Source organism: Balaenoptera borealis, assembly GCF_965194805.1.
Source record: "Balaenoptera borealis genome assembly, chromosome: 15".
NCBI lineage: Eukaryota > Metazoa > Chordata > Mammalia > Artiodactyla > Balaenopteridae > Balaenoptera > Balaenoptera borealis.
This window is the reverse complement of record NC_138871.1, coordinates 76,018,370-76,079,317: the sequence shown is the minus strand read 5'-3', so window position 1 is coordinate 76,079,317 and position 60,948 is coordinate 76,018,370. Positions and strand designations below refer to the sequence as shown.

Here is a 60,948-nt window from a genome sequence, read left to right as displayed (position 1 = left end):
TTATGGGAGTTCCCTTGTATGTTATTTGTTGTTTTTCCCTTGCTGCTTTCAATAATTTTTCTTTGTCTTTAATTTTTGCCACTTTGATTACTATGTGTCTCGGCGTGTTTCTCCTTGGGTTTATCCTGTATGGGACTCTCTGCGCTTCCTGGACTTGGGTGGCTATTTCCTTTCCCACGTTAGGGAAGTTTTTGACTATAATCTCTTCAAATATTTTCTCTGGCCCTTTCTCTCTCTCTTCTCCTTCTGGGACCCCTATAATGCGAACGTTGTTGCGTTTAATGTTGTCCCAGAGGTCTCTTAGGCTGTCTTCATTTCTTTTCATTCTTTTTTCTTTAGTCTGTTCCGCAGCAGTGAATTCCACCATTCTGTCTTCCAGGTCACTTATCCGTTCTTCTGCCTCAGTTATTCTGCTATTGATTCCTTCTAGTGTAGTTTTCATTTCAGTTATTGTATTGGTCATCTCTGTTTGTTTGTTCTTTAGTTCTTCTAGGTCTTTGTTAATCATTTCTTGCATCTTCTCAATCTTTGCCTCCATTCTTATTCCGAGGTCCTGGATCATCTTCACTATCATTATTCTGAATTCTTTTTCTGGAAGGTTGCCTATCTCCACTTCATTTAGTTGTTTTTCTGGGGTTTTTTCTTGTTCCTTCATCTGATATATAGCCCTCTGCCTTTTCATCTTGTCTATCTTTCTGTAACTGTGGGTTTTGGTCCACAGGCTGCAGGATTGTAGTTTTTCTTGATTCTGCTGTCTGTCCTCTGGTGGTTGAGGCTATCTAAGAGGCTTGATGAGAGGCTCTCCCTTTTCTACTTTTTTTTTCTATGAATTTGAATTTTTTTAAAGATTCCACTTGTGATACCATGCAGTATTTGTCTTTCTCTAACTTATTTCACTTAGTATTATGCCCTCAAGTTCCATTCATGTTGCTACAAAAGGCAGGATTTCCCTTTTTCATGGCGGGATAATATTTCAGTTCATTTATATATATGTATATATCTCACACCTTCTTTATTCATTCATCTGCTGATGAACACTTAGGCTGTTTCCATATATTTGCTATTGTGAATAATGCTGCAAAGAACATGGGGGTGCAGATATCTCTTTGATATCCTATTTTCATTTTCTTTGGATATATACCCAGAAGTAGGATTGCTGGATCACATGGTAGTTCTATTTTTAATTTTTGAAGAACCCCCATACTGTTTTCCATAGTGGCTGCACAATTTACATTCCCATCAAGAGTGCACAAGGATTCCCATTTCTACACATCCTTACCAAACTTAACTCTTGTCTTTATGAGGATAGCCATTCTAACAATTGTGAGATGATTTATTGTGGTTTTGATTTGCATTTCACTGTTGATTACAGATGTTGAGAACCTTTTCATGTATCTGTTGACCATTTGTATAACTTCTTTGGAGAAACGTCTATTCAGTTCCTCTGCCCATTTTAAAGTCAGATCATTTGTTTTTGCTTTTGAGTTGTATGAGTTATTTACATATTTTGGATATTAACCCTTTATGGGACATATGATTTGAAAATATTTTCTCCCATTTCAGAGGTTGCCTTTTCATTTTGTTGACTGTTTCCTTTGCTGTGAAGAAGCTTTTTAGTTTGATGCAGTCCCACTTTTTAATTTTTGCTTTTGTTGCCTTTTCTTGTTGCCTGACATTTTCACTATTCTGGATAAATGTGCTTTGCTGACAAGTGAGTCAAAAGTTTGGTAACCTAATTATAGACTTTCTGGTGTGTGTGTGTGTGTGTGTGTGTGTGTGTGAGAGAGAGAGAGAGAGAGAGAGAGATGCACAGTGGGCAACATTTCTCTGATGGAACATGCTCATCAAGGACGGTCAGAAAATTTCTACTGTCTAGTCTATCAAGTAATGTTTAGTTAAAATCTTCTGTTTGAAAGCATAAGCAATCAAGTTAGGCTAGTTTAAGTTACAAAGGAGAACTTTCTGGAAGAATACAGAGCAAACTTAAATAATTAGTCCTTAGGAATTTTGGGATCTCAATGGCAAGAATGTATAGACTTTTTGTTTAACATTCTACCACTAATACAACTCAACTACAAATTCCCAATCTCTGTGATTCTTAAGAGAGAGAATTAGATTACATAGCTGGATCAGGCATATGATCTGCACTGTATCTCTAGCCTTCACCTTCTACTTCCAGGTGTTCTTTTCAGTCACAGACGTCAGAGTGATTAGTGATCATCTAATTCAACTCCATTTTTCAGATGATGAAACATGAGGGAAGTAAAGCCACAGTCAGTAGCAGAGGCAAGGATACCGCAGTATAAATCAAGAGACTCCAAGCCATATTTCCACTTCTGTCCCTTTTCACCCCCATTTCCTTAGACATCACTTTTGTCTTGACTTTTATTACCTCAGATCCAACACATCACAAGAGACTTCTAAGGATCTCTTAAGACTGTCCTTAAGGGTGTCCTCAGCCTAACTGATACTGAATCACTATAAGAGATCTCACCAAAACAATTATGATTGTGCTATTCTTTTGATTCAACTCAAAATCTCCAATGGTTACCCACTGTCCATCAGCCAAATCCCTCATTATGAATGCTAGTTTGTGTGCCTGGGAAAAGTTCATAGGAAACGAGTGAGTTAACACCTATCCTTCTCAAACTACTCCAAAAATGCAGGGGAAGGCACACTTCTGAACTCAATGAGGTCACCATCATCCTGATACCAAAACCAGACAAAAATACCACACAAAAAAGAAAATTACAGGCCAATATCACAATATCAATGAACATAGATGCAAAAATCCTCAACAAAATACTAGTAAGCCAGCTTCAACAATACATTAAAAGGATCATACACCATGACCTAGTGAGATTTGTCCTAGGGATAATTTTCAATATCCACAAATCAATCAATGTGATAGACCATGTTAACAAACTGAAGAATAAAAACCATATGATCATCTCAATAGATGCAGAAAAAGCTTCTGATAAAATTCAACATCCATTTATGATAAAAAATCTCCAGAAAGTGGGCATAGAGGGAACATACCTCAATATAAGGAAGGCCATAAATGACAAACCCACAGCTAACATCATACTCAATAGTGAAAAGCTGAAAGCATTCCCTCTAAGATCAGGAACAAGACAAGGATGCCCACTCTCACCACTTTTATTCAGCATAGTTTTGGAAGTACTAGCCACAGCAATCAGAGAATAAAAAAAATAAAAGGAATCCAAATTGGAAAGGAAGAAGTACAACTGTTACTATTTGCTGATGACATAACATTACACATAGAAAATCCTAAAGATGCCATCAGAAAACTACTAGAGCTCATCAGTGAATTTGGTAAAGTAGCAGGATACATAATTAATATAAAGAAATCTGTTGCAGTTTTATACACTAACAATGAAGTATCAGAAAGAGAAATTAAGGAAACAATCCCATTTACCATCACATAAAAAAGAATAAGATACCTAGGAATAAACCTACCTAAGTAGGCAAAAGACCTGTACTCTGAAGACTATAAGATGCTGATGAAAGAAATGGAAGTTGACACAAACAGATGGAAAGATATATTGTGTTCTTGGATTGGAACAATCAATGCTGTTAAAATGACCATACTGCCCAAGGCAATCTACAGATTCAGTGCAATCCCTATCAATTTACCAATGGCATTTCTCACAGAACTAGAAAAAAAAATTCTAAAATTTGTATGGAAACACAAAAGACCTCAAATACCCAAAACAATCTTGAGAAAGAAGAATGGAGCTGGAGGAATCATGCCCTCTGGCTTCAGACTATACTATAAAGCTACTGTAATCAAACCAGTATGGTACTGGCACAAAACCAGTTCACACAGATCCATGAACAGGATAGAAAGCCCAGAAATAAACCCACACACTTATGGTCAATTAATTTATGACAAAGGAGGCTAGAATATACAATGGAGAAAAGACAGTCTGTCCAATAAGTGATGCTGGGAAAACTGGACAGTTACCTGTAAAAGAAAGAAATTAGAAAATTTTCTAATACCACATACAAAAATAAACTCAAAATGGATTAAAGACCTAAATGTAAGACCGAATACTATAAAACTCCTAGAGGAAAATGTAGGCAGAACACTCTTTGACATAAATCACAGCAATATTTTCTTGTATCTGCCTCTTAGAGTAATGGAAACAAAAGCAAAAATAAACAAATAGGACCTATTTAAACTTTAAAGCTTCTGCACAGCAAAGGAAACCATTAACAAAATGAAAAGACAACCTATGGAATGGTAGAAAATATTTGAAAATGATGCCACCAACAAGGACTTAATTTCCAAAATACACAAACAGCTTATACAGCTCATTATCAAAAAAAAGCAAACAACCCAATCAAAAAATGGGCAGAAGCCCTAAATAGACATGTCTCCAAAGAAGACATACAGATGGTGAACAGGCACATGAAAAGATGCTCAACACCACTAATTATTAGAGAAATGCAAATCAAAACTACAATGAGGTAGCACCTCACATCGGTCATAATGGCCATCATCATAGCAGCACTATTTACAATAGCCAAGACATGGAAACAACCTAAATGTCCGCCGACAGACGCATGGATAAAGATGTGCTATATATATATATATATATACAATGGAATATTACTCAGCCATAAAAAAGAATGAAATAATGCCATCTGCAACAACATGGATGGACCTAGAGATTATCATACCAAGTGAAATAAGACAGACAGAGAAAGATAAACATCATATGATATCACTTTTATATGGTATCTAAAAATTATACAAATGAACTTATTTATAAAACAGAAATAGACTCACAGACATAGAAAACAAACTTCTGGTTACCAAAGGGGAAAGGGGGAGGAGGAATAAATTAGGAGTTTGGGATTAACAGATACACACTACTGTATACAAAATAGATAAACAACAAGGACCTACTGCATAGCACAGGGAACTATATTCAGTATCATGTATCAATAGTAACCTATAATGGAAAAGAACCTGAAAAAGAATACACACACACACGCACACACACACAACTGAATCACTTTGCTATATACCTGAGTCTAACAAAACATTGAAGATCAATTACTTTAATTATAAAAAGAAATTTGAGGGCTTCCCTGGTGGCACAGTGGTTAAGAATCTGCCTGCCAATGCAGGGGACACGGGTTCGAGCCCTGGTCCAGGAAGATCCCACATGCCACGGAGCAACTGAGCCTGTGCGCCACAACTACAGAGCCTGCGCTCTAGAGCCCATGAGCCACAACCACTGAGCCCGCATGCCACAACTACTGAAGCCCGCGTACTACAACTACTGAAGTCCGTGAGCCTGGAGCCCGTGCTCTGCAACAAGAGAAGCCACTGCAGTGAGAAGCCCGCGCACTGCAATGAAGAGTAGCCCCCGCTCTCCACAACTAGAGAAAAGCCCACGCACAGCAATGAAGACCCAACGCAGCCAAAAATAAAATAAATAAGAAAAAAAAAAAGAAATTGGAGGGATTCTTGGGACCTAATTTCTCTGAAAATAAGATTAACAGGTTAATTAAACACCAGATGATCTCTGAGGTCCCACCCAAGCCAAACTTTTCAAGACCGTATACCATATGGCTTCAAATTACCTTCCAAGCCTCATCTTCTCTAACTCAATATAAACCAGTCTTTATTCTTTCATATGTTCATATATTTTCACTGTTAGAAATACATGTTTATACCACCTCAGAAAAAATAAAATTCAACACTTAGGAGCTCAAGAGCAATGAAATGTTTTTCTTCTCTTCAAATGAATTTACTAATTCAGCTCTTCATGTTCCAGAAATTGTCACTGATTTGGTAATTTGTTGAAAACATTTATATACAAATATTCCACTAAAACATAACATCTACACACATCAAGAAGTTTATTCAGCCAAATATGTAATCTTAGAATAAAATACTCTGAATCACACAAATGAGTAAGACATAAGAATATAATAAAATAGCATTTATGCTGGAGGGGTTTGATGATATATGCCCCTAGAGATAAAATTTCATTAGAATTACCTTCTCTCCACCTTCTTTTATTTCAAAGACTTTTTGTACAGCACATTGCTTTTATGTTGGGAGTTTACCACTAAATTTAACTTTTTTACAATCTTAATTACTTTATTATTTCTTTTTCCAAAACCATTTGAAATACTGGAATAAAATCAGTCATTGCCAAGTTTTATGAAAATATATATCAAATTCTAAACTCTCCTACTCTTCTCAATGGTGTTACCCTACAGAGCTGCTTTCTCTATAGTCATTCTTTTCAACACCAACATTTTTATTCACTTTATCGTTTTAAAGAAAATCTTTCTATAGTGAGGACATCCTCCTCAGAGAATAATGAACAGAGCTCAGTATTTTCTTTATGATTAAAGGTTATCCTTAACCTTTTCCTTTTATTTCAGAATAATTTATTGAGCATACACTGAACAAATTGCTGGAGATGCTACTACACTCACTCTGTGTAGGACCTAAGTACAAGAAGACATGCTCAGGGCATATTTAGGATGGCGGGACACAAGTGGGTTGCTGGCCTGGAGATGGAAAAGTGTTGTAAATGCATCATAGCTGGAGTGTCTTCATGTTTTTTCATTTTTGTTCCACACATACCCTTCAAACTAATGCTAAATCTCCCACTTATGTCCCTCTTTATCCATTACCAGATGTTCATTCTCTTTTCACCCTCAAAAACAAATCTACAAGATAAACGGGCTAATGGTATCCTTCTCATATGGTGGGCAAAAAAAAATCTAGGCCATAAGGCTACGTGTTTGCCTGGACCCTGTAATATGTAGCTAGCTGAAGGGAGGATATATTTTCTTCTAACTTGTAGCTTAACTCCTTGGTTTCTTTCATAATTTTGTCCAATCTTCCCACAAAGTAGGAGAGGACTCAGTAGTTCTGAGTAGGAATGGAACTATGGTGAAAAGTAATGCATCTACAATGAAATCTATCAGTTTCTTTCAAAAAATAAGTTTGCAAATCTCCACACAGATGGGGTAGCTGGAGCACAGAACTCTGACTTTCAGCCCTGAAATCCACTTTCCCCTAAGTGGTTTCTTCCTGCCCTGTTATACTAGCCCAAGCAGGTATCCAGACCACTTTCTTATTTCTCCACAGCACAGCTGATAAATGCTTTTTCCAATTTTTTTTTTTTGGCTGCGTTGGGTCTTCGTTGCTGCGTGCGGGCTTTCTCTAGTTGCGGCAAGCAGGGGCTACTCTTCGTTGCGGTGCGCAGGCTTCTCATTGCGGTGGTTTCTCTTGTTGTGGAGCACAGGTTCTAGGCGCGCAGGCTTCAGTAGTTGTGGCACGTGGGCTCAGTAGTTGTGGCTCACGGGCTCTAGAGTGCAGGCTCAGTAGTTGTGGCGCATGGGCTTAGTTGCTCTGCGGCATGTGGGATCTTCCCGGACCAGGGCTCGAACCGGTGTTCCCAGCATTGGCAGGCAGATGCTTAACCACTGCGCCACCAGGGAAGCCCCAATTTTTTTTTTTAACACTGACTCATTTATTCAGATTTTCTACTCCATCTTAGGTCAACTTTAATCATTTGTATTGTAGGAAATGTATCCATTTCATCTATGTTTTCAGGTGGATTAGTACAAAGTTGTTATAGTATTCTCATAATTTTCTTTTATCTTTCACATATTTGTGTCTATGACCTTTCACTCATTCCTCATGTTTTTTTGTGATCTCTTTTTGTTCCTTGGTCAATCTTGCCAAAGGTTTTATTTTATCCAGTTAACAACAAAAATAAAAAATGGGGAAATTCTGTGGGGCTGATAAACTCCATCCATTCAATATATATGTATTATGCACTCTATGCCAGGCACTGATCTATGGCTAAATGTTGCTGATTGGTGGGGTGACCACATGACCCAATTTATGCCTATTTTCAGCTGTAATAATTAACAGTGCTCTCTTACTCTCTTTTACTAAGTGTCCAAGATTGTAAAATAAGTTACATGATCAACCCACTGATGGTTCAAATAAAATTAAAGTTGAAATATACACATGGTGGTCTTTACAAGATATGTTTTGGTGAAGTGCTGAAGACAGAAGCCTGATTAGATTTTTTTTTTTCTTCTTCTTTTTTTAAATGGAGAACAACTGGAGACAGTGAGAATAAGCAATTATTTTGAAGAATTTTGCTACAGGAGACAGGAGAAATGAGGTAGGAGGAAGAGGAAATGGACTTATCTATTTGCTATTTCATCCATTTCTGCTTTAATTATTTTTATTTCTTCTTTCTATGGGCTTGTTTGGGTTATTTATTTCCTAGCTTCTTAGGTTAGTGTGTAATGCTTTTGAAGCCATGAAAAAACATATAAGTTCTGATATGGAGTGCTTTCATTTTCATGAATTTATAAATAATTTTAAACTACAATTTTCACATTCTCTTTAACCAATAAATTATTTAGAAGTGACTTAAAATATCTAGATGCCTGGATTAACTTTTTAAAAAATTTAAAAAAACTTTAATATACTGGGGTTGGTTAAGTGGTCTATATATCTCTATATTTCATTTTTTTCCCTAACTGTAATTTCTTTGTGACATTCTATATGACCAATTTTTGTAAATGTTGACTGAGTAAATGAACAAGTTGCATATTCTCTATTGGATGTGAATTCTATTCATATATATTAGCATGAACTTATTAATTACATTATTTAAATATTCTATATTTTTATTCATAGTCCATCATAGTGGGAGACTTTAACATACCTCTATGATGTGGATTTTCTAATTTCCATCTGTGATTTTATCAATTTTCCTTGTATTTCCAAATGATGTTAGGGGCATTTAAGTTTATGATTATTATTGCTTCTTGGTGAATTATTTAACCATGCGAAATGTCCTTTATTAAACTTTTAATGTTTTTGACTTTCAATTCTACCTTGTCTGGTATTGATGGTGCTATTGCCACCTTTCTGTTAGTACTTGCTAGGGATATGTTTTCAAACTTTGAGTTATCACAGTTTTGGCTTTCTCTAGTAACCTGCACATAGCTGGATTCTTAAAAGTCCAAACTATTTTCCCTTTAATGAAACAAACATAGGCAATTCATATTTACTGTTACATTTGATACACTTAGACCTATTCCTGCCGCCTTATTTTGTGTTTTCAATTTACCATCCTTTTTCTCATGCTTGCATTTCTTCTTCCCAGCCTTTTCATGGATTAGTGGAATTTTCTTTGTTCCTCTTTTCATTTACTGGTTTGAAAATCATACGTATTCTATTTTTATTTTTCTAGTAGTTACACTTAAGCTTTTATCATAAGTGGTTAGATTTATATTTTTCTAATAGTGTCTGAAGTTAATCGCTACCCATTGATTCCTTTTGATGAATCTTAGAATGCTTTTATTTTCCTAAATTCTTCATCAGCACCCTTGCCCCCATCTTCCCACATCCCATGTTGACATAATCTGAAATCTTGGCACAGTATTGTTTTTTAAAAGTAATTTTATAATCATATCTATAGAACGGCTTTATTACTTTTTTTGCTAACTATTGCAGTTCATTGTTAAGTTCCGGATTGACTTTTTTGGGGGGTATATTCTCTAGTAGTTCTTTCAGCTTTCAGGGAGAATCTGCTGGGTTGTTAAAATTTGAATTCTTGGATATTTGAAAGAATCTTATTTCATTCTCACATTTCAATGATATCATGGCTGAACACAGAAATTTAGATTTGAACTTCTTTTCCTTTACCAAACTAAAAATATAGTCCAATGTCTTTTTTCATCCAATATTGTTGATGACACATCTAATGCCAAATCTGATTAGAATTACTTTGAACAGTCTTTTTCTCACCCTCTCTGGAGGCTGCAGCAGTTTGTCTTTATCCTTACAGCTTTTAGCATATTGACTATATTGACCAATGAAAGTTCTGAACTTGCATTACTTTTGTACATTGCCTTTTATTTTTGTTGTGTGTTTATCCTATTCTGTAGTTGGTGGACCATTTGAATCCTCAGATTTATATATTTCTTCAACTATAAGAAATTCCATCCTATTATTTCTTCAGATTTTACCTCTCTTCTATTCTCATTATTCTCTATTGGGTAGATCCTACGACTTGCAGAACTTTCTTCCATGTCTTAAGTTTTTATCTTTTTCTCGCCTTGTACTTCATCCCTAGGCTGTCTTCCAGATATCTAATTTCTTTTTTAGCTATGCCTATTCTTCTATCTAGTGCATTTTTAATTCCAATAATTATATTTTTTACTTCCAAGGTTTGTCTTTGGTTTGTTTTATAACAGACAGTTTCTGATTCATTATTGCGACATCATCCTATATCTGAAGACACTAATCATACTTGTTTTAAAGTCCTTTTCTTATCGCTATATTAACTTTTGCATAGTTGTAATTCTGTCGGGTTGTTACCTATTTTTCACGGTGGCTGCGTGCCAGATGTTGGTGATTTTTGACTGTGGGCTCATCTTTGTGGTTTGGATCCCATGCTGGATCCTTTATACTTCTAGTCTTTCAGCCAGCCTTGGGGGAGGTGGACAAATAGCTACTGAGGTTTGTGCTCCCCACTGTTTTCAGTGAGAATGGGGAAAAGGTGGGATGTATTCTGGATGGAATATCTTAGAGGCTGGTATTCCGGGCTCGGTCATTATCTCTGGGCATTGTCAGGCCCTGCCTCTCCTTCAGCATGGCTCCTGCCCAAAGACAGATCCGAATGGATGGAGAGGAGGGTGGGATGCACACGACACACTGTGGGTACCCCAACTCATTTTCCTGTCATTTGCACTGAACCACTCTTCTCTACTCCTGGCTTCTTCCACCTGTAGGCAGGAGGAATTCCTGGTGATTCTCCCATGTTCTGTGTAGTACTTTCCAAAGGGATCCAGCACAAATTCCAGGCTGCGATTGCCCTCTTCAAACTTATCCTTTATTTGTTTACTCTCAGGAATTTCTCATAATTTTCATTAGCCAAAATTTTCTCTTTGAATTTACAGAACAAGGTATATATTCCCATACTCAAAAAAGAAATCCAAGGCTTAGAGTAGAAGGATAGATGGGATTGGGGAAGGAGAGAACATTGCTGTGTGCAATTAGTTTCCCATCTGGAAGGCAAAAGCCTCCATTTTTACTTTGGGTTGTTTGTCTTTTTCTTATTGATTATTAGAGATATTAACCAACTTTCATCTGTGTTGTAAATATTTGTTACATACGTCTTCTAATTTTGTTTAAGGTACCTTCTGATATACAGAAATTTTACATTTTTATGAGGTCAAATCTGTCCATTTTTTACTTTAAGATTTCTGGATGTTGTGTTATGCTCAAGAGGTCTTCCTAATCCATAATTAAAACCCATTTTACTATACAGTGCCTTTTACTATTTCATAGTTCAGTCTTTTGTGATTAGATATTTCATGTTTAGATACAGATCCAACAGGATTTTAATTTTGTGTTTGGTCTGAGATTTGGTATGTATCCTATTCTCCCCTTTCCAAGTGGAACTTTTTATTGCTGTTGTCCTTTTCTGCTCCACTAACTTGTGCTGGTGTGTGGGTGTGCAGGAGCAGTTAACATCTTTTAGTTCATAGGTCACCAAACCATAAAGAACTACATATTTGATTTGAAGTATTTGATGGAATGGACTGCACAGCGGTCAGAGTTCTTAAACTTTGAGATGAATGCAGTGACTGCATAAGATTTGGGGTCATCTCTCTTGGGGAGGAAATGAGTGTGAAGAAGGGTATGTAGATACAGGTAGCCAGAGAAGCTGACTGGGGCAGACAGCACTAACTGTCCACAGAAACCACTTTCTAGTTTTCCCTTTGAGCGCACAGCTAGAATCCATTTTCCTGCCTCCCTCACAGTTGGGTACAGCCATGGGACTAAGTTCTCCCCAGGGTAATGTGAACGGTATTTGTGCCAGGCCCATGAAAAACTCTCCCTTGCACTCCTCCATCCTCCTTTCTGAGGCTGGATATAGAGGATGAGGTTCTAGGAGATGGGGCCATGAGATGTGAGGATTCTGAATACCTGAAAGACTGTGTGTAGGGCTTGCTAACCAGAAACACTCACCTTGGACTATTACTTAAGTGAGAAATAAGCTTCTTTGGTATTTGCCCAAACTAAGGAGATTTAGGTTTCTACTAGATATGCCGTATCCAGTTAGGGAAGTTTCCTTCCATTCCTATTTTACCAAGAGACTTCCTTGTTTTAATCAGGAATGGGTGTTAAATTTTACTAAAACATTTCTGACATCTATCAAGGGTATCATAGAAATCTTATCCTTAAATCTCAAAATGTAATAAATTACAATTGATAGATTAAAACTCTTCAAATTCTTGATTGGCTTATAGTTTTCTTTTTTTATCCTATCTTTGTCCACTTTTGGCACTGAGTTTATACCAGATACAAATTGACAAGCTTTTCAGCTTTTTCTTTGGTCTTGAACAACTTATGTATCATGAGTCACTGGGGCCTGGTGTCTTTTTGAGAAATACGTTTTTTACTACAGTTCTAACTTCCTCTACAGTTACTGGTCTACTCAATTACTTACAAGTGAAACATCTTTCCATTCTGGAGTTTTCTGGGCCATAATTTTTCTAACTTATATCAAGTAAGTGAGTAAGCAACCAAGGCAAGCCCACATTCCTCTATGTTTGGTATTCTTGAGGTATAATTTTACCCATGTAAATCTTTTAGAATTTTAGTCTTATTGTGAATAAAAAGGAACCTGAATCCTTAGCGATAATCTATTTCTTTTTTTTAATACTAATTGGAAAAATGTACATATTGAACTTATCTATATTAAAACTTTTGAATTCTAAAATTATCACAAATATGAGAACTTAAGCAATAAAAACTGGCACACTTCTGTCTTTAAATGTTATAGTGTCTATATGTGAGAAAGACATATCTTATTAATATGACATGGTGATTTATGTTTCTTGATTATCTGTATCTTCGGAATTAGCTGAATAGAAACTTAATATGACCATAAAATAACCATTATATGATTTGCTACAGAGATTTAAAGATTCATTTTATTTTGTTTTTTCCTAATCATCTTATTATTAAAACCAAAGTTACATATTTTTATGCACAGTGAATTCATTCATTAGGAGGCTATCTAATATCACCTCTGGTCTATATTATCACAGTTCAGAACATGGACTTCGGTGTCAACTTTTATTGGCTCTGTGACATTTGGCAAGTATCTTAACCTCTCTGTGCTCCAGCTTCCTCAAATGTAAAGTGAGGATAACTATGCTACCTATCTGATAGGATTTTCCCAAGGGTTAAGAGTTCAAAATGTAAAGTTATTAGAACATTCCTGGGGAAAATATCAGTACCGTGAAAGTTAGCTATTTTTATTATAATCTAGAAGCAATCACAGGTATCTCTACTGAAAACTTTTCTGCTGATTTTCTTCTCATTATTAGAGTGCCCTTAATGTTTAAGGGACATTATACAAATTGTCATAATCTTATCTTAAACCTAGTGATGTAGGTATTATTATGCTCCATATGAGAAACTAAGAAAAGTGAAATAACTTTTCAAATTCACAAGGTGGTAAGTGGCAGAACTGGGATCCAAATCCAGGTCCGTCTGACACCAAAGTCTTGCTCTCTCCATTACATTACTCAGCCTGATGCCCCCATTCTCTGTAAAATTCACTACAATCACCTCTTTCTGCTATCACCAAACCAGAGCAAATTTTTTTTTTCTGGTAGACTGAAAAGATTGTACTTATAGCAACAATGTAGTACCTCTGTACTGGCATTAAACTGTAGGTATCTGATGACATTAATGATTAACTCCTGATTCCCTCAGCTTAACCCAGATAATGTGTCAATCAATACTCAGCCTTTTGGTTTACTCTATGCCATGCCTCTCAGTTTCCAGTTTCAAATAGGCATTTAAGAATGCCTCTCTGTACTTCAGACAACACTAAAAGCTACAGTATTCAAAACAGCATAGTACTGGCACAAAAACAGACATATAGATCAATGGAACAGAACAGAGAACCCAGAAATAAACCCACACACCTAAGGTCAGTTAATCTTCAACAAAGGCAGCAAGAATATACAATAGAGAAAAGACAGTCTCTTCAACAAGCAGTGCTGAGAAAGCTGGACAGCTACATGTAAATCAATGAAATTAGAACACTCCCTCACAGCATACACAAAAATAAACTCAAAATAGTTTAAAGACCTAAATATAAGACATTACACCATAAAACTCTTAGAAGAGAACATATAGGCAAAACATTCTCGGACATGAATCATACCAATATTTTCTTAGATCAGTTTCTGAAGGCAAAAGAAACAAAAGCAAAAACAAACAAGTGGGACCTAAGCAAACTTATGAGCTTTCTCACAGCAAAGGAAACTACCGACAAAATGAAAACACATTCTATGGAATGGGAGAAAATGCTTGCAAATGATGCAACCAACGAGGGGTTAATATACAAAACATACAAACAGCTCATATAACTCAATATCAAAAAACAAACAACCCAATCAAAAAATGGGCATATAAGAACTAAATAGACATTTCTCCAAAGAAGACATACAGATGGCCGACAGCCACATGAAAAGATGTCCAACATCACTAATTATTAGAGAAATGCAAATCAAAACCACAATGAGGTATCACCTTACACTGGTCAGAATGGCCATCATCAAAAAGTCTACAAATAATAAATGCTGGAGAAGGTGTGGAGAAAAGGAAACCCTCCTACACTGTTGGAGGAACTATAAGTTGGTGCAGCTACTATGGAGAACAGTATGGAGCTTCCTTAAAAAACTAAAAATAGAGCTACCGTGTGATCCAGCAATCCCACTCCTGGGCATATATCTGGAAAAGATGAAAACTCTACTTCGAAAAGATACATGTACCCCAACGTTCATAGCAGCACTATTTACAATAGCCAAGACATGGAAACAACATAAGTGCCCATCAACAGATGATTGGTTTAAGAAGATATGGTATATACATATACAATGGAATATTACTCAGCCATAAAAGGAATGAAATATTGCCATTTGTAGCAACATGGATGGACTTAGAGATTATCATAGTAAGTAAATCAGACAGACAAAGACAAATATATATATATATTGCTTATATGTGGACTCTAAAAATTAATACAAAAATGAATCTACATACAAAACAGAAACAGACTCACAGATATTCAAAACTTTTGGTTATCAAAGGGGAAAGGGAGGAGGGATGGACAAATTAGGAGTATGGGATTAACAGATAGAAACTGTTAAAAGGGAGGAGGGATGGACAAATTAGGAGTATGGGATTAACTGATAGAAACATAAAATATATAAGCAATAAGGATTTGCTATATAGCACAGGGAACTATATTCAATATCTTATAATAACCTATAATAGAAAATAACCTGAAAAAATATATATAACTTTGAATCACTTTGCTGTACACATGAAACTAACACAATATTGTAAATCAACTATCATTCAATTAAAAAAAATAATGCTGAATGCCTGTCTCTAGTTCTCTGGGCAGTCTCTTGGAATGAAGGCGCTACACAATATAAAATGCCAACCAATCAGTTATTGCACTGGATTCCTGGCGTTCAAATTAGAATGGGAGGAAAATGGCTGCTTTCTGAGGTGCAGACAAGAGGGCTAGTTGCTGGGAAGATGCTTCCTAAGCCTGGAAATAAAGTTTTGACTGTGCTCATTCAAAGGCCTATGTCCAGTCAAGGTCTGCACATCCATGGAGGCAGTCACCTCTCTAGTCACGCCGATCCAGCGTGCTCACTACTGCCTCCTTGCATCTCTTGAGAAGCTTCGAATCACAGAGTGGTGCCTATTAGTCTGGACTGTTTTATGTATTGTCCAGTTTTTCTAACAAAATGGTAACTTCCATATGTTTTCTTTTGTATTCATATCCTCCATATCCTTTGCCAAGTGGGGACCATGTAGGGACCATTTTCTTCTTTTTCACATTGTGATAAAATGTACATGACATAAACGTCACCATTTTAACCATTTTTAAGTGTACAGTTCTGTGGCATTAAGCACACTCACACTACTGTGCAACTATCACCACCATCCATCTCCAGAAAATTTTCATCATCCCAAACTGAAACTCTGTACCCATTAAACCATAACTTCCTCTTCTCCCCTCCTCCCTAACCCCTGGCAATAACCATTTGACTTTCTGTTTCTATGAGTCTGACTATCCTTATATAACTGGAATTGATTCATACAATCTTTGTTCTTTTGTGTCTGGCTTATTTCACTTAGCATCATGTTGTCAAGGTTCTTCCAGGTTGTAGTGTGTGTCAGAACTTCATTTCTTTTTTAGACTGAATGATATTCCATTGTATGTATATACCACATTTTGCCTGTTCATTCATCCATGGATGGATATTTGGGTTGTTTCTTCATTTTGGCTATTGTGAATAGTGTTGCTATGAATGCTTATATAAAAATGTCTGTTTGAATCCTTCTCAAATTTTTGGGGTATATACCCAGTAGTAGAATTGTTGGATCATATGGTATTTCTGTGTGTGTGTGTGTGTGTGTGTGTGTGTGTTTTGAGGAACCACTCTACTACTTTCCACAGTACTGCACTGTTTTACATTCCAATGAGCAATGAACAAGGGTTCCAATTTCTCTACATCCTCCCAACACTTATTTTACCATCATTCTTCTGACTTAATCCTCATAACAAATGAAAAATTTTACTGTATCTGGCATCTGTATTACACTTCACAGTTGACAAATTTTTTTTTGCATATATTACCCCTTTAAACCATTATAATAAGCTTCGGTTTAAGTATTATATTTTTATTATGAAAGAAGAAATTGAAGCTTAAGGGTGTTACATTACTTGTCCAAGACCACAGAGCTAATAAATGGAAAAGTCAAATACATAACTTTACTCCTGACTCTTTTCTTATTGGGAAAATTAAACAGTCTACTTTCTTTGAGATTCTCCCTTGTATGCTCTGTTCACCCTGAATCACAGCATTGAGAAGTTTCCAGGAAAGGATACTTGCTGTTTTCCCACATCTCCTAAGGTATCAAAAAAAATAAAGGCTTAAATAAGTAGCAGGAGTGATTTAGGTTAGATATTAACTGGGTGGCTGATGCTGGCGAGACACTGGAAAAGATTACCAAAGGATACTTTGAGATAATTCACGTCTTGAAAAGTGCTATGGGTTGGAGTCCATCCCGGTAGATGCCTACAGGTGCAGGGAGTAATTCAATGAATCCTTGTTAATTATTTGAAAGCAGGGGATAAATTGGATGACTTCACAGAGTTTCTTCCATTCTCTGATTCTAATAACAAAGATTCTACTGAATGGATTTGTACTACTCAAGAAAGTTGTTCTCTGGTTTTTGGGAATGGGTCTTTTTTTCTTGACCCCCCTCATCTTTGATCTCTGGAGAAGGCCTCACTCAGTTCCATTTCATACCCTCAGAGTTAACCAAGGCCTCGGGGGAGAGCTCAGAGATGACCTAACTCACCTGGGGTCCTAAGCTACATCTTGGGCAGTTAGCTTTCTATACCACTGTTGATTTGATTTCACTTTGCTCCCCAGGGAGATCTGAAGGAGTTGCAATTTTGGCCTGAGATGAAAGGGGACAGCTTCAATTTCCAACCCTTATGGGTCGTCAGTGCTGAAGCATAAAGAAGGGACAAGGTAGCTGGCTGAAGACAGTAAGCCTAGAAGAAAGATACCTAGTGGGGAAAATAAAATTATCTGGGTATTTGTCTAGATGCTGCCGCAGTCATCTATCTGCCTTAGAGCAGCAGTCTGTAGGGTATTTAGACATGCATGTGATTTTACTCATGGTTGAAAGTCCCTTCCCTCTCCGACAGAACTGTATATTGTACAACTTTTAATGACCCTATAAGCAAGACTAATTCTGCTTCCCTGATGTGCTTAATATCTACGCGTTTTAGTTTCCTCTTTATTCAAAAGAAAGAATCAAAACTTCCCACCTCACAGTTGTTAGAGAGCTAAGCAATGAAGCTTTCTGAAAGGTAGCATGCATTCCAAGTACTTTAAAGACCCTTTCAGGAGAATGTTGAAATTAAGGAAAAACTATGGTAGAAGTCATTTAACAAAATGCTTCCTAAAAAATTAAGGTAATGCACCATAAGCAAACAAAAGTGGTAATCAGTTAATAAGTAATGTGCATTTGAAACTCAAAAAGATAAAAATAAGAAGAAAATTATTATTTTTTTAAAAAGAAAAAGTACTGCCTCTCACCCACATCCTCTTTCTTTCCTTTCCTATTCTTTGAAGCCCCCTTGCTGGGGGCCCTTACTTCCTACACTGTAATTGATAAGCGAAGACCTGGGTTTAGAGGGGCAGTCACTGAAGCACTGCTTTAGCAAACAGCCGAGCTTTTCCATAAGGCCAGCACTGTTGACCCGAGTAGAGATCACACTGCTCCTGCCTAGTGCAGGACATTTAGTTTTTAGAACCACAGACCAGAGAATGCAGAACCGGGGAGGGTACTCAGTGATGAGCCCATCCAACCAACCCTGTAATTGTTCAGATAACAAAACTGAAGCCAGGACAGGTGCTGATTTTTTTTCTCTTTTACATTTCAGAGCTGGAAATTGAAGAATGCAATGAAAAGCAAGGTAAAAAGAAGGCAAGCGTATACCCATTTATCTCATACCCAGGGGGTGCTTATTTGCAAGTAGACCTGCCTTCAGATGGTCCACTGGGTCTGCAGAGTTTACAGAACAACTAAAGATCCCTCCAAAGCAGGCATCGTCTCAATAAATACATGGAGTTAAGGCCAAGAGAACTTAGCTTAGCGCTTAGCTGATCCTCATTCTTGGCAGAACTCCCTTCTAAGCCCAGATCACTTCAAATAAGATTAGAAACTGCCCTCCAAAGATCTGCCTCTTTACCTCTTCAGGGCAGCTGGAGGCTTCTGTTGGCAGCTCTAATCAGTGCAAGATCAGCACAAATCCACAAACCTCAATCACTCTGTTTTCACCTCTTCGAGACTGCTTTCTCTCAAATTTAATTGTCTGAATTTTAGTGTCTGTGATAAGAACTCAGGGGTAATATCACACACCTCCAGAATCCTTCCACTGATTATGGACTGTGCCCGGCAAGTGACGAAAGTAGGATTTAGGCAATTAGGAGTGCAGGATTTTCTTGGCCCTGCCAGCGTCTTCAGAGAATGTCATGCTGTGCACACTCTCATGGAGCTGGCTTGATTTCGCAATTTTTTTACAGCCTATTGTAATATACGGCCTATCTCAAAGAAGGTCCCTGTCCAAGCATGCTTTGATGTTTTATGAAATAAGTGGCAAAATCCAGGATTTAAACATCAAAAGTAGAAATCCACATTTTTCTGTTTTATTCTGTAAGATTTAACGTGTCAATTATATCTTTAATCACAAAAGAGCACGGTGAACAAAATGTGCTGTTGTGGGATTATGAAAATGTCTTAATACTTTTATATAATTTAAAATCTTTCTACCAAGAAAATTTATTATATTTATAACCCATGTGTTTTGAAGACGCTCTCCAGGTGTCGTGGGGCTTGTTGGGCCTCCGAGAGGCTTTGTGACACTGGATCTTAGGCACCCCCTCAGCCCCACCACGGTGGGAAACACTGACTTCCAGGTTTTTGGCTACCTTGAGATTTTATGATTCCATGAAAGCGCTAAGCTCGTCATCATTAAAAATGGATCACTAGGGGGCTACCCTGGTGGCGCAGTGGTTGAGAATCTGCCTGCCAATGCAGGGGACACGAGTTCGAGCCCTGGTCTGGGAGGATCCCATATGCCGCGGAGCGACTAGGCCCGTGGCCCCCACTTGCTGCAACTAGAGAAAGCCCTCGCACAGAAACGAAGACCCAACACAGCCATAAATTAAAAAAAAAAAAGGATCACTAGGGCCTGGAGGATGATTTTGATATTATAATAGTTTTACTGTTCTAAAACCCCAGATTTGGGACTTCCCTGGTGGCATAGTGGGTAAGAATCCACCTGCCAATGCAGGGAACACAGGTTCGAGCCCTGGTCCGGGAAGATCCCACATGCCGCGGAGCAACTGAGCCAGTGCACCACAACTACTAAGCCTACGTTCTAGAGCCCACGAGCCACAACTACTGAGCCCACGTGCCACAATTACTGAAGCCCGCGTGCCTAGAGCCCGTGCTCCGCAATGAGAGAAGCCACCGTGATGAGAAGCCCGCGCACCGCAACGAAGAGTAGTACCCCGCTCGCTGCAACTAGGGAAAGCCCAGGCGCAGCAACGAAGACCTAACGCAGCCAAAAATAGATTAAAAGAAAAAAAACAGATTTGGAGCTGGAATGCTTCAAGAAATCTCTACTTGAGGAGCTGAAGACAAGACAGGTGGTCCTCCAGGAGGGGTGGGGACTGGGAGTACGTTATTGTTGTTCACACACCTGTGAGTTCTGCTTCTTTGGTGTTTTCGTCAGTGTGACTAACGAAAATGCTCTTTGTTCTCTGTTCCAGAGTCAGAGAAATCCCTGCCACGTGGCACACAGATGTACAACTCTGGGCAAAGGTTTCCACAAATACCATTTCTTCACTCCAAAGTCCATCTATGTGTTTTCCCTGAAATACAGAATGCTGCATGTCTGTCTGCCAGTCTCTTATCCTAGGAGCCTCAGCAGCAGAGGCAGAAGGAGCTCCTATAACTCTGGAGATAAAACACTGGCTCACACAGGCTGACGCTGCGTAGGGGCACTCATGGACTTTATTTATTGTTCTTTATTCAAATGGACATAGTGTCTGCGTTGACAGAGGCAGCCTAGAAAAGAGAAACTGTGTCTATTGTAACTTTTACTTAAGTGGTGTAAATGAAAAGATCATCACCCAAAGATTTGGTGAGATTTCCATTCAGAGAAAGAGAATGAGTTCAAACAAACAAACAAAAGAGGACAAGATCTGGGATTAGGTTTGATGGTCTGAAACATACAAGGAAGGAAATAAAATTTCTGATTCCATATCTGGGAGAGAAATCAGAATTTTCGATGGCTATATTACCCTGCCCCCACCCACCTCTCCCATGAAGAGAGGCAATAGGGAGGTGCTTGAATTCTTTCAGGTCCTATGGGTGTCACTGAGTAATTCGTTTCTTAAGCATCTCAAATAAACATGGCTGAAATAACAGATAAAGCTCATGTGGGAGCCCAACTGGGGGGAGTGCATTTCTGATGTTCAAAGTCCATGTGACAATGCCATCTGAAAAATATGTGACTTGAAGCCAAAGCAATGACACTAAACCCACTCTAGTGAGCAATTCTGTAAAAGGCATCCATCTCGGAGCCCAACCCAGACATTAGTGAAACTCAGTGTTGTACGACAATCTGACTTACCACAAGGTCTTACGGCAGAGTCCAGGTATGGTGTTAACCTCTGAATCACCTAATCTGGGAAGGAGCCAGCTGGCTTACAGAACTCCTGAAACTGAAACACTACCAGAGATGGGAAAGTATGCATGCCTTAGTAACTCTGATAAGAGGCTCTCAAAAACTGAAAACCACACAATGGCCAACAATGTTTTAGTTTCTGAGAAGTTCCTTGTCTAGTGGGGAAGGCAGATAAAAAAATAAAAAGCTTAGAAAATAATTCAAGTGTAATAGTAAGGGTAGGTCCAGGGTGCTGTCAGAACACAGAAGAAGGACACCTCATCCAGCCAGATGGTAAGGGCCAGGGAAGGCTGTCACTCTGTCTAGTTATAAGAAATTCAGAGTACATTTGCTATGTCTTGTCTTGAAGATGACACTTGTCTTCCAAGTAAATCAGACTCTCCCCAGAACCATGCCAGAGGACTTAGCTCTTCTCATAAAACTGTATGTATTTATTCATCTGCATCCTTGGTGAACGGAAGAAAGGTCAGAAATGTGTCAATGTTTAGACATAGGCCAGTGCTACTGCTTTTTAACCTATGGTCCACAGCCTTGTCAACTGAGTTATTGAATTAATATTCCTCCCTACGTGCTTTTCTTTAAAAATCCTGTTCTTTCATGTCTTCCAATCTGAGCGCCTACTTCTCTTTACATGATTTTTAACAAATCTCTACCTAACCACTTGGACAAACTATTTAACTTCATGTGACCTTATTTATTCTGGAAGATAAAAACATAATTGCCTTAGACAAAATTTTTTTTAGTTTACATTATGCAAGACTTCATCTCACTTGATATTTGCTATTTTCCCTTCCCCATCTTCTGCATACTTCCAGGAGGTCTCCTGAATAGTCCGTGCCCAAGCAGCATAAGCCTAGGAGTTATTTTCAGTATCAGGTCTCTCTTTATAACTAAATACCTAGAAACATTTCCATTTCCTGTAAAGTTATCTGAGTCAGGTGAGCTGAAAATTGGAGAATGGGCTCTATCTGGGCTGCCCGGAGAGCTCAAGGCCCTAAAAGTGAATGTCGTCTTCTAACTGCCTGACGAAGCTGTTTGTCATTCCTGGCTTAGCACTTTACATCCAGGACAGGGTCTGACCAGCCTGAATCGTGACAAAATTAGGCTGCATATTGGAAACTTTGTATCCTTTTCTCTTTTCTCACTGGCAATATTCATGTGTCCATTATTCCTCTGGACTAGAGAGGCCAAAGGAGCTCAGGAATGACAACGGCTGGGCCCTTTCAGTTGCAGGCTGGGATTACGCCATGGGTGTCCTCCGGATGCACTCTCTGTCTTATGGTGGGTCTCTAAGAGTGGAATGATTTGTTGTTCAGTAAGGGCCATACTCAAGGATTTTATCCTGAGTTTGGACACAATGCAGGGTCACGTTAATTACCTTGGAAATGAGAGTGGTGGTAGCCAGTGGAGAGGCTATTTTGGAATAAGACAGTAACATTATCCAAAGCCACTTCCAGTTCTAAGATAAATATGCACCAATTGATAGAACATGCAGATTTTTCTCATTAGATCTGCTAATGTAGTGAATTAAATGGACAGAGTTTTTAACAGCTCTGTTGAGATATAACTCGCATACCATAAAATTCACCCAATTAAAGCAGACAACAGTTTTTAGAACAGTCACCTAATTGTGTAGCCATCACCACAATCTAATTTTAGAATATTTTCATCACACCAAAGAGAAACCCTGTTATCCATTAGCCATCACCATCCAATGTCCCCATTTCCCTCTCAGGCCTAAGCAACCACTAATCTACTGTCTGTCTCTATAGATTTGCCTATTATAGACATTTCATATAAATAGAATCATATAATATATGGTATTTCATGACTGGCTTCTTTCATTTATCATAATGTTTTCAAGGTTCATCCTGTTGTGGCATCTAACAGGGCTTCATTCTTTGTTATTGCCAACAAATATTCCACTCTGTGAAAACACCACTCTTTGTTTTATTGATTCATCAGTGGTTGACATTTGTATTATTTCTACTTTTTGGCTATTATGAATAATGAGACTATGCCTCATTATTTACAATAGCTAAGACATGGAAACAATCTAAGTGTCTATCAACAGATGACTAGAAAAAGAAGATGTGGCATATATACATACAGTGGAATATCATTTAGCCATAAAAAAGGAGGAAATCCTACCAATGTGACAACATGGATGGGCCTTGAGGGCATCATGCTAAGTGAAATAAGGCAGACAAATACCATACGATCTAACTTATCTGTAGAATCTAAAACAAACAAACAAAAAAACTCATAGAAAAAGAGATCAGATTCGTGGTTACCAGAGGTGTGTGTGGGGGGTGGATTGGATAAAGGGGGTCAAAAGGTACAAACTTCTAGTTATAAGATAAGTAAGTACTAGGGATGTAATGTTCAACATGACTATAGTTAACACTGCTACATGGTATGTATAAAAGTTAAGAGAGTAAATCCTAAGAGTTCTCATCACAAGGAAAAAAAATTTTTTTTTCTCTTTTTCTCTTTTTTTTTGGTATCTATATGAGATGATGGATGTTACCTAAATTATTGTGGTAATCATTTCACAATGTAAGTCAAATCATTATGCTGTGTACCTTAAACTTCTATAATGCAGTATGTTAATTATATCTCAATAAAACTGGAAAAAATGCAGCTATGAACGTTCAAGTGTTTGCACGGACGTATGTTTTCACCTCTCTTGGGTATATATCTAGGAGTAGAATTGCTGGGTCATATGGTAACTCTACGTTTAACCTGTTAGGAATTGAGAAAACCAGACAACAATGGGAATTTTTCCTAAGAAAATGTTAAGGACTGGCAATAAAAGGAGGTCAAGGTTGGGACTGAAAGGGGCTATCCTCAGCCAGACTGCTCTAAGTCTGATAATCTGGGTATCAAAGGTAGTAACAAAAAATATTTCCTAGGCAACACAGAAAGCAAAACTGCAAGTAAACTTTCCAGTAGTCCTACCATCCCAAGATTTTTTCTAATTCAGAGAGGAAGGTAGGTAGATTTTCTATTCTTGTAAATTATTTCTACATGACATGTCTCAGAAGTACTTCAGGAGGAATTGTGTAGATTTCACTGTCTAGAGTCAGATCTGGATCTTATAAAGTTGTGCTGTCAAGTATGATGGCCATTAGTTACGTGTTATTAGTTAAATTGGCTTTTGCAATTAAGTTAATTAAAACAAAATAACATTTAAAATTTAGGTCCTCAGTTGTACTAGCCACACTGCAAGGGCTCAAGAGCCGCATGGGGCTCGTGGCTACTGTATTGGGCATTTCCCTCATTGCATAAAGTTCTATCAGACAGGATTGCTGTAAAGCAGAGGTTCTCAAATGGTGGTGATTTAATCCCACCCTCCACCCCGCAACCCCCCCCCTCCCCCCCCCGCCTCCCTCCACTCCCCTCAAGAAATCTGGCAATATCTGGAGACATTCTGTTTTTTTCAACTTGGGGAAGGGAGGGTGCTGCTGTATCTAGTGGGTAGAGGCCAGGGATGCTGCAGAACATTCTGTGATGTGCAGGGCAGCCTCCACAATGATTAGCTACCCCAGAACGTCAAAAGTTCCAAGGTTGAGAAACCCTGTTCTAAAGCAATGATGTCCAAACCTGGCTAGCTTTTTATCAAAAAATCAAAAGAATCACCTGGTCAGCTTTGTAAAAATTCATATGCCTGAGTCCCACCCCTAAGATTCTGGTTAAGGAAGTCTGAAGAGAATCCAGGAACCTGCGTTGTTCAAAAGCTTTCCAAGAGATTCTTATGGTTGGCAAGATTAAGAACTATTGTGTGAAAGCAGACTGACTCTGGGCTCTTAATTCAGAGGAAAATCACCTGGTAAACATTAGCAGTACGTCCAGAAGAGAGTAATGGCTCCAAGGCCATTACCTCTTCTGTTTAATTTCTCCAATTACCTATTCTCAATTAATGGGGTCATTAAGCACTCAAGACCTGCATTAATGTCCCTCCTCTTTAAAAAAAAATTCTTTCATTCTGCATAAATCCAGTTTGCAAATGATTACCTCTTGTTAATTATTGTACACTTTCTGTTTACAAACAGAACAAATGACCTAGAAAATGTTTGGCAGCTCTCTATGTTCATTGGTGTTTGATGAGAAACAGCTGAGCAAACAAGCATGCCAGCCCTATAGGTAGTATGGCACAGCATATTATTATCCATTCCTTTGCTACCAACTAAATACATGGAAGTGAAATTCATTTTAAGTGGTTTAAAGTTGCATACTTTAAGGTCAATATAATTCTTCTGAACTTAGAACAGTGTGAAAATGAATTAATTTTAGCTTTAAGGCATTTTTTCCTTTCCATTTTTCATCAGTCTGTAATAAATTACAAAAAGGGAACAGTCCCTGCTCTTAAGAAACTTAAAAGGTAGTAGCGGAAAATGAGACATAAACACAAGTATCTGTAAGAAAAAAAGATGTTAAATTATTTTGAGAGGGTACAAATTTGAGAGGAAGAGATCCTGAGAGATCTGGGAAATTTTCATGGAAGTAGCAGCATCTTCACTCATTCAATAAATGTTAGCTGGCGCTACCTCATGCTAGGTCCACCATATTAGGAACTGGGGCTAAGTAGGTGCAATCCCTTTATTCACAGAATTTCATTTCCTGGAGACTAATCAGTCAGTCAACAATTTATTGCGTGCCCATGGCGAGCCAAGCATACAGACCAGAAATGATGATTCAAAGTGATCAATGTTAACGTAGGGGAAGGACATGGTGTAATTAATTACTGGCTGGATTTCTATCACACCGAATCCTCCTTTCTAAGCACTGACATTTCTCTGACTTCATTTGCAAGGCCAGTATCATAGGGCACGCACTCACCCTTAGCAATAATTTAACCATGACATTGAGTTCAGCAGCAGCTATTTAGTAACACGTTGCAATCATCTAGTGGATCACTAGTGTTAACTCTGGCATCCTCCAAGGAATGAGTTAACAACTGTAACTAAGAAACCACTGACATGATCCTCGGTTTAATACCTTTGAGGAAGTTGTGTGATACAACTAATAGGTATTGACTGTTGTCTGTAAATCTGGTAGCTACATCATGTGTGAGATTATTCAGGAATATGATCACTATACAGCACACTTTGTTGGGTGATGTTTATAGCATGACTGACTTAATCCAACCTCAAAATAATTTTAAATTATAAAACATTTCAAACATATCAAAAGTATAGAAAATAATATAACAGGCACCTACAGGTACTCCCCATAACACCTAAAAGATAATAATATTTTTCTTTTTTTGCCTTCAGTTCCATCTCTGTCATTTTCTCTGGGACACAAATGAAATAAAACATTAAAGATATAGCTAAAATCCCCTTTACACCCATCCCCCACCCCCCGCCCAATTCCTTTAGGCTTCTTTTCTCCCAGGGAAAACTAGTGTCTTAAAGTTGATAAATTAGCATTCTAATTCTTATGAGAATTCTAATTCTAAATAAGAATTAAAAATAAAATTTTTAATTAAATAATAAAATTTAAATTACAGATTTTTTTCTATGTATGCATGCATAAAGAATACAGATTGTTTAACATTTACACAAATGTACAATATTGTACATACCCTTTTGAAACTTATTCTAATTCAAAGTTATGTTTTCAAGATTTTTAGGTATATGTAGACTCAGTTCATTCATTTTCACTACTGGACAGGAGTACATTCAGTCAACCTTATCTGTAGTTCAGGTCTCTTTTCCCCATAATATTTTATATTTGCCTTTCCTTTTTTTTTTCTCGATCAGTCTTGCAAGAGGTTGGCTCATAATATTCATTTTCTCAAAGACAGGAATTTATCTTTTATTTTATTTGCAGATGACATGATACTATACATAGAAAATCCTAAAGATGCTACCAGAAAACTACTAGAGCTCATCAATGAATTTGGTAAAGTTGCTGGATATAAAATTAATATACAGAAATCTGTTGCATTTCTATACACTAAAAATGAATGAGAAATTTAGGAAACAACCCCATTTACCATCACATCAAAAAGAATAAAATACCTAGGAATAAACCTACCTAAGGAGGTAAAAGACCTATACTTGGAAAACTGTAAGACACTGATGAAACTGAAGATGACACAAACAGATGCAAAGATGTACTATGCTCTTGGACTGGAAGAATTAATATTATTAAAATGACCATACTACCCAAGGTAATCTACAGACTTCAGACAATACTACGAAGCTACAGTAATCAAAACAGCGTGGTACTGGCACAGACACATAGATCAATGGAACGAACAGAAATCCCAGAAATAAACCCACACACTTATGGTCAATTAATCTACAACAAAGGAGGCAAGAATATACAATGGAGAAAAGACAGTCTTTTGAATAAGTGGTGCTGGGAAAACTGGACAGCTACTTGTAAAAGAGTGAAATTAGAACATTCTCTAACACCATATACAAAAATACACTCAAAATGGATTAAAGACCTAAATGTAAGACTGGATACTATAAAACTCCCAGAGGAAAACATAGAACACTCTGACAAAAATCACAGCAATACTTTTTTGGATCTGTCTCCTAAAGCAAAGGAAATAAAAGCAAAAATAAACAAATGGGACCTAATTAAACTTAAAAGTTTTTGCACAGCTAAGGAAACCATCAACAAAACAAAAAGACAACCTACTGAATGGGAGAAGATATTTGCTAATGATGTGACTGATAACGGGTTAATATCCAACATATATAAACAGCTCATACAACTCAAAATCAAAAAAAAAAAAAAAAAAAAACCAAACCACCCAACCAAAAAATGGGTAGAAGAACTGAATAGACATTTTTCCAAAGAGGAAGTGCAGATGGCCAACAAGCACATGAAAAGATGCTCAACATCACTAGTTGAGCATCTTTATCACCTCAGACCTGTCAGAATAGCTATCATCAAAAAGAACACCAATAACAAATGTTGGTGAGGCAATGGAGAAAACGGAACTCTCTTACACTGTTGGTGGGGATGTAAATTAGTGCAGCCACTGTAAAAAACAATAGGGAGATTTTTCCAAGAACTAAAATTAGAACTACCATATGACTCAGCAATTCCATTCTTAGGTGTATATCTGAAAAAAACAAAAACACTAGTAATTCGAAAAGATACATGCACCCCAATGTTCACAGCAGCACTATTTACAATTACTAAGGTATGGAAGCAACTGAAGTGTCCATCAACAGAGTAACGGATAAAGAAGATGTAATGTATATAATAGAATACTACTCAGACATAAAAAAGAATGAAATTTTGCTATTTGTAGCCACATGGATGGACTTTGGAGGGCATTATGCTAAGTGAAATAAGTCAGATAGAAAGACAAATACTGAATGATACCACATGTGTATTCTAAAAAATACAACAAACTAGTGAATATTACAAAAGAGAAGTAGACTCACAGATATAGAGAACAAACTAGTGGTTACCAGTGTGGGGGGGTGGGGGGAGGGATAATATAGGGGTAAGAGAGTGGGAAGTACTAAATATTGGGTGTAAGACAGGCTCAACCATGTATTGTACAACATGGGGAATTGAGCCAATATTATATAATAACTGTAAATGGAAAATAATCTTTAAAAATGTATAAAAAATTAAAAAAGATTAAAATTAAAAAAAAGATAATTCTTTTAATAGATTTTAATTTCATTCTTACTTATGCTCCTCTTCTTTTATGTTTACACTGCCAACAGTTTTAATTCTACAGAATCATTAAATTTGTTTAGTTTCCACTTTTATTTTGAGGAATCTTCAATTACTTCACAGATATAGCATTAGCAATTATTTAAATTTATGCTAATTTCTTAATTAGAAGAGATTCATTTCCTTCTCATTCTTCTGATCACAAATTCTGTTGGTTAAAGCAAATCAAACCATAAGGCCAGCCCAGATTTAAAGGGAAGGGAAATAAACTCCTCCATTCAGTTGTAAGATCTGCAGTCATTTTGCATTTTAACCCTTTTGGTACCTACCCACCCTCAGAAAATCAATGAACTCAATAGTGTGTCTTAAAATTGATGGTGTCTTAGAAGTGAGTTTGCTACATATACAGTAATGTCATCTTAGCTCACTCACACATTAATCCTCCATTAAAAACTATCGAGTACCTGTGTGCAATACACTGTAAGATAGATGTGATTCTGGTCCTTATCTAACTTACCTTAGGTCTATAGGCCACAGTCACAAGGTCCTGTTAATCTTATGTTCTAAATAATCTTGAATCTGATCCATCTTCTGTTTCCTACCTCCACTCTGGCTCAAGCCCTTATCATGCCTCACATCTGTTACTGCAAAAACCTCTCTCCCCACAAATCCATTTTTTCCATAAAACTCTGTGATTTGATTTCATCACTCCTTAAACTTAATTGGCTCATCCATCCGTTCTAGGATGAAGTTCACTCTCTATAAAACATCATGCTCTGTCCTCTGTAATCAGGTCCCTGCTGCCCTTAGGCTGTGTCTCTGAACAAGCTTCTCAATTTACCACCACGTATCACTGATTTGAGTTCTCTGTGCATTTCATGTTATTTTTCTTCTTTGCCTTGGTCTGTATTATCCTGACATGCCACCATGTCCTCTGTCTCTGCCTGGCCAACTCCTCCTCATCCTTAAAGACTTAATTCAGTGTCACCTCCTGGAGTTTAGGAGGAGAAAAAGAATTGGAGTTTTCAGGAAATATGATGAAAAGGGACTTGAAGGCTATGAGAATGGAGCTGGATGCCAGAATGAAGGAGAGCTGTGTTGGCAAATGGCAAAGGGCTGGGTGGAAAGGAAAGGAAGCTAGGGCTGTGATGGCAGGATGAAGCCTGGGTTTTGGAGAAGGAACAGGACCGGGAGCTCCGAAGGAGGTTGGGGAAAAGAAGAGTGTGGGCTTATGTGGGAAGTCTTAGCCTTCTAGCTGTCCAGGAGGATGCCACGCTGAACCAGGACGGTGTTTCTGGGACCTGAGAGCAGATATAAGGAAATGGAAGCAAATGGTGCTCTTCTATTTAGTACTTAAAATTGTCTAGTGTATTTGGGAAAACATTTCAACAATATCGTGTTTAACAGCCACAAAGTAATCCACTGTATGATCTGAATTCCTTATTGTTGAACCTTTACGTTGTTTCTAGTTCACATTATTATAAGCAAAGCTGTATGGAATGTCCCTGTCCCTGACACTCTCCCTAACTAAGGTCTTGACACTACTCTTAACACAGGCACTGACACTGCCCCTAAATAAGGCCCTGACACTACTCCTAAATTAGGCCCTAACACTACTCCTAACTCAGGCACTGACACTGCCCCTAAATAAGGCCCTGACACTACTCCTAAATTAGGCCCTAACACTACTCCTAACTCAGGCACTGACACTGTCCCTAAATAAGGCCCTCACACTACTCCTAACTCAGGCCCTAACAGTACTCCTAACTCAGGCATTGACACTGTGTCTAACAAAATCCATGACACTTCTCCTAACTCAGGGCCTTACAATGTCCCTAACTAAGGCTGTGACACTACTCCTAATTCAAGCACTGACACTCTCCCTAACTAAGGCCTTGACACTACTCTTAACAGAGGCACTGACGCTTAGAACTAAGCTACATTTTTGCTCACAGCCACAATAATTTCTTTAAGGGACATGACTAGGGGTGGGAGAGTGGTTCTGAGAAAGGGGAATCCCAGGGCAAAGGATATAAACACTTTTAAGGCTTTGGATATGTAGTTTTTGAATTGCTCCAGTTAACACTTCTACCACAAGTCTATGACAGTACCTGCTCCCCGACGTCCTCACTAACACTGTGTATTTGAAAAAAAAAAAAAGAGGTCAGGTTTAATTGCATCTTAAGTAGAAAAGATATCTTACCTTAGGAAGCGACAGAATGACTGCAGCTGTACAGGCACCGAGAGTGAGATCACAAACAAGTCTGTGCTGCCTCCTGGTGGCACCTAACAAACCAGCATGACAGAAAACCCAGTTAACCTGAAAGGAGACTATCTGAACAAGTCGTCAGAGTTAATTTATTTAACGCTGAAGTTCTAGAAAGTCGGTGGCAGAAACACAGAAAAAATGGACCTGACTTTAGGATATTGGAAAAACTAGGAGAAAAATATTCTTACCTACAGTATAGCACATGGCATGACATGCATGATACACTCAGAGATGATTTACTAAACTTAATGATAACAAAAGAAAATTAACGTTCAAATGGCGTGTTCTGAGGAGGGATCACGTGGAGCTTCCATGAAGGGGGTGATGGAAACGACTATATTTTATAGATTTTATATCTGCTTTTCCTACAAGATGGTGAAGGCAATGAGGCACAAAAATTTAAGAGACTTGCCCAGTTCACAGTCTTCTAGAGTAATTGTTTCACTGAAAAGAACACTCTTAATAGTAGCTATGGACTCTGGATCTTAGACTGGTTTGGTGAAGCTGGGTTATTCTTACTTTTGTTTGCTTCCTATGTCCAAAACACTGTGCTCCCTATTAAGGACAAAAGAGGAAAGGAAAAGGGAAAGAGGTGCAACAACAAATGACACAGTTGTGGCCCTAACAGGAGCTGTTAATCCACTGCTGTTTTCCAGAGTTCCATTTTCTGCTCTGCTTACGTGTTCCAGGTAATCTCATCTACTCCCAGGACTGCAAATACCACCTGCACAGTAATGTATTTGTTCATTCAACCTTTCCCTTAAAGATTCACTGAGGAAAAACAATAAATTCAGTATTATTTCTATGAGACTTGATGTTGTAGGAGAAACAGACATCAGTAGTCATACCAGTAAATATGTATTTACAGATTATAATCAGTAAGGGAAAAAGTCCAGGTTGCTGTGAGAAAATATAATTTAGTAGTTCAGTGGTTCTTCAACTTTTTTGCTGTCATACCATTAATGCTCCCATGTCTTTAATGACTGAATGATTGATTGAGGACTTGACTAGATTCTTCAATCTTCATTTTTTTTTTTTTTTTTAGTGCTAAAATTAGAGACTACTTGACTTGAATCATCTTTCTTAGTTTCTGGGAAGTTTCATAAAAAGGCCTTATCAAAAATGACCAAATTACATGTGTTATTCTTTCACTTAGAGGTGACTGACTTAGCAGATATACTCAGAAAAAACATTGTTAATTTCCACAATTTTTTTTCAAAGCTTGTTTTTCTCTTTTTTCATTGAGGTATAACATAAAGTATACTTGTCTTAAGCGTACAGATCAGTTAACTTTTACATAAAGACACTGGTAGCAATAAATCCTGGAGTTGAAGATTTGGTGAATTCAATTTCTAAAAAGTTTCTGCATGTAACCTAATTTCTAAAAGTTTCTGCATGTAACCTAATTGCCAAAGTGAGTTCTCATTTTCAAATCATTTAGCCAAATCTAACTTGTTTTCTTTCAGATCAATTCTGACTTTCATTTCAAATCAACATTTTAGTTAAGCATCTCTATGATGATCATATTATTTCTGAATTCTAATTCGAAAATAGATTGGTAAATAAGGAAAGGACCCTTGCTGTGAGTTTGTAGCCTGGATGAAATGAAGTACTTCTGCTTTAAAATGCCTTACCTACATTTTGGGGTTTGATCTAATAGAACTTTCTCTTCGGAACATTGTATTTTTTAAAAACATCAAAGAGATGGAAAAAAAAAAAAAAGAAATCTGTTCTTAACTTTGCTAGGGTTGCCAGATAAAACACAGACTGCCCAGCTACGTTTGAATTTCAGAAACTAATAATTTTTCAGAGTTCTAGTATATCTGAGGCATCTTGTATTAAAACATTTTTTTGTTGTCTGAAATTCAAATTTAACTGGGTTTCTGTATTTTTACTTGCTAAATGTGGCAACCCTACCGGTTTGACTCTACATTATGTCTATTAACAACCCAACATGCACCAAAATACTCCATTATTAATGCTTTGCCTGTCAGAGAAATATGAATAATATAGGGAAAGACACACAGGGAAGTTTCGCTGATGCTAATATTTTGAACTGCTGCCTATTTGTTTGGTCTTCTAGAGGAATTTACACTCCAGGGGAAATCATAATAATAAATAGAGGTGCTAGAGACATACTTTTATTTTACAAAGTGGGAACAGGGCAATAGTGAAAGGGAAGGAGAAAGGGAGAACCAATCACCTACTTCGGCTCGTGGGTGGCTTGGTTCTCAATATTAGGAAAGGGTGCACATAAAAGGTGAGGCTCTGGAAATTAACTCCTTTAAAGCTATTATGCCTGTGCCCCTTTGGGAAGTCTTTGGGCATTTCTAAGTATATGGTAATCCAGTTTGATGACTGCTCACCCAGAGCCTAGGGAAGTCTTCTCAGAGGAGGTGTCATTTAAGCTGAGAAATGAAGGGTGAGTAGGAGTAAATTAAGTACAGGGAGGAGATGGTCTATCAGATGTTCACAGAAACTCCTCCCAGCAGATCTCGGGGAAAATCATATAAGTTAGAAAGGGTAAGGTGATAATTGAAGTTAAAATGTCCCAAGGTCCTTATATTGTTCATGAGGAGGGTAAAGGTATTTATTAATTTCAGAATTTGTTCAATTAAATATGTGTTATAAATTGTAGGGTGACCACCAAAAGATAGTACCAGAGTGAGTAACTTCCCATGTAGTAGAGAAGAAAATGGCACATGGAAGTGGGGGTGAGGCATGGAAGGATAGGTTCAGTAAAAATTCAACCTCAGAGAAAGCATCAATGGAGAAACCTAGAAAACGCAACAAAAGCTTAACACTTAAAGTGGTAGAAATGAAGCACAAAATACCAGAAAGCACAATCAATGTCAATGAACCAAAAAAAGCTTCTAATGCTGAGTAAATAAACGTCAAATAAACACACAAAAAGCAAGAGAGCAAACCTTGGGCTACATGTTGTTTACAAGAGACACACTTAAAACATAAGGACACAGAGGTTCCTAGGTGAAACATAGAAAAAGATAAGCCAAGGCAAATACTAACTAAATGAAAGTTGGCATGGCTAAATCAATATCAGGAAAAACAGACTTCAAGGCAAAAATTTTCTGGACTTGAAAAAGGCGATTACAAATTGTTAAAATGAGAAAATCATCAGGAAGAAATTTTAAACCTTTACATGCTTTATAAAAATGGATTCCAAATATAGAAATGGAAAATTGGCAGCCTTAACAGAAGCTGACAGAAATCACTTTCTGTACCTGATACAGCTGACAAAAACATCAGTAAGGATATAGAACACTTGAACACAATTAACTACTTGATCTAATGTTTACAAAATGATCGGATACTAGGGTATGAAGGAAATCTGAAGAAATTTTAAGTGATTGGTATTATACAGACCACATTCTCTGACCATAATGCAGTTAATGCAGGTAAGTTATAGATGAATATCAAAAAGCTTCCACATATCTGGACATTAAGAAAAATTGTCTTTGACCCATAGACTACAAAAGAAATCTCAATGGGAATTAGAAAAATTTAAAACTGAATGATAATGAAAGTATGCCACAAAAACCTAAAGGATACATCTAAAGCAGTACAGGAAAATTAATAGCTTGCACTTTTTAGGAAAGGAGAAGTTAAAAATAAAGACAGTCAACACTCAACAGAAGAAGTTGAAAATTAGTAGGACAAACTCAAAATATTTTTTTAAAAAGGAAAGAATACAAATAAGAAAAGAAATACAAAAGAGAACAACAATTAGAACAAGAAAAACCAATCGAAAAGATTAATAAGATTTGTCAAGAAAAAATTGAGAAGACATAAATGAACAAAGTACAGAATAAAGGAGGAAATGGTCAGGCACAGATTTTAAAATAATATGCTTGTATTATTAAAACCATACATTAATAAAGTTGAAAACCTAGGGGAAATGGATGCACTTATAGAGAAAATAAGATGACAAAATTCATTCAAGGAATAGAAAACGTCACTAGACCTGTGGGCATCAAAGAATTTTGTATGGGAGTCACAGAGTTTTGTCTTCCCCAAAACACCCACACCTAGATGACTTCGTGGCTGTTCTTTTTTTCAAGGAACTGTTAATTACTTTGCAATATAAATTGCTACCGAATACAGAGAAACAGTGACTGTACCACAGCTCTTCTTAGGAGGTTAGTGTAATTTTTAAAATTAATTTTTCTTTTTCTTTTGAAATAACTTCAAACATACAGGAAAGATACAAGAGTAGAAAGAACATACCCCTCCCCGCCAAACCCCCCAAATTTGAAAGTAAACTGCTGACATCATACCCAATCACTCCCAGTACTTCAGTATCTATTTCCTACAAGCAAGGGCTTTTTCCTACATAACCCACAAACACCCTTTGGGATCAGGAAGTTAACATCATAAATGACTACTATCTATTTCATAGATCCAATTCCAGTTTCTACAAAATAGAGAAATAGAACTAAACGCAATAACATACATAAATACCTGATTCACAGGTGCTCAATAAATGGCCGTTACTTTCACCAGACCGTAAATTCACTGGGGGCTCCCGGGCTTCTTTCTTGAGCAGCCACTGCGGAGGCCTGTCTGCGCGCTCTGCAGTCTTTGCACAGAGAAGTGGGGTGACCGCCCCGCCCCGTGCCACATCCACGCGGCAATCTACAGCCTTTACACCCCCCCTAGACCCGCCCAGAGACCTTCCACAAGGCTCTAACCCAGGCCTTAGCCGGGCCGTGAGAGACAAGGCTGTGAGGGTGTCCACCTGGAGCTGGAAGCTCAGATTGGGCACCGCGCTGCCCGGGACCCAGGCAGCCCTCGTCCTCGGGCTGGAGGAACTACGCGCAGCTGCGAGCCTCCCGCTGCGCCCGCGGCCTTCACGCCCTGCGCATGCGCCCCGCGGCGAACAAGGGCCGAGAACAGGCTTCAAATGTGCCGCCATCTTGGGCCGCGGCCGTCTTCCTGGAGCTGCGGACAGAGCCGCCTGAACTGCGCTGGGGTCTCTCTGTAAGTCCACGCTCTACTTTTTAATGGTCAGCCTGCTGTAGGCAGTATTGTTTTCGATGGTGTCCGCTCTGCAGCCCCTCTGCGCCTTTGTTCCTTGAACCGTCGTGGCTTTGGTCTCAGGAGCGGGACCGGCCGTCAGCCCTCGGTCTGTGGTGGGATCCCGTCAGCTCCGCGACCTCCCTGCCTCATATCGGCGTTCGTTACTCGGCTCCCCGTGGGCGCCGGGTATCGTTGACCTGAAAAATGCCATTTTCAGAGAGGGTGTATCCCCCAGGGTCGGCTCAGTGATGGCTGATAGTGTTGTCCGGGCGCTTTTACTGTGGAGGTCAAAAGGCATCAAGTCAGAGTGTGGAGGTGCTCTTCTGAAGAAACTGAGTTTTGCTGAGTCATTTGATGGTTGTAATACTTTAATACACATTCAACAATAACCTTTCTACCATTATAGAATTTAGGGAAAAACGTGCCAGCCCTTTGCAGTGTAGCAGCTAAACAAGAGGGTAAAGTTCATCTCCCCCCACCCCCCCACCCCCGTTTTGCCAATTCCAGCTCCTGACTTATCCTTCATCCCTTCATCTGTTTGCAGAGAGACACATATTCCTGGGCATATGTAGGATATCATTTTTATTTTCTATACCTTACTCTGAGGCCCCCCCCCCAACTTAACAGGATTCCTAAGACCTGTTTATCAGAGCCAATAAAAATAGATGTAATTTACCGCTTTTCAGTAGTAACCAAAAGAATAAGAGATGCTCCGTAATTTATTTTACTCTTCCACCATTAATAAACTTGAGGTTGTGTGTGTGAGTAAAATTTATTTTACTCTTCCATCATTAATAAACTTTAGGTTGTGTTCAGCTTTACTGAAGTATAAGTGAGGTACAACAAACTGCGCGTGAAGTGTACAATTTGACATTTGGCAAATGTATATATGCCCATGAAACTATTATAATCGGGATAATAAATATATCCATCACCCCCAAGAGTTTCTTCTGCCCCCCTCACTATAGATTAGTTTGCATTTTCTAGAAATTTTACATAAATGGAATACAGTGTATATTCCCTTAGCTTTCTTTCACTCAGAATAATTATTTTTGAGATCCATCTGTGTTGTGGTGTGTATCAATACTTTGTTCCTTTTTATTGCTGATTAGTTTCCATTGTGTGGCGTACAGTCGTATGGTTCCATTTTTACTTCAGGAACAAACTGGTCATTCAGATTAGGGTATTTTGCAGACATTTTCTTGAAAATGAGTAAAGTGAGCTTGACACTTTAAGGAAAACAACTGGTGGTGTTTGTCAATGATAAAATTCAAGCTTTAAAGCCCAAAGTTTTCCAAAGGTGGAAAACTTGTGCCTGTCACTGCAAGCTTTGATGACTTCCCAGTATTTGAGTTTTTTAATGAGGTTGGTGGTGATATTAATTTGATTTGAGATGTTGGGTAATGTGCTATGTCAGTATATGGAAGTTCTGTATAACTGAACCAGTATTTTCAAATGAATCAATGTAGTATCTTTTAAAATCATTCATGTTTAAAAATTCCATTCAAAATGCATGATAGACTAAGGGATTTTAAGGTAACAGTACAAAAAGTTTATTTATATGGTTTAATATTCCATGTTGTAAATAATTTTTAAGAAATGACCACTCATAGAGTTTTTGTGAAAATCAAAAAAAGACTATCCTCAGTTATATAAAAAAGCTATTAAAGCGTTCCTCCCTTCTTTGAGTTGGCCAGAAAGTTTGTTCGGGTTTTTCTGTAAGATGAAAACCCGAACAAACTTTTTGGCCAACCCAATACATTATCTGTGTGTGGCCAGCTTTTATTCACACACTTTACCCAGAACAACCTATTGCAACATACTGAATGCAGAAGCAGCTGTGAGAATACAGCTACTTTCTATTAAGCAGACATTGAGATTTTCAAAAATTGTAAAGCCATATTACTCGTTAAATTTTTTTGGTTCTGAAAAATAATCTTTCATGAAAATATTAACATTTAATGGGTTTATTGTTATTTGAAAGTGAGTTCCTAAATATTTTAAAATTTTCTATTATTTCTAATGCGGTGAATGTTGACAGAAGCCAGATAAATGCTCTTTGGGTTATGTCCTAGCTGGGGCTGCTGTAACAAAATACCTTAAACTGAATGGCCTATGAACAAGAGAAATCTGTTTCTCACAGTTCTGCAGGCTGGGAAGTCCAACATCAAGGAGCTAGCAGATCTGATGTCTGGTGAGAGCCTGCTTCCTAGTTTATAGATGCCTGTGTTTTCATTGTATGCTCACACAGCAGAGAGCAGAGAGAAGCAAGCTCTTGTGACTCTTATAACCAATCACTAATTAGTGAAGGATACTAATTACATTCCCGAAGGCTCAATCCTCATGACATCATCTTATCCCCTCACATTGGGAGACAGAGTTTCAACATATGAATTTGGGGAGAGAGGACACACAACCTCAGTCCATAACAGGGTCCTCGTTAACTTTAGGTGTATAAAAGGGTCCTGAGGCCAAATATTTGAGAACCACTGGTTTAATGGAACTTTTTTTGGTGCTAGAGAAAGAGGCGTTGGGGGGTGGCTAGAGACAACTAAATTAGAGGAAGCTTGCTGTTTTAAATAGTGGTCAGGGAATGCTTCACCTGGAAGGAAACATTTCTGACCAAAAACTTGAAGGAGGTGAGGGAGCAAGCTGTGCTTTGGGAACAAGAGGCTCAGAACCCAGAGGCAAGAAATTCAAGGAATGGCAAGATACTGTAGCTGCAGTGTGATGAGTGTAATAGGAATAAGGTAAGAGAAAACGTGGGAGGTCCTGGTGGTGGTGATAGCAGTTAGATCTCATAAGGAGAGGACTTCATAAGCCATTGTGATGGCTTTAGTTTTTAGGAGCTACCGAATTTCTTGAGCCCAGTAGTGCATGTTGTGGTCTTATATTTTAAAAAAGATCATTCTGGTTACAATGTTGAGAATAGTCATGAATGGGGGTAGGGTGGAGTTAAGATAGAAGCAGGAAGACAAGTTAGGTATGCAGTATTACAGATGACAGGAAGGTAGTTTGGGCCAGGGTTGTAACAGCAGAGATGGAAGAAAGTGTCAGAATTTTTCTATGCTGTGCAGATGAAACTAATAGGATTTCCTGACGGATTGTGTGTGGGATGCAAAGAAGTGGAGTCAAGGGTGATTGAAGATATTTGGCCTGAGCAAATCTTTTTTATGTGGTAGATTATATTGACTTTTAATTGATGTCAACTTTGTTATACCTTCATTTTTTTTTGTCTGTGATTTTTTAAAATTTTAATTTTTTTTTGTAGCCTCTAGATTTTGTCTCTTGAAGAAAGCTTTAATGTAAGATTAGATTATTTTCTACTAATTCTCTTAGATGGTTTTAAAAAATTAGTTCTTTATCTGCTTGGGATTTGTTTTTGGTTTTGGTAAAGCATTTTCTCAACCTCTGCACTATTGTCATTTTGGTGTGGATAATTGTTTTTTGTGGGAGGTTCTTCTGTGCATTGTAGGATATTTAGCAGCATCTCTGGCATATACCTACTATATGCCAGTGGGAACGCCTGCTCTGACCCAGGCCCAGTTATGACAAGGAAATATATCTCCAGACATTGCCAAATATTCCCTGTGGGACAACATTGTCCCTGGTTAAGGAACTACTTCAATAAAGAATGTTAAAAAAAAAATTGAAGCCCTGATTTTGAAATACATAATTTAAAAAGTTCTCTATGCTGTTTTATTTCTCCTGCATCAATATCCTGAATATTGATATTCAGGATAGAATATCAAAGACCTGAATCTAGAAACCATTTAGAATGTATGGAGAAGATAGGAGGAGGAAAACCAAGGCACAGATGCTTAACTTGTGCCAGTCTTTTGGAACATGGTAACCTTGCCACAATACTAGTCAGAGTTTGACCGGAATTATCTTAAATTTTGAAAAAGGAAGAATAAGCTCATTCTATCCCGTAAGGGTGCTTTACCTGTTTTGTTTGTATTTTTGGTTTTGGATTTGTATCTTTTACCTTTTATTTCTTGTCCATGGTTACATGGGTTAGTTGAAAGAGCAGTGTGAAACAGTGGGAGTAATGTACATGGAGAACTGGACTGAATCAGAAAACATAAATTTAGACTCCTAAATTTCCTTTATCTTCACTTTTTTGATCTGAAAATGAAAATCTTATTGAAAAGATCAGCTAAACTAATGTACTGGAAACTTTTTAAAAAATGTAAAGCATTATAAGGAGCTCTTAATATAAGGAAAGAAATCCAAATTCCTTTTAGAAAATTTACAAATTAAAAATTTTAAATTACTTATATGGCTCAACTATATTTCTCTTGGACACCTCCCCCCCCCCACTGGTCTAGACTTATTAGATGTGAATTCATAGAAAACAAATCCCAAAACAGAGTGACATCATCTATAATATGTATTCTATAGAATCAGGGAATTTTAGTATAGGAAGGGCTTTCCATATCAATTTTAATAGTGTTTATAGATTGTATTTTTGCAAACCTTAGGGGAACTGTGATGCTGTGGATTTTTGACGTAAATTTAATTAATGAGTTTGTGAATTTTGAATTTAACTTTTTAAAATAGTATGCTTTTTTAAGAAGAAATAAAACATTTAAATATGATATACTAAAAAAAGCAGCGATGAGCACTAATTAGTGCCATCAGATTAATTTGTTAAGTTGTGGCTCTACTGTGTCTTTATTTGAACTTATCTGTATCTGATCATGTATAATTGTGGAACTATTATGTATGTCTGAGCCTGATTTTTTTCCCAATACTGTTATCAGACACAATATTAAGGCAGATTATATGATGGAGCTGCTTTAAGACAGTGTTCATCAGAATGGTTTTATTATTCTCATTTACTGGCTTTGTAATTAAATTGTATAAATTTATGAAATTATTAGAACACCACTTGTGAATCTAATTTATAGATGTTTTATGTTTTCTGTTAACTTTTTGCACCTTATGTTAGATTAAGAAGGATTTCTCCTATTGCAAAAAAAAAAAAAAAGGTTAGAAAAACCCTAATTTAATTCAACCCTCTCATTTTACAGATTTAGAATCTGATTCTAAGAAAAAACAGTTCCCCAAATTTCTTACTATTAATTGAGTCTCAAGTAGAACTCAAGTTTCCTGATGTCCTACTCTTGTATACACAGAGTAAGTACTTTCTGTGAATATGTTAATATTCTAAGGAATATAATATTGAATAGAGTTTGGCTCTAGAACGTCTTTATTTAAGTTATATCATTAAATAATTGTCCCTTGTATAAAATAATTGGTTTGGTTTTAAATTTCCTGTTTATTTTTTTTCCCTAATTTTCTCTGAGTTGTTATAGTTTGATCTTCAGATACACAAGGGTAGGAGCTTTATCCATGACCCAGGGAACCTTCTTCATGATTCTATTGAGCAAGCATTGGAGAGGCAGGTGAAGAAAGCTGATTGACATTCACAGAATAGGTTATTCTGTCTACCTGATTAAGAATCTTTTCCATAGTGAGCCCTTTGGTGTGCATCACGTGAGACCTACAGATTTTCTTTATGCGCCAATTCTGAGAGGCTAATCCACATGCCTCTTCTTCAGACTTATTTTGTTAACAAATTCTCCAGTCTTGCTCCTTCAGAATTACTAATCATCCTGCAGAAACTATTAGCTATTGCCTACTAATATGCATAAGTTCTTAACTGAAGCAGTCTTTTTCAGGCAAAATAGATGTATTGGTAGTCCTGTCAACTGTGAATATTTCCTGGGATGCAGTGCTTCAGCAGTCTATTTCTGGAAGTTAATGCCACTAACTTCCAGATTTCCAGAGCATGTGCAAATCAGGCTCAGATTTTTTTACCGCCTTCCTCTGTGAAACTCCCCGTGAGGCCATTTATATTGTTTGAGGGAGGGATCGCAGTGTGGAGGAGCAGGCTTCTGGTAGTTTGAGTAACCTGACCATGCGTATTCCTTTGGGCTTTCTTTGGCTTATTTGGTTAATACCCTATTCATTTAATAAAGGAGTCCTTTTGGCTACATTTGCTTTTTATACCTAAAGAGTGTGTTGTTCCTGAAAGACTTATGTATTTTTTTTTTTTTCCTGTTTACTCAGGTGAATAGTCACAAGACCCTTTGGGTAAATGCCAGGAAGAATGTTCTTGGTATATTCAAGTATATTCAAGCACGGGATCCTTTCTTAATAGTACTTGGTCTTCCCTTCATCTAAGGTATTATAGGTCTATAAACTGACTAAAGTCTGGGAATTGAGTAGAGGCCTGTGACTTTAAATAATGGCGGCTTATGCTGATATGAGTCTTTAGTGTATTGCTCATTGATTTTTATTCTTAAGGACTCCAGGGTCAAGTGAGTATTGTCTGGAATCTGTATAGATCAAACCATGCTGATTATCACACCAAATTAATTATCTAGGAGGAAATAAAAACGATACTCAGTACCCAGAACACCCTAAATCGTACCTCTTTCTCTAGCTTTCCAGTGGCCTGTTTCACTTTGTGGACTTGGGTCTTAAGTCTTAGAATCGGCTTCTGTTCTGTTATTTTATCTCTGAGATAACAACATTTATACTTTGATAAGGTTTTATATTCCTGTCCTTCATGCTTCTCTTCTTTTTATCCTTTTCTTCTGAGTTTTTGCATATTCTCTCAAAATATTCTTGTAGTCTATTTATGTTTATTTTGTGTTGGCTTTCCCCCTAAGTTTTGAATCTTATGTGTGTGTAATTTTTCCTAATTTCAGTTGTTGCATCTTTTTTTTTTTTTTTAATAAATTTATTTATTTATTTTTGCTGTGTTGGGTCTTCGTTTCTGTGCGAGGGCTTTCTCTAGTTGCAGCGAGCGGGGGCCACTCTTCATCGCAGTGCACGGGCCTCTGTTGTTGCGGAGCACAGGCTCCAGACACGCAGGCTCAGTAGTTGTGGCTCGCGGGCCCAGTTGCTCCACGGCATGTGGAATCTTCCCAGACCAGGGCTCGAACCCGTGTTCCCTGCATTGGCAGGCAGATTCTCAACCACTGCGCCACCAGGGAAGCCCAGTTGTTGCATCTTAATGACTACTTAGTCATATAAAAATGCATTATTCTCTTTTGGGTTTTTTAAAAACAGGAATCAGACTTTTGAAAAACAATTTTTTTTGCTGTTTCCTTCAGTACATTTATTCCTGAGGGGAGCATTTCCTTGGTTTCTTTTAAGTGGTTCCCTCATTTGTTTAGCTCTAGTACTTTCTCTCTCTCATCCTCATAGAAAGAAATTGTCAACTATTAACTCAGAGTCAAGAGGAAGTTGGGCTGTGTCCTGTCACTGTAGATGTTGGTTCTTACCTGAATTTGGGGGCTATTTTATACTTCTTGAATATTTGCATTACAGTTTTTAGAATCCCAGCAATCTAGAGAAAATTAGCTGGAGCCATAGTTATTGTAGAGAGCTTTACCTCTGTGCTAAAGATTTCTTTTCCTCTCTCTCTCCCTCCACACTTTTTGTGGGTACCCGTGTCAGTGACAAGGCCTGGATGTACTTAACCTGCCTCAGGGTCTTTCCATGCCTGTCTTTCCTTACTGGTGTCCAGGACTCAGCCAGTTTCCCTCAGAGAAGAATCCTGGAGTTGTATAATGATGCTGATAGGGTCCCAAATATTGCTAATTGACACAGAGTGGGGAGTGTGAACAGTGTGTCCCCTGTTGGTTCACCATCCACCCTTGCTTCTAGCACTCACCCCCTTGAATTATGGGTTGTTGGAAGAGGTCTGAATGAGGGAAAGTAGTTTTCTTACAGGAGGGGGAGGAGTTTTCCAGCAGTTTTTATTTGGCTTTCTTTTATTATACCATATCAGTCCAATATCTAGTAGAAATTTGTTAGTCTCTGAAAAATATTGCTTTTTTCTGTTTTCCAGTGATTATATATATTCTATTTTTTATGTTCTCTTGGTTGTTTCAATGGAATTTTTAAAGTGTGGAAGGCAGTGAACTGTTAAATGCATTTTGTTTCTCTTCATCTTGTCCAGTGTATATAACTTTTGCCAACATGTTCAGTTTGGTAAATGCAGGCATAGAATTGTTTTTAAGATTTGTGTTTACATACATATAAGGCTAATTTCATTTAATTTTGACAGCTGTCTGTCCAGAAGCTAATAGGTACTTATTATTTGCTTTTTAGAAAATGGATTCTACATCTCTGTTACCAACATTTTCAGATGTGGATCTGACAGTATCACACATAGAATGTTTTCCCAAGGATGTTCTGGTGAAATTTCAAGGCAGAAATAATAGTGAATGTGAGTTTGACTACCACATATTGCAGAGGGAAATACAGCATATTCCAAAAGTAAAAAATAATGTGGACATTGATGAATTTTGTTTGGTAGAAGAAAGAATGTCAGGAGAATGGCAGAGAGGAAGAGTTGTGGAAAAGAAAAATGATCTGTATACTGTGCTCCTCATAGATCACGGAGAAGAACTGAGAGTTGACAGTACGCAGGTTGCTTCAGCCTGTGGCAACTTATTTGATCTACCACCACGGGTAATGTTTGGCATTTTTGCCAACATATTACCAACTGGGGAAAAATGGTCTTCTAAGGCTTTGAATTACTTCAAGTCATTGATAGAACTACAAGTGAAAGGTTGTGTGCAAGCTGTTTTGCCTCTTCAGATGATGATGATTCTTGAAGTGCCAAAAATCATATCCCAGGTTCTTGAATTACAATTAGGGAGACTTATTGGTGGAGATTCATTTTGTCTTATTGTGGAAATGGTAAAAGAATTCCCCAAACAAATGCCAGATTCATTACAACATAAAAGACCTGAATTATCATTAAGTAATATTGATACTTTACTTGATATTCAACATGTTCTGGATAATTTGCAACCATCTTTGTCAGTAGGCAGTATTGAAAGTGTAAAAGTATCATCTGCTGTGAGCCCAAGTAAATTTTATTGCCAACTAATTAAATGGATTCCAGAGTTAGAAAACTTGACAGTGTGTTTGACTTTGCATTATGATATTGTCAGTCAAGAAGGTAGTCCCGTGTGTGATAATTTTGGAGTACTTTGTGTTGCCAAAAGGAGAAATGGACAGTGGCATAGAGGAATTCTTCAGCAGCTTTTGCCTAATAATCAAGTGAAAATTTGTTTTATGGATTATGGCAGTAGTGAGACTATACCCTCAATTCACGTAGAGAAACTTAAACAGGATTTTATTTTAGAACCATTATTTTCATTTCCATGTTCTCTGACATATTTACACAGTCCAGAGATGCAAGAAAATTTCAACTAAGTGTATTTAAACAAGCCTTGTTAGGACAAATAGTATATGCATACCTTGATTGGTTCAGTAAGGATGAGCATTTGTATTATGTAACATTACAAACTCAAGAGTCTACAATTACTCCTAAGTGTCTGCTAAAGACTGTAGGCACACAAGTACTTTGTCCAGTGTCTGATTCAAAAATCTCTAGTATGTTGAGGGAGACTAGTGCCTCAGATGTAAACGGCTTTGCCGTTGAGAGTTTTATTGCAAATACTGAATGGTCGATAGATTCTCTAAATAAAAAAGACATTGGGCTTCCCTGGTGGCGCAGTGGTTGAGAGTCTGCCTGCCAATGCGGGGGACGCGGGTTCGAGCCCTGGTCTGGGAGGATCCCACATGCCGCGGAGCAGCTGGGCCCGTGAGCCACAATTGCTGAGCCTGCGCGTCTGGAGCCTGTGCTCCGCAACGGGAGAGGCCGCGGTAGTGAGAGGCCCGCGCACCGCGATGAAGAGTGGCCCCCACTTGCCGCAACTGGAGAAAGCCCTTGCACAGAAACGAGGGCCCAACACAGCCAAAATTAAAAATAAATAAATAAATAAATAAAAAAGACACTTTGAAAGTAGATTTTCCTATTAAAACTGTAGAAATGGAGATAGAAGCTGTCTACATAGTTTTTGTAGCATATGTATTAAACCCATCAAATTTCTGGGTATGTACTAATGAACATCAGAATGAATTTCAAGATATGATGAAAAATATAAACAAATTTTATGATTTGTGTGAAAATGATGAACTGATTCTAAGAAATCCAGGACCTGGATTATTTTGTTGTGCTAGATACAGCAAGGACAGACGTTTTTATAGAGCTGTCATTACTGAAATTAATGGTTATAAAATTAATGTTTATTTTTTGGATTACGGAAATACTGATTCCATACCATTTTTTGATGTAAAAATTTTGCTTCCAGAGTTTTGTGAGTTGCCTGTCTTAGCCATGTGCTGTTCACTTGCATATATATTTCCCGTTGAAGATTTATGGGTGAAGGCAGCAGTTGATTATTTTTAAAAAATTGTCTTGAACAAAGCAATTTTGCTTCAAGTTATAGCAAAAAAAGATGAGAAGTATACTGTAAATATTCAGAATATTGAAGCCTCAGAAAATATTGATGTTGTCTCTCTTATGTTACAAGCTGGATATGCAGAATATTGGGAAGTAGAGCCAGAATGTTGTCCAAAATCTATAAGTGAATATTCAGTGTTAAATTTAAAATCTAAAAACAAAGTAAATATTAAGAAAGTCATATCTGCCCTTCTTGAAGGACCTAAACCTAAAAGTACCATTCAGATAAGCTAAAAGGAAGTAACTTTTCTTTGTTAAAGTCCCTAGATTTAAAAAACCCTTTCACCTTGTCTGTGAGACGTGAGCCACCATGGCCTTATAAAGAATGTGTGTTTAAACCAGGAACAGTCCTTGAAGTTAAGTGTTCTTATTATTATGGCCCAGGTGACTTCTCATGCCAGCTGCAATGTAAGTTAGAAGACTTAAACTTACTAATGGAACAACTTAAGGATTATTATAGTGTTCATTCTGATCCTTATCAGATTGGGCAGATTGCTTGTGTTGCTAAGTATTCTAAAGATGGGAAGTGGTATAGAGCTGCTATTTTGATGTGGTACTTGTTGATTATGGTTACCAGGAAAGAGTTTTAATTAAAGATCTTTGTGCTATTAAACCATGTTTCCTTTTTTTAGAAGGTCAGGCCTTCAGATGTAGTCTTAACCATTTAGTTGAACCCATTAGTTGTAAAGTATTCAATTGGACGAGAGAAGCATGCAGAGACCTTGGGAATTTTATTTCTTCGTTTAGAGGGTTATTGACTTGTGTCATCTATGGCTTAGTTCTTATATATCCAAACTGTTTATGTAATTTGGTGGATTTACAATCTCCATTTGCTAGTGCAAGAGAATTTCTTAATAATCATGGCTCTGCACAGTATAGTACAGTATCAAAGCCATTTCCATCTTCAGTTAGTCTTTACAGTTATTCTTCCTTCAATATAAAAATTGGAAGTGAGGAAGAAATATATATATCTCACATATATAGTCCCAAAAAGTTTTATTGCCAACTTAGTAGAAATAATAAAGACCTAGAGATGATAGAAACAAAAATCACAGAGATTAGTAACCTCAATCAGTGCCGCAAATCTGATTTTAGTAAAATGAGATTGTGCATATCTAAGTATATAGAGGATGGTCTCTCTTATAGAGCTTCAGCGATGCCGACAGGTTCATTATCTGACTTCCTGGTATATTTTGTGGACTTTGGAAATAAGCAATTAGTAGAAGAAAGTATGTTGAGGGATGTTTCAGATGAGTTTCCAGAGTTGCTGTTTACACCTATGCAAGCTATTAAATGTTTTTTGTCAGATCTTAGAGATATAGATATTCCAGAAGAAATCAATAGCTGGTTTGAAGATAATTTTTTGGGAAAACCATTAAGGGCAATAATATTGTCCAAGGAGCCAGATGACCAGCTTGGTGTAGACTTATATGATGGATATCAACATACAAATCAGAATATTAAAATGTTGATTCATGCTTATGGAGAAAAACATTGTGACCAAGCACAATGTGTGGAAAAGCGTCCTGAAACAAATAAGAAACTTGCTGTTTCCTTGAAAGGCAAAATAGAAAACAATTATCACCATAGTACAATAAGTAAAACTAGTCTAATAACGTATTCTGAAAGGAAAATAGATCAGTTAATGAATCCCAAAAGTATATATGGCAGGCTTTTGAAACCATCAGTTTGTTATAAAGTTGAACCTGTGTCAAAAAACAAGGTGAAGAAGTCTTTGAATGATGGACTTAAAAATAAAGGTGTAAAAATTGCCCCTGGGTCTGCACATATTATTGATGAAAGTGATGTGGACCAGAAATCAGTAAGGGTTGTATCACAGTCTTTTATCAGAGAATTAAATCAGACAGCCTCACAAAACACGTATAATCATGCTAGACCACAGATTAAAGACCTTCATTAACCCAAAATTTACTTGAATGCCAAAGTTAAAGGATATGTTTCTAATATAAGTAATCGAGCAAGTTTCCATATTCAGCTTGCCGAGACTGAAAATGTAATCATGAGCCTAGCGGATGGTCTAAATGCAAGAAGAGCCAATATAGTGAAAGAGAGAAAATCAGTCAAACCTGTGGTGGGAGATCTTGTAGTTGCAGAATACTCTGGTGACAATGCCATTTACAGAGCAGTTATTAAGAAAATTTTGCCAGGAAATTCTTTTGAAGTGGAATTTATTGACTATGGTAACACTGCAGTAGTAAACACATCAAAAATTTATGAAATTAAGAAGGAATTCTTAACTGTTCCTCAGCTAGGAGTTCATTCTTTCCTTAGTGGAGTAAAGTGGAATGAGCCTGATGAAATATGGTACAGCAAAACTGTGTTTTATTTTGCTTCAAGAGTAAGTAATAAAACAGCTTCTTGTGAGCTTTTGAAAAAGCATGAACAGAAATGGGAAGTAAATATAAATTGTGATGAAAAATGTGTCATTAATGAACTACTGAAATGGACAGCATGTTCAAAACTACAGAAAACAGTATTGCAAATGCCTAAGGTTGTCTCTCAGAAGTTGAGCCCTATTGATAAAGAAATGAAGGAAGGACTATCAAATGAGTATGAAGGTTCTATGATCCTTCAACCATCCTACCAACAGCTGGTTAATATTCCTTTTGAAGAGTTAAAACCTGGACAACTTGAAAAGGCTGAAATACTTTATGTTGCAAAATGTGGGATTTCTTATGTGAAGTTATCTAAAAATAAAAAGATTTTATCAGATTTAACAGTATTAATTACTAAAGAAGTAAAAAAACCCTCTTTTTTATCAATGGAAAATATTGAAAAAGGCTTAGAATGCTTGGTAAAATCTAAAAAAACTTTGAAGTGGTATCGATCAAAAGTAGAAAAAAAGTGTGTTGATGAGAAAGTGCTTGTTTTTTTAGTAGATCATGGTAGGTATGAAATAGTGCCCTTATGTAATACCAAGGTGCTGACTAATGAAATCAGAAATATTCCAAGACAAGCTGTGCCTTGTAAATGGATTTGGTTTGAAAATTTTAGGAACATGCCATTTGAGTCCATTGTGTGCTTAGTTGCTCATTTGGAAATAAACATCCTTTTTCTGAAATATTTAGACTCTGCCTGGGAAGTAGAAATTTTGATAGATGGCCGGTTACTTTTGGAATATTTAAATTTAAATACAGTTCATGTTGAAGAAAACAAATTTAGATCTTCAGAAGTTATTTTCAACGTTGAATCTAAGATTCCTGTATCATCATGTACAATAAGATCATTTACTTGGGCAGAACTCCAAAATGGTAGGCAATATTCTGGTATTGCCACTGCTGTTTCTGATCCATCAGACTTCTGTGTTCAGTTAGAAGATTTCTTTGACACAATGAAATCTCTCTTTATGTTGCTTTCTGATCTACCAGAAGACTTAGAAACAGTGCCTCAAGAGCACGTAATTCCAGGTTCTAGTTGTTTGTTCAAATATGAATTGGAAGATCAGTGGAATAGGGTAGAAATTTTTGAAGTCTCTGATCAGTCTTTACTTTTTGTATTGATTGACTATGGATTTTCTGTTTACATACCTTATTCAGATGTAAAAAAATCTTAAAATTGTTCCTGAGGAACTTCTGAATTTGCCGAGGCTAAGTTATCCTTGCATCTTATATGGTATCTTACCTGCTAAAGGGAAACATTGGAATGAAGAAGCCAGAAGTTTTTTTTCAAGATTTCCTGAGTAAACCAGGCTTAGTTTTTCTGTTTAGGGAATACAGTTTTGAAACAAAACTGAAGGTAGATATCATTCATGAGAAAAATAATTTGGCAGATACGTTAGTTGCCTCTGGTCTTGCAATTTATTCTAAAGATTCAGATCATCTCAATGCAGTTACTGCTACTGGATCTACTAAAATCCAATATAAATCCAAGAGTAAGCCTGTTTGCCAATTTTTAGATCAAAGTTATTACAAAAGAGAAAGTATGAATTGTATGTGCACTGAGAAGCAAAGCTGAAAAGGCAGAAAACTATAAAGAGGAAAGATGTCTGTAAGAACCTCTTAAAGAAAAACCATATTAGTAAAAGATTACATTCTAGAAATTTAACACTGAGGAAGAAGGTTGGTAGTGGAAAACATAATCCCCGAAATACAACTGCATTTGATACATGTGCAGCAGCTTCGTTTTGGGAACTACCTAATGGTTTGAATGATAACACCAATTGCATTGAAAACATTTCTGAAAAACTACCAAGTGGAGTACAGGAAACTAATACAATGGACTTGAGAACAGCAGAAAAAGCATTGCATGTTAATAAAAAAATTATATCAGAACATTTGAAAGGTAAGTAGCCATTTTTAAAAAAAGATTTTCCGTAGCTTTTGTAGATTTTTGATTCTTTAAAAGTTTGTTATTTACTAAAATTATTCAAGTTGAAAATATCCTGCAAGATTTTACTAAAAATTTTGAATAAATGGATAACTAGAAGTGATCACTTGAATTATAAAATGATGCTTCGCTATTTTTACCTCTTTTGAATGGTGACCTTTGAGAATGTAATGAAAGTAGAGGGTTTGAACCACATATGCGTGCACACATGCATGACATTTTACAAATTTCAGGGGTTTCACAAAACTCCTGAAGGTCCATAGATCTCAGGTTGATCTTGCTACTATTAGAGAGCTTCCTGGGCTCATTTTGAAGAATCAATTTTCTATTATGTTTCTTATCAGATTAAATATATCTTCAGGTTTTTTGAGTGTGATTCTCAGCATAATGATAATGCAGTTAAACTTACAGAATAAGCTGATTCCAGCATATTTCATCTGAAAATTTTTAGACATCAAATTGATTCTAAAATACTGTTAAAATTTTAATATTTTACATGCTAGAGTATTGTCGATTTGGCTTATGCACATTGTATTTCATTTTCTGTATGGATTAGTTAGGATTTTGTAGGCTATAAAGAATGTTCTCTGCTTAATGAATGTTCTGCCTGTAAATTGGTATATTATTCCATATTATAATTAGTATCATAGCCAGTTACATTCTGTGAATGAATGGAGGTGTCTTGTTTTTATTGATGTATTTTAGAAAGAGGATTTCATTTGAATTCATATTAGATGTTTAATAGTGAATTGATCAATGCTTTAAAATTGGCCCTTTTTTCTTATTTTTGAATCACTCTTTTATCATAGTAGCAGTTGTGGTAGAGTGCTTATTTACTGTGTTCCAGGTACTGTGTGGTGATTTATGTGTATTAGCTCATTTAAAGCTTACCACAATTCTATAAAGTAGGTTGATATTAAGGTTTAAAATGTAGTCTAATAACTAGTATCCTACTTCTTTGCCTGAATTCAAAACCACTTTACAGAGACAAGGAAAAAGACAATTGATGAGCAACATACCACATTTATTAAAGAAAAAAAATTGATGAATGTGGCTTATATCCATGGGCAAATGGGTTTACCAATATTGAATCAATAAACTAGACTTACCCACATAGGCACAGAGGAGAGTTTCTCCATATGGGGGCTTACCCATGTAAACCTTACAGCTTGAGGTAGTTATCTCTATAAAGGGAGAGAGGGAGGAGGAAGAGGCTAATCCAACATAGATCTTTCTCATTGTAAATGGACCAGTCAGATTGCCTCTACTACTTGTGTATAAGGGAGGAAAGAGACCAGAGAATTGTTATTCTAGGAGTGTGCTCAATCATGAATACTTCCACATGGAAGGAAGATCGGGAATGGGAAGAAGTACCCCTCTCCCCCAAAGTTATTATTACTATTTTATGGATAAGGCTCAGGGAAATTAAGTAAATTTCCCATGCATATAAAGCTGGTAAGTAAGGAACTGAAAATTTAAACTCAGATTTCTCCAACTCCAAAGTCTACTTTTATTCATTATTTATACTTAAAAAAATAGTTTATTTGAGGAAGAGTTTTTCTATAAAACTCTTGACGATCAGTCCATACATTTTGGCACTTACATATCTTTTATTGTTCCTTTACCTGTGTATGTTTCTGCCTTCTTTGTTTTTCCTATCGAATTCTTTACGATCCCACTTTTGGTCCCCATTCTATCTCACTTCCTGCATTCCTTAGTACACAGTGAATCAAAAAGTGAATTAAAGTGTGAAAGTAGCAGTTATAAAAGGAGTCAGAGAATCAAACAAATTATACTTCTTAAAACATTTGAAGTCCCATTTAAGGAAAAATCATAACTTCAGTGAGACAAATAAAAGAAATATGGTTTTACGGACTAAGAATAGACTGGTAAATTTGCTATAATTATAGTTTTAAAACAAAACAAAATAAGAAAACAACATACACTGATTTATTTGCCTTGAGTATCATCCGAGCTCCTTCCACCTGTATTACTTGTCCAAGGGCAGTAGTAACCACTGCTGTTTCCTGCTGTTATTGCCTGCGGGCTCTCTGAGTCTAGAGGAAAATGGTTTTAGTAGTTCTTGTTTGAAGATAATCAATAAATATTATACTTGAGAAACTCTCTCGCCTATTAAAAATGTTACCAGAGGGGCTCTAACAGCAGTGGTTTTCAACCTAGGCTTTGCATTGGCATTAAGAAAGGACGTTTTTTAAAACTCTGATGCCTGGGTCTCACTTTTAGAGATTGTTTTAATTGGTCAGGCTATGGCCTTGCCATTAGGATTTTAAAGCTCCCCAGGTGATTCTAGTGTAGAGCCACTTACTAATACTTACTATTCTAGAAAGTATTATGGATAACTTCCTGAATTATTTTGTGAGTGAAAATAGTAATTCTGGATTTTATGTGGGGAAACTTTTAGAATCTGTCCCTTTCTGTATTTGGAATCCAGACTATACATGATGAGTCACAGTGATCCTCTGCTAAACTTAATTCAGAGTAAAAGACGTTGTGTTAGAAATGGCCTAGCAGCATTATTTTAGTTATAGAAGTTGCTACCTCTTATATTTAGAAAATTGGCTTAAATTTCTCATAGATTTAGCCTACTATATCAGTATTTAAATATTCAAGGTCATTTTTTTTAACATCTTTATTGGAGTATAATTGCTTTTACAGTGGTGTGTTTCTGCTTTATACCAAAGTGAATCAGCTATACATATACATATATCCCCATATCTCCTTCCTCTTGCGTCTTCCTCCCATCCTCCCTATCCCACCCCGCTAGGTGGTCACAGAGCACCGAGCTGATCTCCCTGTGCTATGCAGCTGCTTCCCACTAGCTAGCTATTTTACATTTGGTAGTGTGTATATGTCCATGCCACTCTCTCACTTCGTCCCAGCTTCCCCTTCCCCTTCCCCTGTCCTCAAGTCCATTCTCTACGTCTGCGTCTTTATTCCTGTCCTGCTCCTAGGTTCATCAGAACTTTTTTTTTTTTTTTTAGATTCCGTTTATATGTGTTAGCGTACAGTATTTGTTTTTCTCTTTCTGACTTCACTCTGTACGACAGACTCTAGGTCCATCCACCTCACTACAAATAACTCAATTTCATTTATTTTTATGGCTGAGTAATATTCCATTGTATAGATGTGCCACATCTTCTTTATCCATTCATCTGTCGATGGACACTTAGGTTGCTTCCATGTCCTGGCTATTGTAAATAGAGCTGCAGTGAACATTGTGGTACATGACTCTTTCTGAATTATGGTTTTTTCAGGGTATATGCCCAGTAGTGAGATTGCTGGGTCATATGGTAATTCTATTTTTAGTTTTTTAAGGAACCTCCATACTGTTCTCCATAGTGGCTGTATCAATTTACATTCCCACCAACAGTGCAAGAGGGTTACCTTTTCTCCACACCCTCTCCAGCATTTATTGTTTGTAGATTTTTTGATGATGGCCAGTCTGACTGATGTGAGGTGATACCTCATTGTAGTTTTGATTTTCATTTCTCTAATGATTAGTGACGTTGAGCATTCTTTCATGTGTTTGTTGGCAATCTGTATATCTTTGGAGAAATGTCTGTTTAGGTCTTCTGCCCATTTTTGGATTGGGTTGTTTGTTTTTTTGATATTGAGCTGCATGAGCTGCTTGTAAATTTTGGAGATTAATCCTTTGTCAGTTGCTTCATTTGCAAATATTTTCTCCCATTCTGAGGGTTGTCTTTTCGTCAAGGTAATTGTTTTTATTTACGGACTATTTTCTCCAAAATAAAAGTTACTAGGCTTTTTCCAGGATGTTTTTGCAGGGTTTTTTGTTTTTGTTTTATTGTTGTGGTTGGTTGGTTACTTGCTTATTTATTCTTGTCTGGAATTCCTGAGTAGATCATCAGGGGAACTAGAGACTGTAACAACCCTTTAAAAAAGCAAAAAATATCTAGTTACTCTTTGGTAATGAGGTAGTGCTTGGTATTTATGTGCTACCTTTTTTTTTTTTTTCCTTTTCAAAAAAAATTTTTATTGAAATATAGTTGATTTGCAGTGTAGTGTTTCAGGTATACAGCAAAGTGATTCACTTATGCATATACATGTATCTGTTCTTCTTCACATTCTTTTCCCATTTAAGTTATTACAGAATATTGAGCAGAGTTCCCTGTGCTGTACAGTAGGTCCTTGTTGGATATAGCAATGTGTCCATGTCAATCCCAAACTCCCAGTCTATCTCTCCTCCCCACCTTCCCCCCTGGTAACCATAAGTTTGTTCTCCAAGTCTGTGAGTCTGTTTCTATTTTGTAAATAAGTTCATTTGTAGTGGTGTTTGTAGATTCTGCATATAAGCAATATTATATTTATCTTTCTCTGACTTGCTTCACTTAGTATGATAATCTTCAGGTCCATCCATGTTGCTGCAAATGGCATTATTTCAGTCTTTTTAATGGCTGAGTAATATTCCATTGTATACATGACTACATCTTTATCCATTTATCTGGACGTTTAGGTTGCTTCCGTGTCTTGGCTATTGTAAAGAGCACTGCAGTGAACATTGGGGTGCATGTATCCTTTTGAACCATGTTTTTCTCCAGATATATGCCCAGGAATGGGATTGCCGGATCATATGGGAGCTCTGTTTTTAGTTTTTTAAGGAACCTCCATACTGGTCTCCATAGTGGCTGTACCAATTGACATTCCCACCAACAGTCTAGGAGGGTTCTCTTTTCTGCACACTCTATACAGCATTTATTGTTCGTAGATTTTTTTGATTATGGCCATTCTAACTGGTGTGAGGTGATATCTCGTAGTTTTGATTTGCATTTCTCTAATAATTAGTAATGTTGAGTATCTTTTCATGTGCCTCTTGGCCATCTGTATGTCTTCTTTGGAGAAATGTCTATTTAGGTCTCCTGCCTAGTTTTTGATTAGGTTGTTTTTTTGTTTTTTGTTTTTTTTTGATATTGAGCCACATGAGCCACATGAGCTGTTTGTAAATTTTGGAGACTAATCCCTTGTCGGTCACTGGTTTGCATTTTCTCCCATTCTGTGGGTGTCTTTTCATTTTGTGGTGTTCTTTGATGTACAGAAGCTTTTGAGTTTGATTAGGTCCCATTTGTTTTATTCTTGTTTCTATTTCCATTACTCTAGGAGACGGCTTGAAAAAGATATTGCTGTGATTCACGTCAGAGAGTATTCTGCCTGTGTTTGTTTTCCTCAGAGTTTTATGGTATCTGGTCTTAACACTTAGGTCTCTAATCCATTTTGAGTTTATTTTTGTGTGTGGTATTAAAGAATGTTCTAATTTCATTTTTTACATATAGCTGTCCAGTTTTCCCAGCACCATTTATTGAAGAGACTGTCTTTCCTCCATTTTATAGTCTTGCTTCCTTTGTTATAAATTAATTAGCCATAGGTGTGTGAGTTTATTTCTGGGTTTTCTGTCTTGTTCCAGTGATCTTTATGTCTGTTTTTGTGCCAGTACAATACTGTTTTGATGACTGTAGCTTTGTAGTATAGTCTGAAGTTGGGGAGCCTGATTCCTCCAGCTCTGTTTTTCTTTCTCAAAATTGCTTTGGTTATTTGGGGTCTTTTGTGTCTCCATACAGATGTTAAGATTTTCTTGTTCTAGTTCTGTGAAAACTGCCATTGGTGATTTGATAGGGATTGCATTGAATCTGTAGATTGCCTTGGGTCGTATAGTCATTTTGACAATATTGATTCTTCCAATCCAAGAACATGGTATATCTTTCCATCTGTTTGTGTCATCTTAAATTTCTTTCATCAGCATGTTATAGTTTTTGGAGTTCAGGTCTTTTGTGTCGTTAGGTAGGTTTATTCCTAGGTATTTTGTTGTTTTTGATGTGATGGTAAATGGAATTGTTTCTTTAATTTCTTTCTCATCTGTTGTTAGTGTATAGAAATGCAGCAGATTTCTGTATATTAATTTTGTATCCTGCAACTTCACTGAATTCATTGATGAGTTCTAGTAGTGTTCTGGTAGCATCTTTAGGAGTTTCTATGTATAGTATCATGTCATTTGCAAACAGTGACAGTTTTACTTCTTCTTTTCCAATTTGGATTCCTTTTATTTCTTTTTCTTCTCTGATTGCTGTGGCTAGGACTTCCAAAACTATGTTGAATAAAAGTGGCGAGAGTAGACATTCTTGTCTTGTCTCTGATCTTAGAGGAAATGCTTTCAGCTTTTCACTGTTGAGTATACCTTCTACAGTTTTTTATTTAACTGGAAGACATCTTTGAAATATATCTAGAATGGCAACCCAGTTTTAGAGAAGAGTTTTGTCTGACATTTTACATTTGAGATCGTATCTAGACATCCAAAGGGGAGTGGCTGACAAGTATGTCAGAGTGAATTTTGAAAATACTCCACTAGTAAGCGGTACATATTCATAAATCAGTTGCATTAGATCTAGCATGGTGATGAAAAGTATGGGCATTGAGAGCCCTACTTCCTGAGTTTGTATTCCTGCTTCATCCCTTATTAAGTGAAAATGTAGCTAAGCTCTTTAACTGATATGTTTCTCAGTTTCTTCATCTGTAAAATGGAGATCATCATAATAACTACTCCATTGTCTGGTGGAGGATTAAATAAAACACATAAAGCATTTTCACTAGTACCTGGTACATAGTAAATGCTTACTGTTAGAAATGCCAATAATCATCATAATAAAGCTAGTATACTTGTTTTGAAAATATTTTGTGAAACAGTAATTTCAAAAAATTCTGATGCTCTGTAAGAAATATTTAGGACTGTATACATACATGTGCATACCATACTTGCAGTATAATAGGTAGACTAATGGTTAGATTTGTTTTGAAGGTAGGATTTGTGATTAACAGATAATTATTGTTCTAAGTAAAGACTAGAATAGGCTACATGTATTTGTTTCATAGTGATTATAATTGTCCAGATATTGTTCTAAGTAAAGACTAGAATAGGCTACATGTATTTGTTTCATAGTGATTATAATCGTTTAAGCAAAGCTATTTTAAGTTGTTATATGTATAATTATATGTATATGTTTTTATATATGTATAACTGGTTTATGCTGTAATTCTTACCTTTACTTTTTATATTGGCACTTTTAGGAATTGTTAAGTAAAAATTCTGTTTATGGTAGGAATTTTCAAAGTCTTGAGTAACTATTAGTAAAACCCATAATGCTTTGAAAATTGTATTACAATATACTCATTTTTTGCTTGCTGTTTCCGTAGAGGGAGAGGAAAGTTCAGATTGTTTGTTTATGCATCAATTTGTCAGCAAATGATACATAGGATACACAGTAATTACTGTCTTTATATGCTCCAGATATATTATAAAAGTGGTAAGCATAGAACAATTTATAATATTAAAGCGTGTTAAAAGAATCTAGGTTGTTCAGATTGTTTTCTCAGGAGACAGTGATTAGAATGTTAGAGACAATTTTTGTCACCAAGGATTGTGATTTGATTTCAAAAATACTAAGGAAATGTGGTTCACCCCTAAAGTATCTTAAAAACATTTTTTTTGATAAATAATTCTTTACGTGTGCTTTCACAGTCATTAGACAACATCATTTTAACATTACCTTCAATATTTTTCAGTTGTCTTTTTTGACGAAAACCTTTATTTCAGTTGCTACTTTGTAGCGTCCTAATTGCAGTCATGGGTAATATGTAGAGTTAATGTTGTATAACCATATTCCCTGGGAAATATAGGTGCTTACAGGACTGATATTTATCAAAAGGGTAAAGAAGAGAGGTCAGAATTAATCCCATCCTTCCATCTTTTTAGCTCATACTGTGGTATTTTTTCTTTTATTTTATATCTATTTTTAATTTGGTTTTATGTTTTTGGTTTATTACTTGTGGATATTTGTGACATTAAAGAACATCCCTATTTAGTGGTGGGGGGATAGATATTGTCGGAGCATTTACCTGTGAATTGGAATTTATTTTGCAAGTAAATGTTTATTGAGCAAATTCAATGTTGTTTTGGTGCAAAGATAGAACCTTAAAATTATACAAGTGTGCTTAAGAGTCAGTGTAAGTCAAATAGTTTTGAAAAACTAGCGATCTAGTGATTTAAAGAATTTTGGGGAAAACGTAAATTTCCGAAGCTGGCTAGGGACAATAAAGTTTATCATTTGTACACGTATATTGAGTGTTGAATGTGTGTTGATGTTATTTTTTGAGGCTAGGAAATAATTTCCAGAAATACTGTTTATGAATATATTTGAGTTTAAATCTGGTGTCCTGAAAGTTAAAGTTTATTCAAGGCAGGCAGACATTATGTATATATTTTTTACATTACGAGTTAATAGCTAGTTTGTGATTATTTTAGAGCAGAGAGTTTAACATTTACTCATTGTAATCTAATTTCTTTGAATACTTTTGTGTCACCTTTCCCAAAACCTTACCAGATCTTGAAGGTTGTTTTCTACAGTGTAAAAAAATGCTTCAATTGGAAAAATAATTGACCCTACATAACTTCTATGGCTGTATCACTGGGTTGCTTTTGTTGTTGTTGTTGTTTTTTTGGTACCATAAGATATACCAAAGTTAATGACTTGGTTACTTTAAAAAATGGAATTTGGATGCCAAAGTAAGATGAAGTTGGAATAATGAATGTTTTTGGTACTAATTTAATCACGAAGGGCTGCATACCCCTTTAGTTTTTTAGAGTTCTTTTAACTTTGATTATGTCTTGATGTATAATATTTTATGTTTGGTATTGACCAGAAATAGACAAACTTCACAAATTTAGTTACAGCATTTAAATTAATAAATACTATAGAAAATATTTTTTCAAGGCTACCTTTCATTTAATTCCTAATTGATTCTTTTTTTCTATTTGGACAGAAGCCCAATACAGAAAGTAGCTGAAGAGATGATTAAAATCAGGTTTCCTTCTTTTACGATAAATAGTGCTAAGCCATGCAGCATGGCCAAAAAAAAGATAAGTAGTGCTTAATTTAAAACTAATTTTTTTTGTTTTGAAGGTACATTTTTTTCCCCCTATATTAAACTATTTTATTATACAGCAACATTACAGCATGGAGGATATATAGTAATAGTATAGTTTCATTCAGAGTACTTTTGAATAAAAACAAAAGATAGCATATTTATCTGAGGATTTATATTTTCTTAGAATTAAGTTTCATGTTTTACAGCTAATAATAGTCAATATTAGAATAATGCTTTTTTTCCACTCTAAAACACTTGTATTAATTTACGTGAGTAGAATATGTTATTTATAGGTGTTGGTAACAGAGTATTGGTGAAAAATTTGGGGAGCATTAGAACATTTAATGTCTTAGAGTAAAATATTCAAAGTCTATGATTATTAAATTTTACCTATTTTTATTTCTTTCTAATTTTGCTTTACTCATATACACTAGAGTGATAGTTTTCAAACTCATGTAAAAATGGCTTATAAAAATGGAAAGTTTGATTACTTATTAAAATTATGATTGTTTTTTAAGGTATTCACATCATGCGTTTTGAAGGGTACATATTGATCTGAAAAAACCCATATCCAAAATTGTTATAAATACAAATTATTTAGCCATTTTTATTTTCCTGGCATGATCGCTTTGATTCTAAATTCTTCTGTATGAGATGCTGAGTTGTTTAAATGTCAGTGTCTTGTTTTTACTTTTTCATTTGTGTGTATTAACTTTATACCTTTTTCTGATTTTAATGAGTATTGAACTCTAATATTTTAAAAACCTTATATTATTGATGAATTTTATTTGTGTACACCCAAAGAAAATTATTTTTGTTTTGTGTATCGAATGTTTTGAGTTAAAAATTTTTCACTATAAAATAATTTGTGATACTTCCCTAAGTTAAACAGTGTATGTGTGTATATGTGTTTTAACAAAATCATG

At 36.6% G+C, this 60,948-nt stretch overlaps 1 protein-coding gene, 1 long non-coding RNA gene and 2 pseudogenes across 4 annotated transcripts in view; all 4 read left to right on the top strand.

The window, feature by feature from the left end:
• Window positions 1-12,654: 12,654 nt before the first annotated feature.
• On the top strand, window positions 12,655-24,059 carry LOC309612576. Its single transcript, XR_014235286.1, has 2 exons — window positions 12,655-18,635; window positions 20,497-24,059. It is a non-coding gene; the product is annotated as an uncharacterized lncRNA (long non-coding RNA).
• A 12,848-nt stretch (window positions 24,060-36,907) lies between these two features.
• LOC309612562 (tudor domain-containing protein 15 pseudogene) lies at window positions 36,908-45,715 on the top strand (annotated as a pseudogene). Its single transcript has one exon. The product of its transcript is annotated as a tudor domain-containing protein 15 pseudogene (transcript).
• A 496-nt stretch (window positions 45,716-46,211) lies between these two features.
• LOC309612565 (tudor domain-containing protein 15 pseudogene) lies at window positions 46,212-46,991 on the top strand (annotated as a pseudogene). The gene has a single exon. The product of its transcript is annotated as a tudor domain-containing protein 15 pseudogene (transcript).
• Window positions 46,992-48,648: 1,657 nt separating this feature from the next.
• Window positions 48,649-60,948, top strand: part of LOC309612554 (tudor domain-containing protein 15-like) — a 13,573-nt gene continuing 1,273 nt past the window's right edge. Inside the window, 2 exon segments of the mRNA XM_082358428.1 lie at window positions 48,649-50,285; window positions 50,287-60,948. The exon segment at window positions 50,287-60,948 is cut by the window's right edge and continues 1,273 nt beyond it. Coding sequence (XP_082214554.1) covers window positions 48,744-50,285; window positions 50,287-50,427 — 1,683 coding nt within the window. The 5' untranslated portion in view covers window positions 48,649-48,743 and the 3' untranslated portion in view covers window positions 50,428-60,948.